This window comes from Xenopus tropicalis, chromosome 7 (assembly GCF_000004195.4).
Source record: "Xenopus tropicalis strain Nigerian chromosome 7, UCB_Xtro_10.0, whole genome shotgun sequence".
NCBI classification, from domain to species: Eukaryota; Metazoa; Chordata; class Amphibia; order Anura; family Pipidae; genus Xenopus; species Xenopus tropicalis.
The window spans coordinates 16379297-16449316 of NC_030683.2; the positions used below are offsets into that span (position 1 = coordinate 16379297).

Below are 70020 nucleotides of genomic sequence, written 5' to 3' on the forward strand. Positions count from 1 at the left end.
AGCGCTGTGTATGGGGGGGGGCTGTCTCTATTGGGGGCACTGTGTATGGGGGGGGCTGTCTCTATTGGGGGCACTGTGTATGGGGGGGGCTGTCTCTATTGGGGGCGCTGTGTATGGGGGGGGCTGTCTCTATTGGGGGCACTGTGTATGGGGTGGGACTGTCTCAATTGGGGGCACTATGTATGGGGGCACTGTCTCAATTGGGGGCACTGTGTATGGGGGGCACTTTCTATGGGGGGCATTGTGTATGGGGGCACTGTGTATGGGTAGTACTGTCTTTTAGGCTATTGGGGGCACTGTGTATGGGGGGGCAAACTGGTTATAACTCACTAATAACTCACTGCCTTCTCTCTATATTTGTATTTTATATGTAGGAGTTGCTATATTGTTTCCCTTAGGTAGTACAGTATGAGGGTATAGCACATTTGCGTCTGATACTGCCATTTCTACTATATAAAAGGAGAATTTTTTGAAAAAAAAATGGATGGGGTGTGGTAATTGGGGCGTGGCCACAAAAGTGGGCGTGGTCAAAAATTGCCACGCTGCGCGCACCGAATCTTTTTGTCCCTCTTTTCATTTTTCAAATGTTGGGAGGTATGTTAGAGCTGCATCACTTCCTGTCAGCTGATCTCTGAGGGAGCACACAGCCCATCACTAAATGGCGGCTCAAGGGAAAGGATGTAAAAGGGCAATATTTACTGATATATATATTCTAGTTTAGCAAGATTCTTTTGCAAGATTCCAAAGTCAGCACCTCTCGAACAGGCTCAGACTGGCGTGTGCGAGGCCTACTGGGACTGCTACCCTAGAGGCCCCCTCTGGGGCCCCCACTGCCCGCCCAATCACCCACCACAAGCCCCTTCCCCCCATCCGCACACCTTATACTTACTTTTGCTGCAGTTGGAGGAGTGAGGGCTGCAGGGGATACAGACAAGGCAGGTGGGGACCGGCTCTGGGTTGGCGAGTGGTTTTTCCAGTTGTCTTGCTGGCCCAGTCCAACCCTGCTCTCAAGTTTGCAATTACAGTAAAACCTCTGTTTAAGTTTTTTCTCATTTTTACACAGATTTTTGTGGCCTCACCAATATGTAATGCATTTCCCTGATTTTATATTTTCCTGGATTTTACACCATTTTTTAGAAAAACACAAAATAGGGGTTCTACCGTATGCATCTGGTTGCTAGGGTCCAATGAAGCCTAGCAGCCAAGCAGTGGTTTGAATGACAAACCGAAAGATAACTAAGACAGAGCCTAAATAGAGACATAAGTAATACAAAGTAACAATCCTAATGAGATTATAGTTTCACAAAGCAACTGATTTTTGGCTGAAACCTGGAAGAGGCAGAAGAAAAAGAAAATGAAGGCCAACTGAAAATTTAACAAAATGTTTATATTCTGTAACATTCTAAAAGTTGACTTCCCCTTTAAGATGGGAACCACATTTAGACATGAGTATTATTACACAGATTTAAAAAAAAAAATCAATTTTGTCTTTCTGCAGCCATCTTGATCTTGTCTATTGTGCCATGGTTTGGAATGCAACATGTCACCCATTTTATCAACAAAGCAAAGCCTGGAACCCCCCTTTCTAACAAAGAATATGAAGCATTCTTCAAGCCCCAAAAACCCAAGTTGAGGGCAATAGCTGTGTGCAAAAAGCGCATGGCTTATGGGTGTGATGAGCCCAGGATCCATCGTATTGATCTATGGGAAAATCATGGGGCTGAGCCTTAACCTTGATTTTTCTTAAAGGGGAACTATCACAAAAATAAAAATATTATTAAAACTTTATCTTACTGAAATAAGAAACATTCTAAATATCAAAAATTCTGTACAGGTATGGGACCCCTTATCCGGAAACCCATTATCCAGAAAGCTCAGAATTATGGAAAGGTCATCTCCCATAGACTCCATTTTAATCAAATAATTCACATTTTTAAAAATGATTTCCTTTTTCTCTGTAATAATAAAACAGTAACTTGTACTTGATCCCAACTAAGATATAATTACCCCTTATTGGGGGCAGAACAGCCCTATTGGGTTTATTTCATGGTTAAATGGTTCCCTTTACTCTGTAATAATAAAACAGTACCTGTACTTGATCCCAACTAAGATATAATTACCCCTTATTGGGGGCAGAACAGCCCTATTGGGTTTATTTCATGGTTAAATGATTCCCTTTTCTCTGTAATAATAAAACAGTACCTGTACTTGATCCCAACTAAGATATAATTACCCCTTATTGGGGGCAGAACAGCCCTATTGGGTTTATTTAATGGTTAAATGATTCCCTTTTCTCTGTAATAATAAAACAGTAACTTGTACTTGATCCCAACTAAGATATAATTACCCCTTATTGGGGGCAGAACAGCCCTATTGGGTTTATTTAATGGTAAAATGATTCCCTTTTCTCTGTAATAATAAAACAGTACCTGTACTTGATCCCAACTAAGATATAATTACCCCTTATTGGGGGCAGAACAGCCCTATTGGGTTTATTTCATGGTTAAATGATTCCCTTTTCTCTGTAATAATAAAACAGTACCTGTACTTGATCCCAACTAAGATATAATTAATTATTATTGGGGGCAAAACAATCCTATTGGGTTTAATTACTGTTTAAATATTTTTTTTTAGCAGACTTAAGGTAAGAGATCCGGATTACGGAAAGACCCCTTATCTGGAAAACCCCAGGTCCCGAGCATTCTGGATAATGGGTCCCATATCTGTACTGTTTTTGATATATCAATCAGAGATTGCTGAGAGGGGGGATAGTCCCTTAAACCGTGAAGTTAGAGTTAAACATGTGGGGAAGGGGAGATGTGGTTAGAAGTCCAGTGCCAGAAAGGTAGACATAATGGGGTATAATAGTATAAACTACCTACTGCATATATACTGTGTAATATATTTATATATTGAACAAATTAATAAATGCCATGTATAATCTTGGTATTTCCCAGGAACTGTGTGTACAGAGCTAATATATTACAGCCATTTTGATTCCTTCTGTGAGTTTGCCAAGTTTCGCTGTTTGAACAAACTGTATTATGTGAAGGTAAGAACATGGGCCTCATGTGATTGAGAATGTAGGGGCAATTTCTACCTTTATTTCCCACTCCACTTTATTTTTAAGCATAAAGGCATCTATATACAGGCTCAAAACGCATAAGGCTTTGGTTTCTATGGAAATTGGGTAATAAACGTTTCCAACATTCTACATTATGCTGCTTTTGTCTGTTTTTCCAGTTTAAGTGTCAACTTGACTATTTTAAGAGTTGCTATAGACATCAGTGAGAGGTGTGTTTTCAACATTTAAGCTATTTTGAAATTCAAGTTTTGTTTCGTTTTTGTTTTTTTTTTTTTTAAATGACTGAAATAATGTGATTTTCGAGAAGGCCAAGTTTTTGAGATTTTATTTTTTTTAACTATACAGAGTTCTAACTTAAAGGAGAAGAAAAGTAATTTTAGATTCGCCACCTAGAATGCTATATTTATTCTGCAGAAAGCTTTACCATACCTGAGTAAACAGCCCTAGAAACTCCCTCCCTTTGTTTAAGATAGCAGCTGCCATTTTAGCTTGGTCTCAGTAGCTTCCTGCTGCAGTTCTAGAGGCTGGTAGCATTGATCACACATTCTGATGGGAGGGAGAGTGAATTCTTATGGGAGGGGGGAGCAGGAGAAGGGAGAGAGGAGACTCAGGCCCCTGGAATGAAGTCAAAAAAAGTCAAGACAGTCTATGTCTCTTTTGATAGCTTTTCTGTAAGTGCTTATGGCTGTATTTACATAGACCTTTCTGATAAAGCTTGTTTAGTTTTTACCTTTCCTTCTTCTTTAGGGCTCTGGCACACAAGGAGATTTGTCGCCAGCGATTTTTAAAAGAGCGATTTGGCGAAAAGACGAACGACAAGACGCCAATGCTAAACCAATGGAAATCGCCAGCGTCAAAACATACGAGGCTACTTCAAATCGTCTGCTGTTTCAAATCGCACACAGACCCTTTTCTGAGCGACTTGAGTAAACATGTGGGGGGGGGTAACTGATGAGTGTACCATGGGTAGCAGATCGCCTGGAGCTCAACTCGCATGAAATCTCTTCGTGTGTATTGTCGTGGCGACTTGTCACCAAAGCGCCTGGGGGAAAAAACGCAGGCGACAAATTTCCTCGTGTGCCACAGCCCTTAAGTATTGAGTATCACCAACGGATAGAGGAACCCTATACAAATGGCAGAAGGAAGAGTGCTTGCAATGCTCTTTACATTGCATCAGATACAATTTGCAATTGCTGCCCTGTGTGTTTATGAAATGATATTATGCCCTTCCATGCAGCTCAACAGTCTGTCAACAGATCGCCACATTCAGGAGACCATATTTCATTTGGTCCATCCAAGTCAGATGAGAGCCCAACAACAATTAGTCAACCAACAACTTCTTTCCCTGAACATTCCACCATGGAGCTGGGATTTAAGAGTCTGGTGTCTGAAGACCCAAGGAGAAAAATGGAAACACCCAACCACCATGACTATGAAACAAATCAGATTGTTCAGGCTTCTACAGTAAAACCCAGACCAGCAGACACCAAAGTAGCAGAGGTATCAGAGACAACAGAAGCACAGAAGATAAAAGAAGCTGATATCATGGCAGTTCATGAACATGTTACTAGATCGCCTTCAGCACAGTCATCCCTCCCATCAGAATCCAAGCCAGATGGAACCTCCACAGTGATCAGTGAACTCATAACTCCATCTGAACCCGAGCGCAAACTATCACAGGATCTTGATTTTAAGACTGAAAAGCTGATCAAAGCTTTCTTCAACTTTAGTGGTAAGAAACCGGTTCTCAGAAATGATGAAAGCCCAAGTCACTATCCTACAGTAAATACTACAGAGAGTACTCAAGCCTCTATCATACCTACCAAAGCACCAAAAACCACAGCAGCAGGAACACCAGGGGCAATAGCGCTGAACGATCCTGAGGTTTTTAAATCATTATGTAAAATCCTTCTCTCTTTTTCCTGCATGGAACCTCCTCCAATCATTCAGCAGTGGAAAGAATTAGAGGAGAAATCACTCGGAGTCGGAAATATGGTAATGTTTGGAGCAGTCAATTCAATTCTGACATTTACAAATGCAAATAAATGAAAACGCTTTCCTGTCAGTTTGAATACATGTGATAAAATTTGGACTCTTCCATTTTAATTTCCATATAGCTGTCCCTAGGTTTTCATGAAAAAGTATTGATTGTGACTAATAACAGCCACAATGTTCTATGAGAATTACCTTAGAAATATTGTTTCAAAAGTATTATGTATAGTGTTTTCCAGAGCTCTTACTGGCATTTACTAGCCTAACTGGGAAGCATATTTATATATAAGTTCTCAAATGGAAGCAAAAAATCCATTGGAAATCCATTGGAAAGCTGAGAAATAAAAGGTTACATTTATTTAGAGATGCTTAGCACTACTCCAGTGGTTTGTTTCCATAGTACTTTACACTGGAAGTGGCAACTCCAAAGCTGCTACCCATGAAGCCCCCACACCCCCTTATGGGGCCCCCGCAGAAGATGGGGATCGGATCTGGGTTGGTGGGGTCAATGAGGAACAGGGCCTATCAGGATTTTTCCTGGTGCCCTGCTGGCCCAGTCTGACCCTGTGAGCACTGGAACGTTTTAACTGCAGTCTCTAAGGCAGTGATCTCCAACAAGTGGTTCGTGAGTAACATATTGCTCTCCAACCCCTCGGATGTTGCTTCCAGTGGCCTCAAAGTAGCTGCTTATTTTTCAATTTCTGGTTAGGAGGCAAGCTTTGGTTGCATAAAACCCAGTCTAAAGCTAAACAGAGCCTTCTGTAGGCTGCCAGTCCACATAGGGGCTACCAAATAGCCATTATAGCTCTTATTTGCACCCCCAGGAACTTTTTCATGCTGGTGTGGCTCACCAACACTTTTTCTATTTGAATGCGGCTCACAGGTATAAAAGGTTGGGCATCCCTGCTCTAAGGACATACTCCTGCTCCTGTTTGATTTTATTTGCACCTGATAAAGACCCTATAAGGGTCAAAACACATTGGGCTTATGCAATATTTGTTATATGATTTTTTGTGGAAAGCCATCTATTAGTAGCCTCCCCATACAAAAATGTCACCCTCCTCCCCCTCAGGGAAGGCTTTTAAAGGACATGGAAAGGCAAAGTCACTTGGGGGTGCCAAAATGTTGACAAGTGACTTTTCCTTGTCCTTTAATAGTGGCACAAATTATTCCTGTTTTAAGTTGGCATCATTGTTTCACAAAGAGCTGCGGTTGAGTGAAAATCGAGATTTTACTAATTTATAGGCCAGTTTTTGCCAAATGTATTTGTTTGAATATCACTTCTAGATTGAAATTTCAGTTGATTAGACACAATACTACAGGAATTTAATTTCTACTTCTACTAAGCCTATACTAGCATTAATGCTTTGATTTATTTTAAAGGTGTGTGACAGTTGGGGCCGCCAGCACATGGATATGTTTCCATTCTCTGCATTTTGTTCTCTGAAGGTGGAACAGTGTAAAGGATCTAAAGATTTGCTCAGGGTGCCCTGCACTAACCGAAACTACAAAACCTACTTGTCTCCTTCCATACCCCTGGACTCATGGACTCCAGGATATGAGGTACTGAATATAAGGAAGGTACAGATTATTGCATAGGGGGAGAGTGAGTTCTACAACATTTTTTTATGGACATGGAATTATGTTGGAGATAACAGATAAAAAAAACTGGGGACAGTGACACAAAGCTTCACTATAGGTGAAAGCAGTGTCAGAGGTGTCCAGGGCCCACTGGGGCTGCCATTTGGGGGCTGTCTACTCCCTACCCCAGTCTGGAGTTGCTACAGCCCCCTACCCTACCCTACATGTAACACATGTAGGGACCCATAGGGTTAAATGGCCCCTATGGTTTTAAATCCCTACACATTCAGAAGGGAATGTATCTAAGTGAGTTCATTAACATGTTTGCTATTGGCTAGCAGGTATGGTGACCACTTCCTGCCTCACTTTGGTATAGTGCTGGGAAAGGAGTGGCACTTCCTATTTGCTTCCACCTGACAGTGGGGATGGCTGCTGTGAGCCAAAGGCCCAGGCCTAGTTACAGTCTGGGAACAGGGCCCCGTGAATGAGGCATTAGATAGAGGCAGGTTTAGCTCCCTTTATAGTACCACTCTAGGGGTGTAAGGCAGTTAGGGCTGAGCTAGAAAGAGCAGGTCTGAGCATTGGACTGGCAGTTTTGGAGGTATCTCTCCCAGGCCATATTGCCTGTAGTGTAGGGATCCCAGTGGATAGGGAATCAGGATAGAGAATTCCCTGAGGGGATCCACTACAGGGTGTGTCACAGAGGTGAAGTACGATTCCTGCCAAGTCTGTACTCAGGGGAGTGTCAGTCTGTATCACACTCACATTTGCAAGAACCTCTGGCGCCCTCTGTTTTCAGTTTTCTGCTTAGCAGCAAGAGAGGTGTCGTTGCACAACACCCTCACCTTCCTCTTCCACTTAGCGAAGGCCCATTCTGGGTGAGAGAGTACAGTGTAACCCATGTTCTACTGGTACTACTCTGGGAAAGCAGCTATTGAGCTGAAATAGAGGTTACACACACTTACTCTTTGCGGCAAAATGTTATTGTGAGGGGGAGAAGGCCCCTCCAGGTTTTTTCCAGTGCCCCGCTGGGCCAGTCTGACCCTGGGTAAAAGTAACACTGCACCCTTAGTGAAATCATATCCACCAGGTGCAGCTATTTGTTAGGCTGCCATCTTGACACTAATTGCCAAATAATATTGTAGTGCATAGGGGTGTGGGCCTATGGCAAGGATTCACTGGAAAAACTGAGTATAATGAGCCCCAGTGGCAGTGTATTTTTTACAAAAGAGCAGATCAGCCCTGGGGTAAAAAATCTAAACATTTTATTTAATGAGGTGTCTAACAAATTGTCATCACCCAGTGAACATGATTTATTTTTGTCCATTCAGCCACCACTAGACTGACAGGTCTGCTCACAGAAATTGTCATAGGTGACAATGAGGCAGAAAAATTAAAAAAAGGGTATCAGTGCACAGGGTACTGCGGTTAAAGGCAGTAAGGGGATTAGGCCACTCCTTAGGGTGTCAGCCTGGTGGTAGTGCCACTAAATTGCAAGTGACAGTAAGATACATGCCGATGGTATGTCCATTTTGTGGCCGACACACTTTAACTTTTCTTCCTGTACAGATTACAACGACGGACACAGAATTTTTTGCTGGGCTCCCAGAGTATTCAGGTCACAGTTCTGTATTTTGGTGCGCTCGCCTAGCTCTCTCTGGCTGCCAGGATCTGGCCGTGTCCCGATGGCTTAGTGCCGAGTATGCTGCCTATCAGATGGGAGACTTCCCAGACCAGGTAAGACGAGATCAAGCTGGACACAGATTAATATGTAATAAAAGACAGGATTTTAGATTTCTTTCTTTCTTTTTTCCAAACTGTTCCGACCAGATTTATCATGTGGATCAGAGTACAAATCTAAATGCAGTAAAAAAAATCTCAAATGTTATGTACTGATACTGATTTTCCTCTTTTTCTGGGTTAATTCACAGATCTGTGACAGTGAAGATTCCATGTATCCCACATACTGCGCATTCAAGAGCAGACAGTGCCTAATGAAAAAGTATAACCAAAAAGTAAGTGATCTGTTCCCAGCAGTGGCGTAATTATAAAGGGAGCAGACCCCATGGTCGTAGTGGGGCCTAGGGTGGCCCACCGTGGGGCCTGCTCCCTATATAGTTAAGAAATTAAAGAAAATAGTTTAAAACATCCTCCCTCCCCAGCCGCACTCTTACCCGAGGGCAGGGAGTGGGGGACACTGACGGGCTGGGACACAGGCAGGCAGTGGGCAGGTTGGGGTGCCTAGTAAGAGTTCTGGGCCCCTCTAAAGATTTTTTTGTGGGGGGCCCAGGGCAGACTTGTTTTGCTACTGGTTCCCAGAACTGTTAATAATGCATAGACTCTATAAAGCATTTGTCAGTTCTATATAAATAAAGAGTAATAATTATAGTGTACAATAAATTGCACTATGGAGTATTTGTATAGACACTGCCTAGCCATAGGCCATTGAGCCCACTGATTTGTATCTCACTGACCAACCAGCCCCTGAACGTCACATGCAGACACAGACATTCATTTTCACAGAATATGAAACCAACAACATGCCTGTAAATCTGTACCCGTTCCCCTTTCTGTTGCAGCTGTACAGAACCGGTTGTTTCCAGGAACAAAAATACACCAAGTTCAGTGAGGAAGAGGCAGAGGAATTAGTCCAGAGTTGGATAAACAAATATGATTTTTCTTAAAGATACAAACTCCGTCTGTATACCCCTACCAGGGCAAGCATCAGTGTGGGCAGCAATGCTGTCATGGGTCCTGTTGATAAATGGCGTCCAGACTACCACTAAAGGGCAAGGGTTACCCACAAAAGGGGTAGCATTCAGACATGAACAGTCAGAACATCAGTGTGTCCCCCCCAAAAAGCAACAGACATAAGAAATAATTATTCAATAACAGACTTAAACAAGTGGACCACTGAAAGCCTTACAAATATGGGCCTTGCCCAGAGGTGCATCTATTGCTGCTGTCTGCCTCAAAAATGTACTTTTGACACTGAAACAGACTAATAAACACCTATTAAACCATAAATATTGTGTTATATTTAAAATGTTTTCTTTTTTTAAGGATTATGGAATATTAAAGTGGTGGTTCACCTTCGTATTAACAGTCAGTGATAGACAGTGATATTCTGAGACAATTTGCAACTGGTCTAACTTTTTTATTTTTTTGTTGGTTTTTTTGGCAGCTCTCCAGTTTGGTATTTCAGCAGCTATCTGGTTGCCAAGGTCTTATTAACCCTAGCAACCAGGCAGTGATTTGAATGAGAAACTGGAATATGAAAAGGTGAAGGACTGAATAGAAAAATAAGTAGTAAAAAGTAACAATAGCAATAAAATTGCTGCTTCGGAGAACAATAGATTTTTGTGTGCCAGGGTCAGTGACCCCCACCTGAAAGCTAGAAAGAGGTAGAAAAAAGAGGCAAATAATAAAAAAAAACTATAATAATGAAGACCAATAGCAAAGTTGTTACTGAACTTACTGTAGGTTTGGTGTTACAGTTGTACTTTCAATGCTACATCATTGTTTATTTTCTATTTGGAAATTGCCATTTTTACATCTTATATCGGTTATAGGTTGTTTCGTATGTAAATCTGCATATTCATTGTATGCATCCATTTATTGTACAGCGCTATGGGATATGTTGGCGCTTTATAAATGTTTGCAACGCAAAGAACATGGAGCAGCAGCTGGATCTGGAGAGTTGGGAACATTTTTATTGAGCAAAATTGGTTTAAAAATACAACCTAGATGTGGTTGGACTACAGCTCCCAGCTCCTAGCATGCCTTTATAATACACTGGGATTTGTAGTCCAGCAACAACTGTGTAAAGTGCAGTGCAGCAGTGTTTGGGTCCCTTGTACTGACTAAACTTAAGGTGGCCATACACGCACCGATATTATCGTACGAAACCTCGTTTCGTACGATAATCGGTGCGTGTATGGCATGTCAGCGAGCCGACCGATATCGCAGGAAGCTGCTGAAATCGGTCGGCTCGCCGATCGGCCAAGTTAGAAAATTTTGATCGGGCGCCATAGAAGGCGCCTGACCAAAATTCTCCCTTCAGAGCTGAATCGGCAGAAGGAGGTAGAAATCCTATTGTTTCTACCTCCTTACCTGCCGATTCAGCCCTGAATGGTGTGTGGCGGATCTGACGATGTTTCGTGCGACCGACGGTCGTACGAAACATCGTGAGATCGCCACGTGTATGGCCAGCTATAGATTTGTAATTGCAATGCCACCAAAAAAAGAGCCGTAATATTTTCTGATTTTACCAGAGATATTTTCTGACCAAGGGGCCCCTCAGAGGCTGGGGGCTCAACTCAGCCTTTGGAAAGTACATCTAAAATAAACAAAATAACCATGCAAATACCAATAGCAACGCACACATGGGGCAGATCTCCACAATGAGGCCAATTTAATACCTATCACTGCACACATAATCAGGGCAGTAGGGAGTCCAAATTAGTGGTTTCCCTGTGGCCCCTCCCTTTAGGTCTGGACTGGATTTTAAAATAGGACCTGGCATTTCAAGAATAGTGTATCTATGGCTTCTTCCCCCAGGATCCCTTGCCTGCCTCCCCTAAGCACCCACTGTAAATAACGTGCACTCGGATTGAATCACAACCCACCCCTGCCATTAAAATGCATAGACGTGTCACTGGAATCCTCAGAAGCTGCTGTATTTGTAGATTGTAAGCTCTTTTGGGCAGGGCCCTATTCACCTCTTGTATCGGTTATTGATTGCTTTATATGTTACTCTGTATGTCCAATGTATGGAACCCACTTATTGTACAGCGCTGCGGGATATGTTGGTGCTTTATAAATAAATGTTAATAATAATAGCATAGATTTCATTATTATTTGCAATTGCAACTGTTAACTCTACATTATATTGCTAATGATTGCTGCTAATTGCCAATTAACAGGCCTGTTCTATATTCTGGTCAACCTGCCAGATCTGTATAACTGTATTGTTATATCGCCATTATTGACCTATTGAATGCCTGTCATGACTAATATGCATAAAATACCAATAAAAATCTAAGTTACAAAAAAATAATAATAGCATAGAGCGCTGTCAGGAGGTGTGGCCAATACAGAACTGGCATGTGACTGGGACGGAACAATGTATGACCAAGACACGCCTGTTTTGTAACAGGTATCCATGGTGGCATCTCTTACTCTGCTGTGGAGAAAAAGCTGTATGGCATAGTATTATGTAGGGAGGCTGGGGATACCTATCCCATTCTCTGCATTAAGCCGCCCATATATAAGGTGCTTACTTGGTTCCTTTGGGCACATATATGGGGCCTAACAACAGGCGTGCCCAATAATAATTGGCCAAATATTAGCCAACTCACTCTGTGAGGAGCACCATGTATCTGCTCTGTGCTGTTTCTGTGTAGGGAGTGGGAGCCGCCCATACATAAGGTGCTTACTTGGTTCCTTTGGGCACATATATGGGGCCTTACAACAGGCGTGCCCTATAATAATTGGCCAAATATTGGCCAACTTACTCTGTGAGGAGCACCATGTATCTGCTCTGTGCTGTTTCTGTGTAGGGAGTGGGAGCCGCCCATACATAAGGTGCTTACTTGGTTCCTTTGGGCACATATATGGGGCCTAACAACAGGCGTGCCCTATAATAATTGGCCAAATATTAGCCAACTCACTCTGTGAGGAGCACCATGTATCTGCTCTGTGCTGTTTCTGTGTAGGGAGTGGGAGCCGCCCATACATGAGGTGCTTACTTGTTCCTTTGGGCACATATATGGGGCCTAACAACAGGCGTGCCCAATAATAATTGGCCAAATATTGGCCAGCTCACTCTGTGAGGAGCACCATGTATCTGCTCTGTGCTGTTTCTGTGTAGGGAGTGGGAGCCGCCCATACATAAGGTGCTTACTTGTTCCTTTGGGCACATATATGGGGCCTAACAACAGGCGTGCCCTATAATAATTGGCCAAATATTAGCCAACTCACTCTGTGAGGAGCACCATGTATCTGCTCTGTGCTGTTTCTGTGTAGGGAGTGGGAGCCGCCCATACATGAGGTGCTTACTTGTTCCTTTGGGCACATATATGGGGCCTAACAACAGGCGTGCCCAATAATAATTGGCCAAATATTGGCCAGCTCACTCTGTGAGGAGCACCATGTATCTGCTCTGTGCTGTTTCTGTGTAGGGAGTGGGAGCCGCCCATACATAAGGTGCTTACTTGGTTCCTTTGGGCACATATATGGGGCCTAACAACAGGCGTGCCCTTTAATAATTGGCCAAATATTGGCCAGCTCACTCTGTGAGGAGCACCATGTATCTGCTCTGTACTGTTTCTGTGTAGGGAGTGGGAGGAGCTTCCACCTCTGAGATCTGACAGGAAGGCAGAAAGGCCTGAGGGAAAGGGGAAGGGCAGGCAGAGAGGAGTGATTCTAATACCTGAGGGGATGTGTGAAGTAACTAAGAAACCCTTGGGGCAGCAAAGTGCGTTCTTATCAGAGTAAGGAAGGGAAAGCAGCCTATGAAAGGGCTCTGGAAACCCAAAGGGAGTTCTTTTCAGGACTGAAGGATGTTGCACTTTAGTGAGGGCCGGCAGACTGTAGGGCACATTCACTTACCTACACACAGAGTGCAAAGTGGCATTTTAAGCATGGCTTGTATATTCTTTTTCAGAATTCAAACATCATTGCAGAAATATACGGGCAATTCCCGACAGCACTGCACTGCGCCTACCTCTATTGTATGTGATTCACCTAAATGTATGCAACTGTGTCTGTGCAAGCCCCATTACCCACAAAAAGTCTGTCTTTGCTAATTATTCAAACTAATATGCTTTTAAAACAATACCCATATACTCTGTGCAATAAAAAAAAACTTTAATTTGGTGGTGCAATGAAAAATACATAAGTATGTATACTCCCATTAATATCCATATAATAAATAGAGCCGTGTTCACCAGTCTGTAAAACTTGGTGCAACATAAGGAGGTTCAGCATTTGCCAAACCAATATGGCGCCTGAACCGGTAGCTATGGAAACCCTCTTCTCTTGTACATTACCTTTAATCCTAAACATACTGGCAATTATATTAATATCAGGGTCTTTGACTGAATCTATATAGTAAAATGTCCCCTTTTGCGCAACTACTGTGCAACTATTATACCTCCAGTTTGATGTGCCCATTGTGGTCCCTATCATGTATACTGGAGGTTCTATTTAAAAAGGTTGTTTATGTTTTATGTTTATTGTTAACCCCTCAGCTTAGTGGGAGTTTGAGATTGAATAAGATTGAAGGGTGATTCCTCTTTTTAAAGGACATAGGCGTGTGTCAGTATAAAGGCAAATGTGCAGACTTTACTGTGTTTTCTGCTAGATAAGGCAAGGTTTTCTGATTATTTTCATTGAACTAAGCCCCTGTCAGTTTTATTTACAGTGTAATGGTATGTAATTTATAGTTCTAAGCACCAATGCCTTTAGTGTGACAGTAGGAATTCCATTTCATATCAAAACAGGCACTCCGGGGCACATTTATAATAAGGCACCTGTGGGCCTCTGCCTAGGCTGTCCCGCCTACTTTTATTATTTAAAAAAATGCCCCCCCCAGCCTCCGTGATTGAGCTATGGGGTTGCGGGCTCTGCAGAAGTGTGTACGATGCATGTGACGTCATAGGCACAACCTATGGGCATGTAACCCCTATTTGTTCATGGAGGAGCCAAATAAGGGCTGTGATTGGCTATTAGGGGCCTCTATGCACCCTATCAGGCTTACAGGAGGCTTTATTTGGTAGTAACTCTTGTTTTTATTCAACCAAAACTTGCCCCCAAGTCAGGAATTAAAAAATAACTCCCTGGTTTGGGGGCACTGAGAGCAACATCCATGGGGTTGGGGAGCAGCATGTTGCCCCTGAGCCACTGGTTGGGGATCACTACTATATACCAATAAGGCACAGAATGCTAATATCAGACTAGGTCCATGGGTCCTTGCCCAATAACAAGAAGATATAGGAAATGGTAGGGTTTATAGCCACAAGGGCATATTAACCCTATGAGTCCCTACAGGCATATTTAGAACTGTTGCCTATGGCCGCACCGGACCTAAATAAACCGTTGCAGACATTACTATGTTCTATTGAGTTGATCAGATTGAAAACCTCTGTAGTATTCAGGGACAGTTATTTCCAAACAATGACAATCTTTAGACATGGTTGCTAGGTGACAGTCAATGTGATGTCATCATGCTGGCTAAGTGCTTAGTGAGATCACAGATTCAGTTCAGTTGAACATCAACATGGCAAGACTGCAGACCTTACTGGGTCTACTGCTAGGTATGGTGGGATTATTTTATTTATTCCTATTAATATTTAACTGGTCAAATTTAATTTTCTAGAGAAAATGCAACATTTAGCAAGTTCAGCCTATGACCAGTCAATCAAATCAGTAGCAGTTGGAAAGTCAGAGTTTTGGCTTCTCAGACTTTTTATAATGAATGCTCGCCTTTATGATTTAACCCCCTACTGACAACACTGTAACGGAAAGATATTTTCAACATGGATAAATAAGGCCCGTCAGTTATTACCCTTGTGCCACCATTTAGTTTATAGTGCCAATACTCATAGCATCAGTAGGAATTCCATTTCAAATAAACACAGATATTATTATATTCTACTGAGTTGGTGATGTTGTAAACCTATGCAGTTTTCAGGGATAGCTTTTATAAAGACAATAGGGGAATTCACAGAAGTGCAGATAGCTGTTTTTTTTTTTTAGTAAAAGTGGTGGTAAAACTGGTATAAAACACTTTCTCCATATTTACAAGCAAATCTGCCTGAATTCTGACTCAATCACCAATTTTCAAACAATGACAATCCTTAGACACAGTTGCTAGGAGACAGCCATTGTGATGTCATCATGCTGGCTAAGTGCTTAGGGAGATCACAAATTCAGTTCAGTTGAATATCAACATGGCAAGACTGCAGACCTTACTGGGTCTACTGCTAGGTATGGTGGGATTGTTTTATTTATTCCTATTAATATTTTACTGGTCAAATTTAATTTTCTAGAGAAAATGCAACATTTAGCAAGTTCAGCCTATGACCAGTCAATCAAATCAGTAGCAGTTGGAAAGTCACAGTTTTGGCATCTCAGACTTTTTATAATGAATGCTTGCCTTTATGATTTAACCCCCTACTGACAACACTGTAACGGAAAGATATTTTCAACACGGATAAATAAGGCCCCGTCAGTTATTATACTTGTGCCACCATTTAGTTTATAGTGCCAACACTTATAGCATCAGTAGGAATTCCATTTCAAATAAACACAGATATTATTATATTCTACTGAGTTGGTCATATTGGAAACCTATGCAGTTTTCAGGGATAGCTTTTTTAAAGACAATGGGGGAATTCACAAAAATGCAGATAGCAGCAGCACAGAAGTGGTGGTAAAACTGGTGTAAAACAGTTTCTCCATAATCACAAACAGAATCTGCCTAAATTCTGACTCAATCGCTACTTTTCATTTTTTCGTGAAATAAATTTACCCCTTATTGGGGGCAGAACAGCCCTATTGGGTTTATTTAATGGTTAAATGATTCCCTTTTCTCTGTAAAAATAAAACAGTACGTGTACTTGATCCCAACTAAGATATAATTACCCCTTATTGGGGGCAGAACAGCCCTATTGGGTTTATTTCATGGTTAAATGATTCCCTTTTCTCTGTAATAATAAAACAGTACAGTACAGTACAGTATATCTCAGTTGATCCCAACTGAGATATAATTAATCCTTATTTAATGGTTAAATGATTCCCTTTTCTCTGTAATAATAAAACAGTACCTGTACTTGATCCCAACTAAGATATAATTACCCCTTATTGGGGGTAGAACAGCCCTATTGGGTTTATTTAATGGTTAAATGATTCCCTTTTCTCTGTAATAATAAAACAGTACCTGTACTTGATCCCAACTAAGATATAATTACCCCTTATTGGGGGCAGAACAGCCCTATTGGGTTTATTTCATGATTAAATGATTCCCTTTTCTCTGTAATAATAAAACAGTACCTGTACTTGATCCCAACTAAGATATAATTACCCCTTATTGGGGGCAGAACAGCCCTATTGTGTTTATTTAATGGTTAAATGATTCCCTTTTCTCTGTAATAATAAAACAGTACAGTACAGTATATCTCAGTTGATCCCAACTGAGATATAATTAATCCTTATTTAATGGTTAAATGATTCCCTTTTCTCTGTAATAATAAAACAGTACCTGTACTTGATCCCAACTAAGATATAATTACCCCTTATTGGGGGCAGAACAGCCCTATTGTGTTTATTTAATGGTTAAATGATTCCCTTTTCTCTGTAATAATAAAACAGTACCTGTACTTGATCCCAACTGAGATATAATTAATCCTTATAGGTAAAACAATCCTATTGGGTTTAATTACTGTTTAAATAATGTTTTTAGTAGATTTAAGGTAGGAGATCTGAATTACAGAAAGACACCTTATCCAGAAAACCCCAGGTCCTGAGCATTCTGGATAATGGGTCCCATACCTGTATATCGTTAAAACGACATAAAAATGACACAAAAACAACATTTTAAACAACATTTTTTCCCAGTATCCATAAAAATGGATTAAACCTCAGTGAAACTTTTTCCCCTGAGTCAGATCAAGTCTCAGCTTATCTGCTCTGTTTTGTTTTCCCAAATCAGCCTATTGTCAGGGGACAAGTTTCCATCTAACCCTAGAACAATAGGTGCAAAATTAAACAGTTCAGAAGTAAAAGAGACCATCAATAATTATCAAAGTACGATAATGAGTAAGTGCCCTACAAGGCACGAAACGCATTTGGCTGCTCTCTTCTTTTTGTCCTAAGAAATGATTAATTAAATTTTACTTAACACTACTTTGATAATTATTGATGGTCTCGTTTGCTTCTGAACTGTTTAATTGGCTCTTCCTGCCCTTGACTGAGGGCTTACGCAAATTGTACCATGTTCTACTCCATCACACTATATTTTCTCATTTTTGTTTTTGAGCAGTATATATATACCATCTAACAATTTAGTAATAGGTGCAAAATGCACAATTTTAGAAATGAAAAAATTTAACTCACATTTGCATTATTCTGCTAGTTTTAGCATAATGAATGAGGCATTAATAGAATTTTGAGTGAATATATTGTAAAAAAAAAAATATTTAAAGGGGAAGTAAAACCTCCCTGGCAAATTTTTAGTTTTAGTACTAATACACAGCCCCTCCCCAACATGTCACTGACACAGTCTGTGCCCCCATATCATACCCAGAAATACAGAGCTGCTCAGCAGTGTTGCCCACCACCTTTAGCCACTGTGTCACTTCTGGGGCCCCTGCGCCCCCCAATAGGCCCCAGCTGCAGCCTCCATACCCCCCTGCAGGGGCCCCCACCACCAGTCTGACCCCTCTTTCCCCTAGGGAAAGGGAGACCAGGGGCGAGGATTGGGTCTGGGCTGCCGGGGCCCACCGGGTTTTTTCTGGGTGCTCTGGCGTCCCAGTCCGACCCTGCTGATGGTACTAAAACTTGAAAAATTCCAGGAGGTCTTACTTCCCCTTTAACAGAAGACAACGCCTACTGGATATAACTCATGTGCTGCTGCATTCATTAACTGAGAGATGAGAAATTAACTGAAATTTTAGTTTATGAAGTTTATGATATGTTCTCACATATCGGCCTTTAAAAGAGGCAGGGTCTCTCTTATGTAAAGGGCACAATCATAAGTACAAGGCACAAAAGTAAAAGTGTCCATTTAAAAGACAGATTCACAGAAGCGGAGATTGAGTTTGTGAATAAGGTGATAAATACCGACAAATCTATCTCCGCTTTTATTTTGCCACCACTTTTGTGAATTCCCCCCAGTGGCTATCCTGGGAGACGGTTGCTAGGGACAGTCGTTGTGACTGGGTTGTAATTATTACTAATTATTATTTACTTAGTAAAAGGGAAAATAATTTTTTTATGTGAGACCTATGACCAGTTAACAAGTTGAAGACCAATAGCAGCTGGAAAGCCACAGATTTGGTATCTCTGACTTTTATAACAATGCTGTGGGGCCTATTGATCAAAATCATTAATATCTCTTTGTTTCTTCTTGTTTTCCTGCAGCCGTTTTTATTTTATTTTCAACTATTCCATCAGTTAGGGTGCGGCACATTGCCCACTCTACATTTTCCAACCCAAAGCCTGGATCCCCTCTTTCTGATCAAGAATACGAGCAATTCTTTGAGCACCTGACGCCAAAACTAAGGGCAAAAGCTTTATGTAAGAAGCGTATGGCTTATGGGTGCGATCACCCAAAAATCCAGGATTTTGATTTGAAAGAAAACCACGGAATTATCCCTAAAGGTAAGTGTAATGTGAATAGTAGCATTTTAAGCTATTGTGTGTTTATTGCATTTTTATGGCTCAGATGAGAGCAATTCCCAACAAATACACCTCCCTTTTACAATTAGAAGTCACAGCACAGATCAATGGCAATAAATATATATATATAATAACTGAAGTTCAGGAATCGCTCACACAGGACTTAAGATATATTATACCAAATTATTTAAGGTAAACAGACAAGTTGTATGTTCACCTTAAATAAATTGATATAATATATCTTAAGTCCTGTGTGAGCAGTTCCTGAACTTCGGTTATTATTCATTTTTGAATCCTTGTGGCAACTGCACCCAGGCAAAGTATCCCACTTTAAACGTGAGTGCTGGCTTCCCATGATCGATATATATACAGGTCATGGGATTGCAACGTAACTAAATATTTTATTTTTTAACTACATTAGATTTTATAATGCACAAGTGACAAAAGTGATATTATTAAGCCCTGATATGAATTGATACCACCACTTTGTATAACCATTGATAAGGTTATTTTTCATAGATTATATTTGCATGTATTTTTTGGGACATATAAAGACACAAATTTGCAAGAGGAGATAAACAGCTCAAAGATTTCCAAAATGAATGAGTTATAATTGGGGTACATTATCAATGTGGCTACAGAAATGGGAAAAGAGAAAATAGAGAGTACTGATCAAGGGACCGCAGTCTTAGGAACATCGTAGGTCATTATTAAGTAACTAATCCAGCGTTTTTCAACCGTGTGCCGCGAGATGTTGCCTGGTGTGCCGTAGGCAGGGCCGCAATTTTTACTTTAAAAAAAAAATCCGGGCCCTGTCATTGGTTGCGCCCCGTGTGTACGGGTGACGTCAGTACGCACGGGGCGCAACTTTATAAAAGGGCCTGTGTGCGGTCGCGTGTAGGCAGAAGTGCAGAGGCGGCGCGCGTGAGGGGAAGATGCTGCTGAAGCCGCCGAAGAGTAAAATGCTGCTGGGCACCAATGTATTAGGGGGGGCCACGGGGCACACTGACTTATGGGGGCACTGCTGCTGGGCACCAATGTACTAGGGGGGCTGGCTCTTGGCACCAATGTACTGGGGGGCACTGCTGCTGGGCACCAATGTACTAGGGGGGCACTGCTCTTGGCACCAATGTACTAGGGGGGCACTGCTGCTGGGCACCAATGTACTAGGGGGGCACTGCTCTTGGCACCAATGTACTAGGGGGGCACTGCTGCTGGGCACCAGTGTACTAGGGGGGCTGGCTCTTGGCACCAATGTACTGGGGGGCACTGCTGCTGGGCACCAATGTACTAGGGGGGCACTGCTCTTGGCACCAATGTACTAGGGGGGCACTGCTGCTGGGCACCAATGTACTAGGGGGGCACTGCTCTTGGCACCAATGTACTAGGGGGGCACTGCTCTTGGCACCAATGTACTAGGGGGGCACTGCTGCTGGGCACCAATGTACTAGGGGGGCACTGCTCTTGGCACCAATGTACTAGGGGGGCACTGCTGCTGGGCACCAGTGTACTAGGGGGGCACTGCTGCTGGGCACAGAGTTAAATTTTTTAACATTTTCTAATGGTGGTGTGCCTCGTGATTTTTTTCATGAAACAAGTGTGCCTTTGCCCAAAAAAGGTTGAAAAACACTGAACTAATCTATATTTGTATTCCCCAGGAACCGTGTGTACAGATTTCATATTCTTTCATCATTTCAAATCCTTCTGCCAATTTGCCAAGTTTCGATGCTCGAATAAACTTTACTATGCAAAGGTAAGAAAAGCGGGTGTTGGGGCAAACAGAGATGTCACGTAACCCCATGCCATTAGGATGATAATGATCCTGTCCCGTAGGCTCTAAACAAGTCAGACTCTGTCCTTTTTTTTGACTCATGTAAAGAAAGTTTTGCACTTATTTCAATACAGTGCGCCCATTTTCTTCAGTGTTCTGTTCTGACACGTTTCTTTCTATATAACTGATACCTGGAATTTTTTCAACCTAATGACTATTCACACTAAATTGTGAAATTAAATAGGGTCTCAAAATGCCTGGATTGGACCATTATCACACTAATGACATGGTTTAGTTGACGTCTATGGGAAAATGTTTTGATCATAGGGCGGTGGGGCTTATTGTGACGGCAATGAGTCAACTTCTACCTTCTTCGATCTTTTACCTTGTGTAATTAGCCCCCCTATTGTTTTGTTTTGTAGTGTCTCTTTCCTTTTACTTTCCTTAACTTCTCTATACCCGTATAGCATATATTTTGTCTTCTTTCTCACTATATTCCTTTCTCCTCATGTTTTATCCCCTCCACTTTGCTTACACCATCTCTTTCTTTTTCAGAGGATGCCATGCAAGCATCCCATGGGGAATAATCACCAGGTAACACAAGCTGTTTCAACAACAGGTAAGTACTTGGCAAATAGGTCAAATAGTGTTAGTGTTAGAATACCAAGGGCCTTATTGTGTGACCAGCATGTTGGTTAATAGACTTTCTGCTGAAATATAATGAAGCCTTATTTTGGTTTTAACATTACGTTTGAAATTGTAAAATAAAAGGCAGATTTTGGAATAAATAAATGTTACTCTGTGACCTCCCACTTGTAAGTTATCACCACAGTATCACAGTCAATGGCACGCATTACTATAGCATTAATTTAATAGTGTGAAAAGCCGCTTTACGTTGGTATTTGTTAAGCACATTCCCCAGGGCCAAAATACTGAGCATATTTCAAATATTGACAAAACTCAATTTTTTTCCAGAAAAATTACACATTTAAAAACAGTTTAAATGTAAATCTGGGACAATGTTTTACAAATGCTTGGCGGAGTAGCCTCAACTTAAACCATGACTTCTCTGAATTTAGAAGTTGTTCACTAAACCCACACAATGAAATAACTGAATCTTGATGTCTCAGACTAAAGGTCCCCATACACGGGCCGATTCTAGCTGCCGATATTGGTCCCTTAGACTGATTCGGCAGCTAATCAGCCCGTGTATGGGCATTACCGACGGGCCTGCCCAACCGATATCTGGCCTGAAATTGGCCAGCTATTGATCGGGCAGGTTAAAAAATCGGATCGGGGACCACATCGGCTCGTTGCGTGGGTCGTAGCCTGGATTCAACCTTTTTTCGCACACCCTCAGCTCTCCAAAAAACTTCACCGCTCGGTGCACACTGCTGGAGGGATCGGCACCCTCCCAAATATTCCAAATAGAAACAACAGCACTGGCACTCAGGAGCTGCATACGGGACTAGCCCTTTAGGTATCTTTATTACAGAAATGCATTTCCGTAATAAAGATACCTAAAGGGCTAGTCCCGTATGCAGCTCCTGAGTGCCAGTGCTGTTGTTTCTCCCGATATCGCCCACCCGTAGGTGGAGGATATCGGGAGAAGATCCGCTCGCTTAGTGACATCGCCAAGCGAGCGGATCTGAAGGTGTATGGCCACCTTTAGGCTGTACGCAAATAAGGAATTATGTCTAAACCATTTGCATCTGTTTTTCAGTCTGGTAATTAAATTATATAATTTCTCTATGTGCAGCTCGTGAATTTGTTACCAGTTCCTTTACTTCTGGTGACCAAATAACATTTACTGGTCCATTCGAATCCAGTAAGACCTTAGAAGTGGTCAGTCAACCTACGGATTCTTCTTTTGGCAATTCCAAGATGGAGCAAGAATTTAAGAGCCAAGTTACTGAAGCGCCAATTAGCAAAATGGCAACACTGAACTACCAAGATTCTAAAGCAGATCAGGTGGTTCAGGTTTCTGAGATGAATGTAGATGTGCACAAGGCAAAAGAAGCCGATGTCTCAGTAGCTTATAGGACTTCATCAGAATCCAAACCTGATGAGACCTCTACAGCACTCAGTACAGTCACAGCTCCACCCTATGCAGATAGCACACAAGGGACCAGTTCGGACCAGGAATCTGAGTACAAATTGTTACCAGATCTCAAGAACAAAATTAAAATGCTGGTTAAGAGTATTTTTAATATGACTGGCGTGAGTCCAGGTCTAAGAAATCCTGTGAACCTAAAATCCTATCCAATGGCAAATGAGGATATTCAGGAAACTACAGAAGATATATCAACAACGACAGTCACAACAGAAATACCAAAGACTGAAGGATCTCCAAAAACAATTGAATTGAATTTAAGGTAAGAAACTGGTTCTGTTCTGAAGTGTAGCATAGAGCACAGGCGGGTGTATGGAGAAGCACCTTCCACACCCACTTAATGTCAAAGAACATGTATTGGTTAAGTCGATTTTAACTCTCGTTAAAGTCTAATATAATGAAATCTTATTTATCATTTAGCACAGGGGTGGCCAATACGTCGATCGCAGTACACTAGTTGATCCCCTGTGGATTTCTGGTGGACCGCGATCAAGCCAGGGATGTGGAAGTGCTCCGTGAATGCGTACATATGCTGCGTCACGTATGTATGCATTCACGCCGCACTTCCGGTCAAAAGTCTGGCCACCCCTGATTTAGCAAATACAGATTGCTTTATTATTTATATTATATAGGCATAGCCAGTTGTGCCAGGATAGCTGCCAACATCAGTAATATTCTCCCTCTTTCTCGTAGCCTGAATTCACTGAATGATCCTGAAGTCAATAAATCGTTATGTGAAGCACTTTTCTCCGGAGCTTGTATTCCACCTGCTCCACTTATTCAACAGTGGAAAAAGTTGGATGACGAAGCTCACGGATTCAGAGATGATGATATGGTAATGATCTTACAATATTAATTGAACAAACTTATTATAAATACATGACTGATTCTTTTGGCTTTATTGTCTTTCCACTTGTGGTGGCGCTTACTAACCTTATTATTGCAAATGGCTTCTAGGTATGCGACAGCTTAGGCCGCTGTCATGTGAAGATATTCCCACTCTCTGATTTCTGTTCTTTGAAGATCGATCAATGTAATGGGCACAAAGATTTACAGAGGGTGCCCTGCGGGAACCCGAACTTTGAACTTTACATCTCTCCAGATCTACCTCTGAGAAGAGAGCAAACAAATGAGGTGATTATAAAAAATAAAAGGGGATGGTGAGACATAGGTGACTGCTGGGGGGGGGGGGGGGGGGGTGATAGGGATTATTAAGGTGGTGTGGAAATAACAAGGGCACTGCCTGGCATGGAAGTGTGGCACAGGAGGGGGCACAGTATACTGCCATCATTTACATTAATGAACAGATTGTTGTTTGGGGGGTGGCAGTGAGCCAAGGCACACTGCTCGGGCTCACACAGCTCACTACTGTGGGTGCCAATAAATCACAGGGCAATAAAAAGTAAAACAAACACATCCATTGTATAGTTGACTCACTTTCTATATTCTTCCTGCATAGATTCCAGTTGTGAAGACTAGAAGGTTCCCTGGATTTTCTGAATTCCGGGGCCGTCATTCTAGCTTCTGGTGCAGTCGTCTGGCTATGCACGGCTGTCAAGATTTTAGAGTGGCCAAATGGCTTGGTGCAGAATATGCTGCATATCACAGAGGAGACTTACCACAGCAGGTAAGGAGAGATTAAGCTGGAAATATATTCATAGATAACACGAGATAGGTTTATTCCCTACATTCTCCCTACGTGTGGATTCCTTATCTTAAATTTCCCTCTTCCCATTACTCACTGAGTTAAGGTCCCCATACACGGGCCAATTATAGCTGCCGATATGGGTCCCTTGGACCGATTCAGCAGCTTATTGGCTCGTGTAGGGGCAGAACCGAGAGGCCTGGCTGACCGATATCTGGCCTGAAATTGGCCAGATATCGATCAGCCAGGTTAGAAAATCCAGTCGGATCGGGGGCCGCACCAGCTCGTTGATGCGGTCCCCGAACCGAATGCCCCATTGCCGCATGTAGAATTCGATCGTTTGGCCCCAGGGCCAAACAATCGAATTCGCCTACATGCCTCCCCAATATCGCCCACCCGTAGGTGGGGATATCAGGTGAAGATCCGCTCGCTTGGCGACATCGCCAAGTGAGCGGATCTGCCCGTGTATGGCCAGCTTTACTTACCCCTTATCCGTGGTCTGTTTTATAGATCTGTGACAGTGAAGGATACAAGTTTCCCAATTACTGTGCATTTAAGAGCAAACAGTGTCTGATGAAGAAAGACTATCACGAAACGGTAAGCGATTTGTACCTGCTTCTTGTCCCAGTAGTATAGTACAGATATTTATATAGAGTGCAGAGCAGCAGAGACAAAGATATTACATGATGTATGTTTTATCAACAGCGAGTTAGTAAATATAGGTCTGTTCCCATTTCTATTGCAGCTGTATAGGACAGAATGCTATCAGACAAAACGATACAATGAGCTCAGCCCAGAAGAGGCAGAGGAAGAAGTCCAAAGGTGGATTGACGAAAGTGATTTGTCTTAAGGTTCATCATGGCATACCGTACAGTAGCCAAGATCTGAACCAGAGAAACCAAATCAATGAGCTCAGCCCAGAACAGGCAAAAGAAGTACAATGTTACAAACCTACCTTTGTAACCCCTTGCTCTGAAGAAAAAAAATCTACTTTCTATATTATATTTTTATATGAAATGTACTTTTTATATTATATTTTTATATGAAATGTACTTTTTATATTATATTTTTATAGAAAATCTACCTTTTTATATTATATTATATTTTTTTAAGAAAATCTACCTTTTTATATTTTATTTTTATATTATATTTTTTTAGAAAATCTACCTTTTTATATTTTATTTTTATATTATATTTTTTTAATAAAATCTACCTTTTGATATATTTTTATATTAAATCTACTTTTTATATTATATTTTTTTTAAGAAAATCTACCTTTTTATATTATATTATATTTTTTTAAGAAAATCTACCTTTTTATATTTTATTTTTATATTATATTTTTTTAGAAAATCTACCTTTTTATATTTTATTTTTATATTATATTTTTTTAGAAAATCTACCTTTTTATATTAAATCTACTTTTGATATTATATTTTTTTAATAAAATCTACGTTTTGATATATTTTTATATTAAAACCACTTTTTATATTATATTTTTTTTAGAAAATCTAACTTTTTATATTATTTTTATAATAAATCTACTTTTTATATTATATTTTTTTAATAAAATCTAACTTTTGATATATTTTTTATATTAAAACCACTTTTTATATTATATTTTTTTAATAAAATCTACGTTTTGATATATTTTTTATATTAAAACCACTTTTTATATTATATTTTTTTAATAAAATCTACCTTTTGATATATTTTTATATTAAATCTACTTTTTATATTATATTTTTTTAATAAAATCTACCTTTTGATAGATTTTTATATTAAAACCACTTTTTATATTATATTTTTTAGAAAATCTACCTTTTTATATTATATTTTTTTAATAAAATCTACGTTTTGATATATTTTTATATTAAAACCACTTTTATATTATATTTTTTTAATAAAATCTACGTTTTGATATATTTTTATATTAAAACCACTTTTTATATTATATTTTTTAATAAAATCTACGTTTTGATATATTTTTATATTAAAACCACTTTTTATATTATATTTTTTTAGAAAATCTACCTTTTTATATTATATTTTTTTAATAAAATCTACCTTTTGATAGATTTTTATATTAAAACCACTTTTTATATTATATTTTTTTTTAGAAAATCTACCTTTTTATATTATATTTTTATATTAAATCTTTTTATATTATATTTTTTTAATAAAATCTACCTTTTGATAGATTTTTATATTAAAACCACTTTTTATATTATTATATTTTTTAGAAAATCTACCTTTTTATATTATATTTTTATATTAAATCTTCTTTTTATATTATATTTTTATAATAAAATCTACCTTTTTATATTTTATATTATATTTTTATATTATTTATATAGAGTTCTATAAAATCTTTTTTACTATATATAATATATATTTTTGTACAAAATGTAATTGTCAATAAAACCAATATAATTTTTAATTAAAAAACACTGAGCTACAACTGTGTCATTTATGTAGGGTCAAAGGACAAACATAATGTGTTTACCCCATAACTGCTGGGTTAGGCTGATGAGTGGAATAAAAAAGCCAAAGTATGTACCAAGTCTAGTAACCTCTAGCAACCAATCAGCTGGTAGTATATACTTGTCACCTGATCGCCAAGGCTTTCTTGTAGTAAAGTGAAAAAAGTGTAAAGCAGTGATCCCCAACCAGTGGCTTGTGAGCAACATGTTGCTCTCCAACCCCTTGGACGTTGCTCCCAGTGGCTTCAAAGCAGGTGCTTGTTTTTGAATTCCTGGATTGGGGGCAAGTTTTGGTTCCATAAAAACCAGTTGTACTGCCAAACAGAGCCTCCTATAGGCGGCCAGTCCATATAGGGGCTATTAAATAGCCAATCACAGCCCTTATTTGGCAACCCAGGTACATTTTATAGGCTTGTGTTGCTCCCCAACTCTTTTTACATTTGAGTGTGGCTCACAGGTAAAAAAAGGTTGGGGATCCCTGGTGTAAAGTGAAGTTCAGACCAAATATCTTTCAATGCCTCCCAGTGTCTCTTAGCAGTGACTGGAAAGTTATCCACCAATCACTTTGTAGACTGGAAGGATTTCAGCCGAACTGCTCGTCCTGTCATTACGTTTTGGGGGTGTACCCCAATTATCAGGTATAGATACCTTGTGACAGGGTAGTTTAAATAACTTATTGCTTTACAAAATGCTCAAAAGACCACAGTTACACCTGGTTTTGTAGAAAGGCAGATAGAAGCGGCTCCGCAGGTTAGGGCTGAAATGTATGCGACCATGGAGGGTTTGGGTTGGGCCCTGGTCAAACTGAGGAAGTTCACCCCTTCCTCTGCTCAATAAATTCCCTGTCTTGGAACCTAAAGCACACAATGAAGTAGCAAAGAGAGCAGAATGATATGGGTGTGGGTCCTGCAATGGCAACATTTTGTGGGTTATTGTTGGGTGCGGATTAAGTTTTTGCGGGTTGAGTTTTTCCTAAACCCACAAATCCCTATTACACAGAGCTGAGGATAGGGACAGGTTTGCTTCTCTCCGCCTGCCTACAAACCACAGACAGACACAGTTCCTCACATGTGACTTAAACAGCAGGATTATATAAGCATGACTATGTAATCTTAAAACACACAAAATAATCACAAAGTAAGGCAAAAGAAACGACCAGTGCAAAAAAAGTAAAGCAAAGAAATCTCTCAGGATGTTTACATGGATTGCCCATAATGCCTTACTTTGCTTATTTTGTGTGCAATAGGATTACATAGTAATGCTGCCATAATCCTGCTATTTCAGCGGGAGGGGGGTCACGATGGGTGCAGTTTGCCCAAGGGAGAAACCACTGTAGACTGGGAGGGTTCCAGCCTGAGATGCCATTCCTACATTGCCTGGCTGGTATTTTGTCTTCCCCTCCAGTAAAGAAAATACTTGGGTTACAAAAGAAATTTGGATAAAACAGGAAAACATCTCAAGTGATTGTTAAGGTCCCCGTACATGGGCTAATTCTAGCTGCCGATAATGGTCCCTTAGACTGATTCGGTAGCTAATCGGCCTGTGTGTAGGGACTACCGCCGGGCCTGCCTGAAATCGGCCAGATCTCGATCAGGCAGATCAGGGACCGCCTTTGCCCGTCATTATAATTTGATTGTTTGGCCCCAGGGCCAAATGATCGAATTAGCCTGTATTCTCCCGATATTGCCCACCCGTAGATGGGGATATCGGAAGAAGATCCGCTCGCCTGGCGACATGGCCAAGCGAGCGGATCTTAAGGTGTATGGCCACCTTTTCAAATATCATTTTTTTATCATGAACATCCCTTATAGAAACTATAGGTTGGTATAATAACCCAATACCGAGCCGGTTGCTGGTCTATTAGTGTTGCCCAGCTCACAATATTTAGGCTTCTTATGTAAGCTGGATCCCAATATCATTGTAACATATTGGGAATATCTTTCCAACTAATGGTGACATACAGCCATTAACAACCTGCATCTATCTTAGAAATATAACCCTACTCTATTGGCTGATCCTATTATGCTGCTTAAAAGGATCAACCAGTGAAGTAACATAGTTCCCAATAAGTTAGAATGATTGGGGACCAAGGTTAGTCATGTTGCTAAGTAGATGTGAAATGTTTTGGCTATATAAAACCAATTAAGATGGATGGATGGATGGATGGACCTATCTATCTGATCTATCTCGAAGGTGTGTCTGTGTCAATAGATATAAACCTCAAAAAAAAAAAACCCCAAAACTACTGAAATGCACGTGGATGTCCAGTATAGAATACAGCAATGTAAATGCCGGGGTTATTTCCTTGGGGGGATTGGGCTCAGCACAAAGGGACTTTGTTTACACAGAACTGAATACTCACTTTTTGGTAATTCCACTGCTGCCCCCTGAGGTGCTGGTTTTCCAGCTTTCAGGGGTACAATAAGATAGAAGGCACTTGATATTAAGTGTTGCTCAGACGGCTAGCCCTGTAGTTTATCATCTATATTATGATGCCCATACACGAGCACATTTAGACTGTCCATTCAGGCTCTTCAGCCTGATCTGGCCAAAAATCAGCCAGGTGGATTGGGCAGGGTTGATTTTCCCATCAGTTTGTTAATGCAGTCTCCCCCCCCCCCCTTACAGTTTCCCCATCAATGTGATCCAATCACTTTCCCCTGATATGCCCACCGATATGAGGACTAGATTCGCTCGTCCGGCTCTTATAGTGTAAGGCCCAGTTAAGATAAGCATAAGTAGAGCATTACAATGTGCAGTCTTTTGTACCATGGCCTAGGAGTCCACTTTCTATTTATCTGTAAGTCAGTTTGTGTTCTTATTATTAACCTTTATTAATTTCCAATGAAATGTATAGGTTCATTTTGATTATCAGAAACAAGGTGATGCTTTTTCCCATACATACTGCTTGAGGGTATCCCCAGTATAATTAGGGGAGACACCGAGACATGCCTACTTTATTCTGTTTGTTTTTTTCTTTTTTAAGTTTATTATTAATATTCAACTAGTTTGATTTTCCCTTATTAAATCTTATACCAACTCAATGTTCCCCAAACTCCCTCTGGGCACTGCCATGTACAAGGCTTGATGGGGGATATAGCCTGATTTGCCCCCCTGGGATCAATCTCTAGCAATGTAGAGAAACCGAGACACCACCACTGGGATTCGGAACCAGATTTAGTTGATAAACATTCACTCTTCTTTGTGTATAGAACCCAGACATGAGCAGAACACGTACACTGAACACACACCAAATAAAACACACCTCATGTTCCACTGCAAAGTGAACCCAAACAATTTATTTGTGCTAAATGAATGGAAAAAAAAAAAAGTTCTCTGAAAATAATTCCTTTATACATAGTACCGGCTTTCAGTATTCTGCTAAATAAGCATTCATTAGTGCCAAGCTGCGCTCTCTGTAACCTGATTTGCTGAGCAGCCAATGCTAAAACTTCCATTTCCAATGGCATTAAGCTTTCTGCCCATGGGTGCCCAGGAACAATCTAACTAAAAACCAAAGAGCCTCTATAAAAGCCAGGCGTCCGGCCTTACACTCTCTCTGCTCCACCTACAGGGGTTACGTACGTAGCTTAAAAGGCAATTTTCACTGGGGAAAACTCCAGGGAAGGAATGCAAAATCCACCTTCGCACAGACCTCCTATTACAACTGGATTTGCCTGTTAAAATGCTTTCCAAAAAAAAAAAATAATATTAAGAAGGCAATGTGTTTCTAAAAGGAAATCTAAAAAAATCCAAGTTTCCCCTTTCTAAAAGAATTTTCTAATATTCCCAAACATGAGTAGCTCGCCAGAAGGAAGGGAGGAGTTGCCCTTTGCCCCCGTCCCTGAGCACTTCCTGAGCAAAGCAGAAGCTGCTGTAGGGAGAGTGTTCATTTTTGCAGGAAATCGGCCAAAACCTATGTTTAGTTGAGCCAGACTTTCAAATCATGTGACTTTAAAGCTACGGCAAACAGAATGAGACAAATTTCTCTGTGCCAATTACAGTTGAGAGGTTGGATATTGGGCCATACAAAAGCGTGAGGGTTTGGGCGCATCTCTAGTTCTATTACACGGGAGCAGCTTGTATTTTAGCTTCCATTCTCCTTTAGCCAAATTTACACACCCCAAAGCCTTTGAAACTGGACATAAAAAAAAAGAAATCAAAAACCGGTGGCGTTATCGGAAATGGATGGGCGGACAGCTTACGGGATACAATTATCTAAAACTGATACGATTAGGTTTTAAAGATCCATTTACAATACATTCCACATATTGAAACAAATGTTTTCCCACGTTTCACGACCATGTCACCCACGAATAAGTTCTCTGCGAGTCGGCGCGGCGTTGTGTGTCACGCGCGAGACCCTCGGTTGTATGTATAGTAAAATATAAAATGTTTTGCAAATCACAGGCACTGAATGACCCCCCTCCCCCCAAGTCTAGAACATGATTTCTCTATAGAACCCCTATGCGTACCGGCAGCCTATAGCATTGCTCTGCGCGCTGCGTCAGCATCTTCTAGCTCAACGCTGTGCTTTATTTCTAAGCTCTGCAATAAAACATGCTGCTATATTCCAACAGGTGGCCTACCGTTATTAAGCAGAAATGCTGGTTTACTGATTCCGACATTATTCCCCTCAATGCAGATGGGCCCAGTAACTGCAGTGGTTTCACATGCCCCTGTAAGTTCATTAATATTGATCATATGTAGTGATTAATTACTGTAAGCTTGGGATACCCCATTAAAATACAAAAAAAAAACAGTCCAGACCATCATGCGTTTTCATTTGTACGCAGACCAACGAAGGGGAACTTAAAAAATTAAAAAGAAAACCCCAAGGTATCCCTTTGATTACACAAACCTAAAAGCGTCGGAGCAGCGCGACTTAACATGGTTTGTTCTACTCAATACCAAGTAGCGAGTGTTCCAGCCGAGGATGAGCGCACATGTAGTTTTCTCCTTAAACATGGACGGTGGGGGATACGTGTTGGGAAGGTAACGCTGTAGACCCACAACACTGGCTGCGTTTCGCAGACAAACATTTACAACACGATTAAACAGTGAAGCCTATGGAACCTCAGTGCAAATAGTCAAAATCGAAATATGACAGGGAAGCCTTTGGCTTTCGGTAAACTGTCCCACGTTATGAGTCCAACTCAAAAGGCAGAGACTGCAAAGGTCATGCACTAGGGCTGAGAGGAGGGGTGCACTGAATTGTGGGAGGCTGAGGACTGAGACGCTGCAGGCTGCGCTGGAGGAGGCGGTGGCGGCGGAGGTTGAACTGGAGTCTGGGTGTTGGGAGATGGAGGTGGCGTAGGGCGCTTGAACTTGTCTGGGCTGTTGCTTCTTCGAGGAGAAGGTCTCTGGAAAACACAAGCAAGGGAGTGTCTTTAAGAGAAGGGAAATGTGAGAAGACAGATGCAGGGATCATAAAGAGCCCAGTGCAGCTGTGAGGCTGAGACCTTTGTCTCTAGGTCTGTTCATGGGGTTCTGATTACCTGAAAGGATTAGAAGTCATTTGGATGACTGCACAATAAGTGGCATTTTGAATTAAAAAAAAAAAGTTTATTGGCATCCTACACCATTACTGACCATACAGCATGGCCCTGAGCTAATGTCCCCTCACTCCTGGGGTAACTTGTGGGAAACAGCTAGGCTGTCTGTTCGTACTGCGTCATCTCCAGTCAGTGGAGAGACAGAACCGAGGATAATTGTAATGACCAGCAGGGGGCGCCACTGTTTTAATAAGCAGTGCAACAATGGCTAATTGGGTAAAATAATGTGCAGTGGAGAAATTCATTTGTTTTGGGGTGTTTGGGCCACTGAGTGCACCACAGGGGTTGCAGAATAACAGGCCGGTAATGTCTGAGCCTCTAAACTAATCTTTCTAACCTTTATTGCACACTTTTATTATATTTAATATTTGTATTTATTTTTTTTTTGTCTACGTAAAGTAGACAAAAAAAAATTTAATTACAGTAATGATGCTTCATTGTTTGTATATGACAATAAACTTGAAACTTTTCCCACTAACCAACCAAAATACTGTTCAAAGGTGCTGCAAGGAGATCCAGGGCTTATTTCAGTTCAGGCAATTCCATTAAAGCCCCACACCAAAGGCCAGTTCCACCCAGGCCCACACACTCACAGGCCAGTCCCACCCAGGCCCACACACTCACAGGCCAGTTCCACCCAGGCCCACACACTCACAGGCCAGTCCCACCCAGGCCCACACACTCACAGGCCAGTTCCACCCAGGCCCACACACTCACAGGCCAGTCCCACCCAGGCCCACACACTCACAGGCCAGTTCCACCCAGGCCCACACACTCACAGGCCAGTCCCACCCAGGCCCACACACTCACAGGCCAGTCCCACCCAGGCCCACACACTCACAGGCCAGTTCCACCCAGGCCCACACACTCACAGGCCAGTTCCACCCAGGCCCACACACTCACAGGCCAGTTCCACCCAGGCCCACACACTCACAGGCCAGTTCCACCCAGGCCCACACACTCACAGGCCAGTCCCACCCAGGCCCACACACTCACAGGCCAGTTCCACCCAGGCCCACACACTCACAGGCCAGTTCCACCCAGGCCCACACACTCACAGGCCAGTTCCACCCAGGCCCACACACTCACAGGCCAGTTCCACCCAGGCCCACACACCAAAGGCCAGTTCCATTCAAGGCACACACCAAAGGCCAGTTCCACCCAGGCCCACACACTCACAGGCCAGTTCCACCCAGGCCCACACACTCACAGGCCAGTTCCACCCAGGCCCACACACTCACAGGCCAGTTCCATCCAGGCCCACACACCAAAGGCCAGTTCCATTCAACCATTCAAGGCACACACACTCACAGGCCAGTTCCACCCAGGCCCACACACTCACAGGCCAGTTCCACCCAGGCCCACACACCAAAGGCCAGTTCCATTCAAGGCACACACCAAAGGCCAGTTCCACCCAGGCCCACACACTCACAGGCCAGTTCCACCCAGGCCCACACACTCACAGGCCAGTTCCACCCAGGCCCACACACTCACAGGCCAGTTCCATCCAGGCCCACACACCAAAGGCCAGTTCCATTCAACCATTCAAGGCACACACACTCACAGGCCAGTTCCACCCAGGCCCACACACTCACAGGCCAGTTCCACCCAGGCCTACACACTCACAGGCCAGTTCCACCCAGGCCCACACACTCACAGGCCAGTTCCACCCAGGCCCACACACTCACAGGCCAGTTCCACCCAGGCCCACACACTCACAGGCCAGTTCCACCCAGGCCCACACACTCACAGGCCAGTTCCACCCAGGCCCACACACTCACAGGCCAGTTCCACCCAGGCCCACACACCAAAGGCCAGTTCCACCCAGGCCCACACACTCACAGGCCAGTTCCATCCAGGCCCACACACCAAAGGCCAGTTCCATTCAAGGCACACACCAAAGGCCAGTTCCATTCAAGGCACACACCAAAGGCCAGTTCCATTCAAGGCACACACCAAATGCCAGTTCTATCCAGGCCCATACAGCAAGAGGCAGCTACACACCAAAAGGGGTACTGAATTAAATAAGTGATTAAGCAGAAGAAAAAAAAAACAATGATTAGATGATTTGCTTGGCGTCTGCAGACCTGAAGCTCCCCCTTGTGGCTGTTTATAATACAGCGAGGGCACACAATGCAGCCAAGGGTTTTGTTGTGCTTCTGTTCAAATTTGACCAACCGTTCATTATTATATATGTACACACACAATTTTTCATACACACCCACACAATACAATAATCTTTCATCCTGGAAGTTTCTCTTGCACATGGAAATCTCTGCAGTTAAGTATAAAATATACAGCGACGTGCGAGTCCATTCCTGCAGTGGAACCCGCGTGCACTTACCGTGATACCGTGAGATGATCCCATATGTTGCACGTGTAAACCTGGCGAGTTAAAGTACGACATTCCGGCTCTGGTCAGAGAGGTTGGGGGCGTGAAGCCCACGTTGTGACTTGCGTACGACAGGCCTGGGATGCAAGAGAGAAAAATGACATGATTTTTCATATGAAACTATACAGGTTGACAGAGAGAAAATACACTTTACCAGCAATACTTCTGCTAGAATTGCCTTCTAGCAACATTGTTTTGTATGATTATATTGGTCCGTGTATGGTCAGCTTAAAGGGGTTGTTCTCCTTTGAGTTAACGTTTATTGCCATGTAGATGGTAATATTCTGAGACATGTTGCAACTGATCTTCATTTTTTTTTATTTGTAGTTTAATTATTTACATTTTTGTTCAGCAGCTCTCCAGTTTGGAGTTTCAGCAGCTCTCTGGTTGCTAGGGTCCCTATTACCTTAGCAACCAGGGAGTGGTTTGAAAGAGAGACAGAAATATTAATAGGAGAGGGCCTAAATAGAAAGATAAGTTATGAAAAGTAACAATAAAACTGTAGCTTCACTGAGTAATAGTTTCTTGGCAGCCAGGGTCAGTGACCCCCATTTGAAAGTTGAAGCGAGTTAGAAGAAGGCGGTAAATAGTTAAACTATAAAAAAACGAATGCACAGAATTGGCCATTCTATAACATACAAAAAAGTTAACGTAAAGGTGACCCACCCCTTTAAGAAGACTCAGCAAGGCAGAGGCCACTGCTCTGGTATGTGTAAATGTTTGGAGAGCTAAAGGGCAAACACTCACCGGGTGATATCGGCCTGCTGGAACTTGGCGATGGCGTATACGGTATTGGGCTGGACACAGTGCGAGGCCTCAGGCCTTGTGCCGACATCTCATTAAAATACCTACAATTGAATAAAACCAATGAATCGGACTTCAATGTGTGCTTCTCTCACAACAAGCAACGGGACAGAAACGCACCAATCAGATGGCCGCTTTCATTACATGACCAGGGAAAGCTAACTGCCCGCTACTGATCAGCGCTTCGGGGGAAACTCTGCCTGTGTTACTATGTAATGCCGAGTCTCAGTCAAGTAAAGGCAAAAAACTAAACATAAAACTCACCTTTCATCATCCATTTCTAAGCTGGACTCGCTTTCTGATAACTGTCGGCAAAGAGCTTCCCGCCGCTCCATCTCCCGCTGCAACTTCCTCTGAAGCCTTAAATTCTCCTCCCTCATGTGGCGCTCCTCCTCCAAATACTGCGCCATCTTCTCAGTGTCTACAACGGAAAACAAGAGGCTAAGCTGAGATAGCAATATACATACTTTTATATTTGTACCGTTATGGGAATTATTTCATTCCTGAAACTGATGATAGGAAACAACAAGGCAGCAGCAGAGCAGTGATTGGAGAGCTGAAGGCAGCAGACAACAGTACAACAGAATACACTTAATCATCTCCATAGCCAAGTCACCTACATACCTGTGTCAGCAATAACTGCAGTCTCGGAGGTCACCCATTTTTATTGCCAGGGCTGTTCCAGTATGTGAAGTGTGGCTTTTACAGAGGAGAAAGCAAAGTGCTGCTCTACCAAGATGACAGCTGGGCTCCAAAAATGATTGGTAAATCACTTCTTGTGAGAGAGGTGCACAAAGTCTTTATTGGGGGTTTTCCTTGTACAATAAGGCAGCCCTATGGCCATAACTTTAGCCAAAGTGACACATTTTAAAATTCCCTAATATTTATTGGCACAGAATCTACACGAGAAACCCCATTAAACAATACTTCTCACCTAAATGCATAGTTAATTTCTCTCCTGCACTAATGAATTTGTAGAGTGCATCTTATGACACACGTCACAGTGTCTCAACAAACTAATATTTTTGGCACAGGAAAACACAAATATGCTGTATAGGTAAAATATTCAAACTAATACTCTGTAGCACTAACAGCTTTAGCTCTTATGGGGTAAGTAGCTTTGCACGTGCTACAGGGGCGCTTCTGGCCTATATTGTAAGCGTGTTGCACAAGTGTTTGCTGCAAGGGGACAACAAATGTAGAAAATACCCTGTCCTCCCTCTCTAGCTGTCATAGTTTTCCCAGAAACAGTGTTCTGTTTGTCTTTCTGGTAGTAAGAAACATGTGGCCCAAGTGGCATTCCCCCAGCGCTGTTCTGCAGGCACCGACTGGCAGTAGCTACAATTGTGCCCAACTCAACCCTTGGGTTGCCAATAAGGCTTTTTTACTTACGCTGCAGTTGCGCGGCCCTCAGCTGTTTCTTCAGCCTCTCTACTTCATTTTTCAGAAATCGAATGTGTCTCATCATGTTTTCCGGGGAGTCGATTTCCATTGAGATGTCTCGTGGCGACGGTGGAGCAGAAACAGGTTGGTCTAATTTCTCCTGTAATATCCTAGAACAAACATGATGATGATGATGATGATGATGATGAACAAAGAGCACTAAGCAGGCAGCAAATCCAAGACTAAAATGCCTTTGTGTCCATTCTTTGGCGAACTGAAAGCCACTCAAAGGATCCCACCCAGGATCCATGCCCAACAGAACTCAGCGCTTACTATTCTATTTTCATATTCATTTATACTGAATGAGCTTTCGGTTTAGGAATATTTTCCCTTGCCCTTCATGGACCAATATTCTTCACCCCCCATGTATTGGCTGCTGTCTGGATATTTAAATAGGGATGCACCGAACCCGCTATTTTAGTATTTGGTCAAACCCCGAATCCTTTGTGAAAGTTTTGTCCAAGTACCGAACTGAATCCAAATCCTAATTTGCATTTGCAAATAAGGCCATGGAAGGGTTAAAGACAACCACATGGTGAAACGATTTCCAACTACTGTGTTTATGTGACAAAAAAAAGCAAATGATATAAAGGATTCTGTTTGGCCAGGTACATGGATTTGGCCAAATGCTGCTGAAAAAGGCAGAATCTTGGCCGAATCCCAAACTGAATACTGGATTCGGTTCATCCCTATGGATAAAAAGAAACCCAAGGAAACAGGGAATGGCAGTTATAGACAGCAGGAGCACTGACCCAAGTGTTGGAAGTGGGTTCATAGGCTTCAATATCCGCTCATTTGGCGAGCTCACCAAACAAGCTGATCTTTGCCAAATTTGCCCAATCACATAGTGGGCCAAATCAGGCTGACTATCATTTGGCCCCTTTGCCAATGATAGGATAATAATGTGGGGACCTAGGGAGAACCAGTGGGAGAAGCGGGGGACTGCATCAATGCACTTTGGCCGATGTTGGTCAGATATTGGCCTGCCAGGCACCACACACACAGGGCACAACAAGCCGCTGACTATGTCCGGAGAGGCCAAGTGGCCAGTTTGTATCTGTCTGTGTTTGCCCACCTTCTGAATATAAACTCTAATGACAGAACCCACACAGTGAGCAGCGCCACAGTCACCAACCTTTTCTCAGCCTCCAGCTTGTCCATTCGCTTCCAGAGACGGTTCACCAGGGCCTCTTGCTCCTGTTCTAGTGTGTTCTCCAGGTCAATCTTCTCCCGCCTCAGCTATGGGAATTACAAGCAACCAACTTACTAACTTCACACTTATTTACAATCAGAGTTTGAATTTTTAAAACCATAAGATGAATGAATTTGGGCTTTCCCCACATCTTTTGATGTTTTTTTACAGCATTTTTGCCTCATACTCTTTCTCCTACTCTCCTGGTAAGAAAGTGGAACCATTTCTATCAACAAGAGAGTCAGGTGTATTAAAGGAAAACTGTACCCAGAGAATGAATACTTCACCAACAGACAGTTTATATTATGTTAAGTGACCTATTAAAGAATCTCACCAAACTGGAATATATAAATGAGTAAATATTGCCCTTTTATATCATTTCCCTTGAGCCGCCATTTAGTGATGGGCTGTGTGCTCCCTCAGAGATCAGCTGACAGAAAGCGATGCAGCTCTAACTGTAACAGGAAGTAGTGTGGGAGTAAAAGGCAGAATTCTGTCCATTCATTGGCTAATGGGGCCTAGCATGTATGTGTGCCTTGGCTTGTTTGTGTGCCCTGTGAATCATATGATCCCAGGGGGCGGCCCTTAGTACTTGCAATGGCAATTTTCTATTTAGGATTACCCAATGGCACATACTAATAAAAAAAAAAAAAAAGGATATTTTTAGGAAAATGGTTTATTTAGATGAAGCAGGGTTTTACATATGAGCTGTTTATGCAATATATTCTTATAGAGACCTACATTGTTTGGGGGTATAGTTTCCCTTTAGATCCACTCTGTCAACATAGAGCCCCCTCCCATACATATGCCCCTGAACATATGCAAAACCACTGCTAATTGCAGTAAAATGACATTAGCTTTACAAATGTCTAACAAACAGTAGTAACCCCCTTCCTTGCCCCCCAGGACCCCCAAGAGACAAGCTCCTGTACCTGCTCCAGGGTGAGCTGCTTGGAGATGGTATCATTCTCTAATTTCTTAATCTTCTTCATAAGCTTGTTGACTTGGAACTCCTGCTCCTGCTCCAGGTGCTGCTCCAGCTCAGCCTTTTCGTGCTGCAACTAAACAGACACACAAAGAATGTTTATGGCATCAAGAACAAACAAACTCTGGCTTCGTTATTTAATATTTATTAGATAATATTTACAAGAATGAAAGCTGGATCATGCCAAAAAGGAAAGCATGTTCTTAAAGGGATGCACAGACTGCAGAAACACTGATACATACCATATGTTGCACATACTTGGAATAAACCAATTTGTTATTATACCTGTGGGCTAAACCAATAGGGGTTATTTAAGAACACATGCATGAAAAGTGTTCCTGGGGGAGCCAAATAAGGGCTGTGATTGGCTATTTGGTACCCTCTATGTGGACTGACAGCCTATAGAAGGCTCTGTTTGTCAGTACACATGGTTTTTATGCAACCAAAACTTGCCCCCAAGTCAGGAATTCAAAAATAACTCCCTGGTTTGGGGGCACTGAGAGCAACACCCAAGGGGTTGGGGAGCAACATGTTACCCCCGATCACTGATGTAGAGAGTGATATTCTGAGACAATTTGCAACCAGGTCTTCAATATTTATTATTTGCGGTCTTTCAGTTATTTAGCAGCTCTGCAGTTATCTAGTTGCTAGGGTCCAAATTACCTTGGAAACCACAGAGCAGTTTGAATGAGAGACTGGAATATGAACAGGAGAGGGGCTGAATAGAAAGATAAGTAATTAAAAGTAACATTAACAATAAATGTGTAGCCCCCATTTGAAAGCTGGAAAGAGTCAGAAGGCAAATAATCCAAAAACTATAAAAAAAAAAAAAAAAAAAAAAATGAAGACCAATTGAAAAGTTGCTTAGAATAGAGTATTCTATAACATACTGCAAGTTAACCACCCCTTTAAAAAAATGCTGCTCAGCTTTAAAGCAAAGCATACTGAGTGGGTTGATGTGGCCCTGTCCTGCTGGGCTCTGTAGGCCTACAGTATGGCCTGATCCTTACGCTTGTTACCACATGATCGGATCAGCCTAAATGTGGCCTGGTGTGTTAGGTAAAAACTTTAGGTATATGTCCAGCTTTAGATAAACAGCCCTGCTTATTACAACTACACAGTTCAGGCCATACATGCAGGGACTTGCTCTTCAGCAAATGTGCTGTGAGAAGCATGTAAGGGCTCTGGTACACGGGGAGATTAGTCGCCCGCGGCAAAACTCCCTGCTCGCGGGCGACTAATCTCCCCGAGTTGCCTTCCCCCTGCCATCCCACCGGCGAACATGTAAGTCGCCGGTGGGATGGCAGACGCGTCGGCACGATTTCGCACAAATCGCCGAAAAAGACTCGCGAGGCTTTTTCGCCGATTTGCACGAAATTGCGCCGCCGCGTCTGCCATCCCACCGGCGACTTACATGTTCGCCGGTGGGATGGCAGGGGGAAGGCAACTCGGGGAGATTAGTCGCCCGCGAGCAGGGAGTATTGCCGCGGGCGACTAATCTCCCCGTGTACCAGAGCCCTAAGAGACACCCTTAGGGTGAAGACACACTGGGCTACTAGTAGCAGCTACTTGTCAAGGCTACTAAACTCCAGAAAATACCCTGCCATAGACAATACTGAGAATTGCTTCTGCTAAAACACACACACACACACAGTTATCAGTAAATAATCAGCATTGGTTATTTTAGTAGCCACAACAAATACCTGCTACTAGTAGCTCCATGTGTCTTTACCCTAAGGACTGTGACAGACAGGGAGATTATTCGCCAAGCGACAAATCTCCCTTGTCACGGGCGATTTATCTCCCCAAAATGCCATCCCACCAGCGAGAATGTAAATCGCCGGTGGGATGGCATACGTGTCGCCGAAATAGCCGAAGTTTCCTTTCAAGGCAACTTCGGCAAATCGATGTGCTGCGTATGTGATTTACATTCTCGCTGGTGGGATGGCATTTTGGGAAGATTAGTCGCCCGCGACAAGGGAGATTTGTTGCACGGCGACTAATCTCCCCGTCTATCACGGCCCTAATTGGGACTGGGAGACCTCATAACTGGTGCCACACAGGGCTGCAAGTCACACAAAATGACACAGATTAGCCGCTGTACAGTAGGTTACACAACCATAAAAGTGGAACACTGACTATGGATTGGACCCAGGAATGCTGCTTTGGTCACACTCACATTAATGGGCTGGGAAGATAATATCAGGGATTTATTTCTATGAGAGAGTATGTTGCTCTTGCATGTCTCGTAACCTATACCGGTATTACTTTCCCATACAGGCCTGATTATACCTGTAAGGAGATGTTTGGGAAGCTGTACGGTCAGTAACACAAACACAGCAATTCAGTTACATTATACCCAATTCTGCCAACAGATCTGAGAGAAGGTTTCTTACTCCTCTGTAAATCCAAGCACATATCCTACCACTCCAGCTATAAACTCCTTTATACAAAGGTAGGTCTGGGAGGTACCATCAATGTCAGTTTGTATATGAATAGGCTCACTATATAACTGGATGAAGTAGAACCGGCCATCCTTGGCCAATCAGGTACAGTATCAGAGTGACTGGACCATGGGTCAAATGAGCAGTTACATTACAAAGGGCTAAACACTGAATTTACAGAGTTATTTAGCTTGTTGTCTAGCAGCTAATCAGTTTTCAAAATTCAGCAGCTATCTGGTTGCTATGGACCTGTTTACTTTAGCAACGAGAGAGTGGTTTGATTGAGTGACTGGAATATGAATAGGAGAATGACTGAAAAGAAAGCTAAGGAATAAAAAGTAATAATAACATTGCAAACACACAAAGCAATAGTTTTATCACTGCTGTGGAAAGATGTAAAAGAGAAGGCAAATAATTAAACTACATAAAAAAAAATAATGAAGACCAACTGCAAAGTTTCTTAGAATAGTCAAAGGTGAACTGCCCCTTGAAGAAATATCAAGGCAAAAGCAAGAGAGAATGACACTGTGTATGAAATGATAAAGGGAGGTGAGCTGTGCGGGGAGGCTATGGATTTCCTGTGCAGCTCATAGGGGATAAAGGGAATTACAGAGCAGTTGGTGAATGAGCGGCGAGGGCTGACAGCACAAATCAGCACTGGGGAACAGATCTATATCTCAGAGACAAAAGGATATTGAATGGAAAATAGAATTCTGAGAAGTCTTACCAATGAGGAAGCAAGCAGAGTGCCCAGGGCTCCCCTGATATCCCATTGTGTGGGAATGAATACACTTCACTGGGAGTTACAGTTCAACACAGCTCAGCTAATGACTTCCTACAATCTTTACTAAGCTGTTAACCTGCCATTATGAACAAGTTATATAAAATAAAGGATGACTGTACTTTCTACTCACACAGCCACTCACAGGGGATGGAGGAAGCATGGCGGCTCTTGCCTCACATCCCACACACAGGCTGCTCTAATGTATACATCATAGGGCCCCCAATTTCCCATACCCCCATACCTTACTGGGGTTCTGCCAACACTTATTAATCAGGGGCACGTGAAGTTAAATCGGGTTCTGACTAACTGTGTGCTATTGGTAGGGTAAATAAGACCCTAGCAACCAGATATCTGCTGAAATACCAAACTAAAGAGCTTCTGAAAAAAAGCTGAATAACTGAACCATAAAAAATGAAGACCAAATGCAAATGCCTCAGAATAGCAATGTCTACATTATGTATGTATGTATATCTTTATTTATTAAGTGCTACGTAAACTAAAGGTTAATTTAAAGGTGAACTACCCCTTTAAAATGTTACTGTTTTGTTCTTGTACCAAGTACAATGAACAGTTGGAGATTTGACATGGTGTTTAGGTACCGGTAGTCCAACCACATAGAAGGGACAAATGCTGGGCCGTTAGGGTAACAATAAGGAGTCACATAGGGAAACATAACACAGGAAGGTGTGTGAGTGTGCAGATAGTTTTATGGCAGGTTCTGCTTAAAGGAACAGTAACACCAAAAAAATGAAAGTGTGTTAATGTAATTAAAATACTGTTGCACTGGTAAAACTCATGTGTTTGGTTCAGAAACTCTACTATTGTTTATATAGATTAGCTGCTGAGTAGCCAGGGGGCAGCCATTCAAACTAGAAAAAAAGGAGAAAAGGCCCAGGTTACATAGCAGATAACAGAAGTTCTGTAGAATACAATGGGATTTTATCAATCTGCTATAAAACCTGTGCCGTTTCTCCCTTTTTCCAGCTTGAATGCCCCCATGGTACACAGCAGCTTTGTTTATATAAACTATAGTAGCGTGTCTGGAGCAAACACCCCAGTTGTACCAGTGCAGGAACGGCTGCCCCCGGGGCTACACAGCGGGGTATTTATATAAACTATAGTAGGGTTTCTGTAGCAAACACCCCAGTTGTACCAGTGCAGGAATGGCTGCCCCCGGGGCTACACAGCGGGGTATTTATATAAACTATAGTAGGGTTTCTGTAGCAAACACCCCAGCTGTACCAGTGCAGGAATGGCTGCCCCCGGGGCTACACAGCGGGGTATTTATATAAACTATAGTAGGGTTTCTGTAGCAAACACCCCAGTTGTACCAGTGCAGGAATGGCTGCCCCCGGGGCTACACAGCGGGGTATTTATATAAACTATAGTAGGGCTTCTGTAGCAAACACCCCAGTTGTACCAGTGCAGGAATGGCTGCCCCCGGGGCTACACAGCGGGGTATTTATATAAACTATAGTAGGGTTTCTGTAGCAAACACCCCAGTTGTACCAGTTCTGGGCAACAGTACATTATATTCTAACTACTTTGATACATTTTCATTTTTTGGTGTTACTATTCCTTTAAGTCCCGGCCATCTTTAACAAATCCTCAATGTCTGTGCCAGCCACGAAAGTTAAATGTTTACTCTAGGTAGTGCTTACAATTTAGCGGGCCCTGCTAAATGGCTCTAAAAAGAGGATATTCCTTAGGATATTTGGCAGTAAAGGGTAAAATATTCCAGAATCAGTCCAAGCACCATAAGGAAAGAAAGCAGAGCCTGGAGACGCCAGTTTAGCCGCAGCTCCAGAAATCACTAATGAGGGAAAGCACCAATCACCTGCATGAGTTTGCGGGACAGTTCGTTAGTGAGGAACTCCTCTTCTTTCTCATAGTTGACGGCGAGGGTTTCCTTCTCTTTCTGCAAAGCTTGGATCTTTTTAAACAGCGTATTGCTGATGAACTCCTCTTCCTGCTCTGCCCGCGCTTGCTGGGGAAAAAAAATAATAATACAAAAAATTAGTATAATGCCAGATAATCTATCTGAAAGTAACCTGTAGCTTTTTTCATAGGGCAGTTTTTGAATTCATGTTAACAGATAAAAGATGGGTGAACACAGCAGAGCCAATAGCAACCAAACAGCAATATAAACCCGGCAATTATTTTTACATGTTCAGGATTGGAATATATAGTCATGTCAACTTCATTTTGCTTTTTCTGGTCCTTTAAAATGCAAAGATACTTCAAGTCACATGGGGTTCCCTGGCCTGCAGCCTTGTGCCTTTATATGGGCACAGAACCCCTCAGTGACTGCTAATATCCTTATCATTTACAGTAGGGGGTACATTATCCCTTATAATACATGAGTGATACTCAGAGTTCCCTGTATAACTCAGCCTGCAGCCTTGTGCCTTTATATGGTCACAGAACCTCTCAGTGACTGCTAATATCCTTATCATTTACAGTAGGGGGTACATTATCCCTTATAATACATGAGTGATACTCAGAGTTCCCTGTATAACTCAGCCTGCAGCCTTGTGCCTTTATATGGGCACAGAACCCCTCAGTGACTGCTAATATCCTTATCATTTACAGTAGGGGGTACATTATCCCTTATAATACATGAGTGATACTCAGAGTTCCCTGTATAACTCAGCCTGCAGCCTTGTGCCTTTATATGGGCACAGAAAGCCTCACAACCTAATTTCCACCCCTAACAAACCTGTTTAACTTTAGGGATATCACCTAAGAGCCAATGCTTACAGCGGAAGTGCTGTAAGTGCTATAACTGAATACACAGACAAATCACACCTAGGAATGAGAACACCTCGTATAAACTAGTTTTGTTCAGTTTGTTAGAAGATATGGCCAGTCACAGCCCGCGCACAGAGTATAAAGTCTTTTCATGCTGAGCCAAAAAAGCCTGAACCTGAAGAAGTGCCTTAAGGAGAGGAGGGCCCGGCGTGATGCTCGTATGAGTGAGTGCAGGTATGAAAGTCAGACATTTCCAATCTCCATACCTTATGGCCACAGACACCACCACCATTAAAACATGTGACGCTGGGAGAGCGGGGACTTGCAGCTGCCCAAGCAGCAAACACAATGAGTGGAAGGAGAAGAATCCAGGGCCAAAAGACCGATTACAGGAAAATTAGTCACTGAAAACATTTATTCCTTTAGCGGAAACTAATGTCCCATTATTTTCAATTTCCAGAAATCCATATTATCTGTATCCCACCAAACCAGGTGACTCAAATGTTTGGCCTTGTGCCCATTCAGTGGACACTATTGTGCGGATAAGCCTTAAAGGAACACTGTCATGGGAAAATGTGTTTTTTGGGGATTTTTTTTCCCCAAAACCCATAAGTTAATAGAGCTTCTCCAGCAGAATCCTGCATTGTAATCTGTTTTTCAAAAACACAGATTTTTTTTTATATTTAATTTTGAAAATTCACATGGGTCTAGCCATATTCTTCATTTCCCAGGGTGCCACAGCCATGTGACCTGTGCTCTGATAAACTTCAGGCTCACTTTACTGCTGGGAGAAAGATAGCAGCTCCCAGTAGGTATCTGAATAGCACTCAATAGTAAGAAATCCAAGTCCGGCTTGGGACTCCTCCAGTTGCATGGGAGTAGGAGAAACAATAGGTTAGCTGAAAGCAGTTCTAATGTGTAGCGCTGGCTGAAAGCTCAGACTCAGGCACAATGCACTGAGATGGCGCCTACACACCAATATTACAGCTACAAATACATTTGTTGGTTCAAGAATAAAAGTTTAAATGGCAGAGGGAATTATTTGCTATGTAAACAGTGTCATTTAGAAATAAAAGGTACCCCATAAAAATCATGACAGCAAATGAAGCGGTAGGACTCCAGGCAAGCAGTTCTGTTAGCAGCGATATTACCTGTAGTACTGCTGCATGGCACTGACAAAAGCCTATAAAAGCTCCAGCTGCAGCGACAGAGTCCCATCCCGGTGCACCAATGGGGTTCTGGGCAGGCAGCTGTGCCTGACTCCCCTGCTGCGCCACTCATACAAGATCCCCATAGCAACTGATCACTGCAGGCTCTAATCACTACAGTTTCATTAACTACACAAACATCTGCCTTTGGCACCACCATCACCCTGGAGGATAGAAATTCTGTGCCAATAGAGACACGGCATGCAAAGGTGCCTCCCCTACATAAACAGCTCCATTACAGACTTCTGCCACAGTCATAAGCCGCCGCTCCAACGTTGTTTCTATTTATATACAAAGGTCTAGGAAGATATAATACTATTCTTATATAGGTATGTAATCTGTTATCCAGAAACCCATTATATATAAGAACAACATTTTCTATAGACTCCATTATAATAAAAAAAATAAAATATTTTAAAATGGTTTCCTTTTTCTCTGTAATAATAAAACAGTACCTGTACTTGATCCCAACTAATATTTAATTACCCCTTATTGGGGGCAGAACCATCCTTTTGGGTTTATTTCATGTTTAAATGAATTCCTTTTCTCTGTAATAATAAAACAGTACCTGTACTTGATCCCAACTAAGATATAATTACCCCTTATTGGGGCAGAACAGCCCTATTGGGTTTATTTCATGGTTAAATGATTCCCTTTTCTCTGTAATAATAAAACAGTACCTGTAATTGATCCCAACTAAGATATAATTACCCCTTATTGGGGGCAGAACCATCCTTTTGGGTTTATTTCATGTTTAAATGAATTCCTTTTCTCTGTAATAATAAAACAGTACCTGTACTTGATCCCAACTAAGATATAATTACCCCTTATTGGGGCAGAACAGCCCTATTGGGTTTATTTCATGGTTAAATGATTCCCTTTTCTCTGTAATAATAAAACAGTACCTGTAATTGATCCCAACTAAGATATAATTACCCCTTATTGGGGCAGAACAGCCCTATTGGGTTTATTTAATGGTTAAATGATTCCCTTTTCTCTGTAATAATAAAACAGTACCTGTAATTGATCCCAACTAAGATAGAATCAATGCTTATTGGAGGCAAAACAATCCTATTGGGTTTATTAGTTATTTAAATGATTTTTAGCAGACTTAAGGTATGGAGATCAAAATTATGGAAAGATCCCTTATCTGAAAAACCCCAGGTCCCGAGCATTCTGGATAACAGGTCCCATACCTGTACTGCTAAAAAAAAAAAAGCTCTAATAACAAACAGAACCCTGGATTGGGCGAATTCCTACTGAATACAGTGCCAACAAGCAGCACCAATTCCTGTGCCCAGTTTTTATATGAGGGTATAAGGCAGAGCCATTGGCAGAGCTGCTATTATAGGACAAAGGACAAAATATAGACTTATTATCCCAGAGCTATGTTAAGCTGGACATTTCAGTAACGTTTACCATTCACATCAGTCCCTGTCCCACTGGAGCTTATGATATTCACACAGAGGCACATGGTTTGGTATATATAATGTACAGAGTCTGAACCCACTGTGTAAGCATTCCAGGCTTATAGATATAAATACAATGAAAAAAACCTCTTTCTATGTGCCACGCTACAGAAAGAACACTCGACTCCCTTTGGCAGCAACCTGCACATGTAATGGAAGAAAAACTATAAACACCTCCAAAACTGGCAGCCAGGCCGCCCCAACGAGCCCCGGTGCAAGGCAAAAGGAGCGGAACGCTGCTCATTTATTCATGATAAAAGCAAATGGACAAATTGTTTGGTTTCAGACTCTCCATTTGCTTTTGTCATTAATAAATAAGAGCCACGTCTAATTTTACATTGGCAAAGAGCACTCTGCGGATAGCGAAGTCCTTGCCAGGCTGACTTACTAGGAAGCCATTGATGTGGCGGCCCTGCTTGTTCCTGAAGGCCGATGTGAGTCTGTAACAGATACGATTACAGTTACGACTACTGAATGCAGTCACAAAGGTTTACAATGCAGATTTACAGCATAATATACATTAAAAAAAGAACACTGCAGATTCAAGAGCTCCTTGAGGTGATGGCAGATTCATATTCTGGACAGAACAAAACAGGTAAATGCAGTATACCATGGATACATGGAGTATGCTTCCCCTTTAAAAGTGTGCATGTAACTTTAATAGGTCATCTATCAGAGACACACTTGTACAAAGTGACTGTCTGAAAGAAACAGAATGAGCCTCTTGTGTGTGTGGAGTGGGGGACAAAGAACTGAAAACACACGATAAACACTCATGGGACAGGATGGCAAGCACTTGATAGAATGATTACAAGGACTGGAACAAAATGGCAAAAACATGTGACAGATCAATCAGAAGGAGAGGGAAACAAGAGGGAACGTGCTGCACACAACGCCAATAGTAGTAAAGCACAACAGTATGGCAGAATGGGACAGGACGATAAGAACCTGTGGGATAGAATGATTACTGCTGAGGCAGCCATACACGGGCCCACTATGTTTCCTCTCCACCCTATTTGCCCAAGCCCTGAATGGGCAGATAGTGTACGAAAAGCCACATGCACAGTATAGCCGTCCTCTTATTTTTTCAGACTCCAGTATTTCAGTTCAGCTAACTCCTTTTCCTAAAGGGGTGGTTTAGTATGTTATAGAAAGAACAATTCTATCTTTATTATTTATGTCTTACAGTTTATGAATTATTTGCCTTCTTCTTCAAACTCTTTGTAGCTTTCAAATAGGGGTCACTGACCCCGGCAGCCAAAAACTATTGCTCTGTGAGGCTACAGCTTTATTGTTATTACTTTTTTTTTTCAGTCTCTCATTCAAACCACCCCCTGGTTGCTAAGGTAATTTGGCCCCTAGCAACCAGATAGCTGTTAAAACTCCAAACTGGAGAGTTGCTGAACAATTATTGAACTAATTAAAAAGCTACAAAGAAAAAAGGAAGACCAACTGCAATTTGTCTCAGAATATTACTCTCTACATCACACTAAAAGTTAACTCAAAGGTGAACAACCCCTTTAACCAGACTGCCGCTCCTGTTGCAGAACTATATAGCATGGGCGTTATATTAGAGATTGTAGGATACCTGACACCGCAGAACTTTGCTGCAATTCGTATTTATTTGTTTGTTACACCAGGACTTTGTTCTGCAGTGTAAGGTGCCCTACATTCTCTAATGTTGTTGCTCTGATTATTTCTGCAAAACGCACAAATGAATGAAACAATAAGGTCATTGGCTAATTACATTTTCCAACCTGCCCCATACCAGGACATGGGATACTGGTCAGCTTGAGAGGGGGCAACATATCCATAACAATAATTGTATTAAACTTAGTTTCTCTATATTACTGGTACAGGTATGGGATCTATTATCCAGAATGCTCTGGGGTTTTCCAGATAAGGGATCTTTCCATAATTTGGATCTCCATAACTTAAGTCTGCTAAAAATCATTTAAATATTGAACAAAACCGAATAGGCTTGTTTGCCTTCAATAAGGGGTAATTATATCTTAGTTGGGATCAAGTACAGGTACTGTTTTATTATTACAGAGAAAAGGGAATCATTTAACCATTAAATAAACCCAATAGGGCTGTTCTGTCCCCAATAAGGGGTAATTATATCTTAGTTGGGATCAAGTACAGGTACTGTTTTATTATTACAGAGAAAAGGGAATCATTTAACCATTAAATAAACCCAATAGGGCTGTTCTGCCCCCATTAAGGGGTAGTTATATCTTAGTTGGGATCAAGTACAGGTACTGTTTTATTATAACAGAGAAAAGGGAATCATTTAACCATGAAATAAACCCAATAGGGCTGTTCTGCCCCCAATAAGGGGTAATTATATCTTAGTTGGGATCAAGTACAGGTACTGTTTTATTATTACAGAGGAAAGGGAATCATTTAACCATTAAATAAACCCAATAGGGCTGTTCTGCCCCCATTAAGGGGTAGTTATATCTTAGTTGGGATCAAGTACAGGTACTGTTTTATTATAACAGAGAAAAGGGAATCATTTAACCATGAAATAAACCCAATAGGGCTGTTCTGCCCCCAATAAGGGGTAATTATATCTTAGTTGGGATCAAGTACAGGTACTGTTTTATTATTACAGAGAAAAAAGAAATCATTTTTAAAATTTAGAATTATTTGCTTATAATGGAGTCTATGGGAGATGGCCTTTCCGTAATTTGGAACTTTCTGGATAACAGGTTTCCGGATAAGGGATCCCATACCTGTACATGTATGGCCAGGTTTAGTAGGATAAAATATGCAGAATGTGGAAAAGAATAATTAGTATAAGAGGGAAACAACACGGAGAAGATGCACGGCAGAAGAATGATTAGAATTAATGAGGAAACTGAGGGACCAATGGGGTCTGATCAGCGACTGCAGCGTATGTTTAACTGCATCTTCCTGCAGACAAATGTATATTAATGTGAGAGAACAGTGAGGAGGAACAGATATAATTAACTGAATGGTAAGAATCGGTGGGAAAGAATTAGCTATTGAGTTAGAGAAATAGAAAGGTAAGCACAGAATGATTACAGGGATCAGAAGCCAAAGGCAGAATGCTAGTACATGCAATTCAATGGCCTGTCTCCTCTCACTCTCTGTAAGGGCAGCCAAGGGCGGCAGCGGAACCTTCTTACTGCAGGGAAGCAGCTGAGTGGCCACAATATGTTCTGATACGGAGGGTAAATAATACAGAGCATTTACAGCCATAAAATATTAAAAAGAACATGTAAAGATATATAGAGTGGAGCGGCACGGTGTTACTCCTGCCAAGCCCAAGCCTGGATTTCAACTTGAGCCTTTCAATAACACTAAATGCTATCCCTTCTGCACTAGCCCTAGCAGTCTGGATACTGTGCCATTGAGCGAGCCACTGATGGGCATAATGAATCAAATAAAAACATAAAAATAAAGGAAATAAAGTGGCCTTTTAAAAGAAAACAATACCTTCAGAATGAATACTTAGCAAACAGATCATTTATATCAATTTAAGTGACCTATTAAAGAATCTCACCAAACTGGAATCTATATCAGTATATATTGCCCTTTTACATCCTTTCCCTTTAGCTGCCATTTTGCTCCCTCAGATCACCTGACAGGAAATGATGCAGCTTTAACTGTAACAGGAAGAAGTGTGGGAGTAACAGACACAGCTCTGTCCATTCATTGGCTGATATGACCTAATGTGTATTGTGTGCCCTTGGTTTGATTGTGAGCACCATGAATTATATGATCCCAGGGGGCGGCCCTTAGTACTTAAAATGGAAGTATACTTTTTTTTTTTTTTTTTTAGATGAAGCAGGGTTTTACATATGAGCTGATTCATGTGATATTTTTTTTTATAGAGACCTACATTGTTCAAAAAGCTTAGACACACCTATTACTCACACAAATACATCAAGCCTTTAAAAATTCCTGCTGTGACTACGCCCAGAGAATAAAATGATGCTGAGAAACATGCATTTTATCAGTGCGAGATACTTTCCACTGGAGGATAATTTCCCTAGTTAATATAGGGGCATATTTGGGGTAAAAACCACAATTATTTAGCTTTTTGCTCAGCAGCTCTCCAGTATGGAAATTCAGCAACTATCTGGTAGCTAGGGTCCAATTTTTACCTAGTGACCAGGCAGTCGAATGAGAGGCAGCTATATGAATACAGGAGGGCCTAAATAGAAAGAAATTGAATAGAAAGTGAAATGTAGCTTCACTGAGCAATAGTTTTTTGGCTCTTGGGGTCAGTAACAGCTATCTAAAAGCTGGAATGAGTCAGAAGAAGAAGGAAATAGTTAAAAAACTATAACAAAAAAGTTGCTAAGAATAGGCCATTCTATAATATACTAAAAGTTAACCTGAAGGTGATTCAGCCTTTAAGCATCCACTAACAACCAATCAGAAGCTGAGAATATGAGGTGGGGGCTGATGCCATAAAGCAAGAGAGACCTGCTGCTTTGTGAATAAAATCAGGGCGCTAACCTTTTGGCTACTTTTCCCTATGGTAACACCAAAGTGCCTCTTCCAGACTGGGTGCACTGGGTGGGGCAGAAGTTGATGTAGGGGGTTTAAGGCATGAAGGTTAACTCTATCCTGCCCTACTCATTCAGCTTTACTTCCCTACATTATTAAGTCTCACGGATAGGTGCTCTGTGCCAAACTAAAAACAGTGGAATTGTTAGAAGATCTGAAAGGTTCCCCTTTCTCTTGATGGGCAAAGCTTGCCACTTGGCATGAACACAGAGCCAACAATACCCACAAGGCACAGAGCTCCTCTCAGATAACATCCAGATACCAGAACAGGGATAGAATTAGCTCTGAAGATGTTGCAGCACTTGTTCCAATGTAAGAAACAGATAAGTATAACAAGGCGCAATGGAGGTGCACAAAACACTAAAACCAGGAGGGTCACCTTAAAATCCGCTCTACTGACGGAGACTCACCGGAACATCTACCTTTGCATTGGTTTTATCACCCATTTTCAAATCAATCTCAAATGGCTGTGCACTTGGTACGTTGCCAACAAGGGGGACCCATAGGGATGTACCTAAAGGACAGTGTTTAACTCCATGAAGATTACATGTCCACGTATAAAACAGCTTAGGCAAAAGCGTCACGGTGCCATTACTTATCTGCCCAGCAACCCACTGTTCTAGACCCTGCCTTGGGCACCCACTCGAGCAGTCAAGCCGACAGATATAATGAGCAGGCCTTACATGATTCCTGCTATACAGTGTCACCATGGTGGGAGCAATGAAGAATCATGTATCACTAAGGGACATCTGACATGCCGGAACGGATTAGATGGCCAGGTTCCGTTTCTGTGCTGCAACTCAGCTTCTTTAGGGCTATTTCTCACATGGTGCCAGTGTGCCCTGAAGCAAAGCCCTCAATCAGCAACCCTGCCAAGTGTATGAATCTCCCTGTGTATTCCTAGCTTCACTGTCACAAACAGCCAATCAAATCAGTGCAAGCCAAGTGGCCAGGAGGGTGCCTGGCTCATAGTCATGCCACCTGCTTTTTTAGACACAAAGCAAACAGTTAAAAAAAAATAAAAGTAAAATGTACCATCCCTAAATGAAAAAGCAGCAGCAATTAAATGACATGGAGCTGCAGCAATAACATGGAGTCATGCAGTGGCCTGTAAGGCAAGATAATATGCCAGATAGGCTTATTTCACAGAGAAATAGTTTTTTGGCTGCCGGGGTAGTGACAGCCATTTAAAAACTGCAGATCTGGAATAAGAAGGCAAATATTCAAAAAACTAACAAATAAATAATAAAGACCAATTGAAAAGTTGCTTAGAATTGATTTTTTTTTTATAAAATTAAAAGTTAATTTAAAAGTGATGACAGTGATATTCTGACACCATTTACAATTGGTTTTCATGTTATATTGTGTTTTTTCAGTTTTTTAGCTTTTTGTTCAGCAGTCCTCCAGTGTGGACTTCAGCAGCTATCTGGTTGCTAGGGTCTTATTTACCCTAGCAACCTGTGGTTTGAATGAGAGCCTGGGAGATGAATAGGGCCTAAAAAAAAACATATGGGATAGAAAGCAACAATAATAAAATTGTAAGCTCCCACAGCCAGTTTTTTTCTTAGCTGCCAGGGTCACTGACCCCCATTTGAAAGCTTAATAAATATAGAAGAGGAAGGCAAATAATTCAAAAACTATTAAAAAAAAATGAAGACCAACTGCAAAGTTGCTAGGGATACAACATTCGATAACATATTAAAAGTTAACTTAATGGTGAACAGGTGAACCACCCCTTTATGACTCCATTAACTAATGCTGATTAGTATACAAAACTGTTCTGGAGATCTCGCTCTGTACAAAATTCAGCTCGGCACAGACTGGCTTGTTTGCTTACCTTGCTGAAGAACCTCATACAGGTATTGATCCGTTATCCAGAAAGTTCCGAATTACAGGAAGGCCATCTCCCATAGAATCCGTTATAAACAATACAGGAGCTTGTACTTGATCCCAACTAAGGTAAAACTAATCCTTACTGAAGGCAAAACCATCCTACTGGGTTTATTTAGGCACACAGATTGCAGGCTCTGCAGACAAGTCATGCTACCACACAACTATTTACACAGTCACTAGGAATATAGGGCATTAGTGTTTGACTCGTTTCCAAGACAATCACATAAGCGGCTGTGTTTGCTTTTAGGTTTTATCACACACAAGACTAAAGCAGTGGCAATCTTTTTCCTCAGGGCAGTTTATCAGGCTTCAAACCCCTTCCTGGGCACACAAGGACACAAAACACCAGCACTAGCGCGGCTAAGGACCCACAAAGCAAGTTAGTCACCTGGGATAGATCGCTGCTAGCCTGGGCAACTAACAACTCCAAAATGCCTTTCCAGGAGTTGTTGCCGGTGGAAAGGCCGACTAATTGCTTCAGCTCTGCAAAGTCGCGCGGAGTTGCCCAAAGGAGGAAACTTTGTGCGACTTTGTAAAGCCAAAGTGATGCATCGCCTTTCCACCGCCAACTTCTATTGTTGCCAGTGGAAGGGCATTTCAGAGCAGTTAGTCGCCTGTTCAAGTCACTCTGTGGGGTCCTTAGCCTTATGGACCTGTTTGTCTGATTTTGAGCAGCTTTAACAAGCATATTAAAGAGATTATTTAGATATACAGGTATGGGATCCCTTATCCGGAAACCAGTTATCCAGAAAGTTTAGAATTAAGAAAAGGCCATCTCCCATAGACTCCATTGTAAGCAAATAATTCTATTTTTTAAAAATGATTTCCTTTTTTTCTGTAATAATAAAACAGTACTTGTACTTGATCCCAACTAAGATATAATTACCCCTTATTGGGGGCAGAACAGCCCTATTGGGTTTATTTAATGGTTAAATGATTCCCTTTTCTCTGTAATAATAAAACAGTACCTGTACTTGATCCCAACTAAGATATAATTACCCCTTATTGGGGCAGAACAGCCCTATTGGGTTTATTTAATGGTTAAATGATTCCCTTTTCTCTGTAATAATAAAACAGTACCTGTACTTGATCCCAACTAAGATATAATTACCCCTTATTGGGGGCAGAACAGCCCTATTGGGTTTATTTCATGGTTAAATGATTCCCTTTTCTCTGTAATAATAAAACAGTACCTGTACTTGATCCCAACTTAAAATGAATCCTTATTGGGGGCAGAACAATACAATTGGGTTTATGTTTAAATTATTTTAATTAGACAATGTATAGATAATGTGCCCTATACCTGTAGTGCCCTGGTCATTTATAGCAAGAGGGGGAGACAACCTATTCCTTCCTGCAGGTCCCCCCACTCCCCAGAAGTATTTCTCCCATCTGCCGCTTGCAATTATTATGGATGAGCTGGGAACTGCAGTTCAGCTAAAACTGAAGGACACTGAAGGCTAGGGAAGGTACATAAAGCATTGTGGGAATATTCCTGCACTGCTGGCATACAAGCTGCACACCGACACAGATACAATGCCAAGGGAAGACTTGCTTAATTACATTAGGCTTCAGGCAAAGACATATTGTGGCATTTAAATGAGCAACAGCCAATATATTCCTTCCAAACCTAAATAAAGTAATGCACCCAGTAGGGAGCCAATAGAGGCGCCCCGGTCAACAATCTACTGAGCTACAGAAAAAGACCTAAATGAGTAAACAATCAGAAACCCACCCAATCTCCTCATGGCACTGAAGGTCACTGGGCAATACCAACCCACCCAATCTCCTTATGGCACAGAAGGCCACTGGGCAATACCAACCCACCCAATCTCCTCATGGCACAGAAGGCCACTGGGCAATACCAACCCACCCAATCTCCTCATGGCACAGAAGGCCACTGGGCAATACCAACCCACCCAATCTCCTCATGGCACAGAAGGCCACTGGGCAATACCAACCCACCCAATCTCCTCATGGCACAGAAGGCCACTGGGCAATACCAACCCACCCAATCTCCTCATGGCACAGAAGGCCACTGGGCAATACCAGCCCACCCAATCTCCTTATGGCACAGAAGGCCACTGGGCAATACCAACCCACCCAATCTCCTCATGGCACAGAAGGCCACTGGGCAATACCAACCCACCCAATCTCCTTATGGCACAGAAGGCCACTGGGCAATACCAACCCACCCAATCTCCTCATGGCACAGAAGGCCACTGGGCAATACCAACCCACCCAATCTCCTCATGGCACTGAAGGCCACTGGGCAATACCAACCCACCCAATCTCTTCATGGCACAGAAGGCCACTGGGCAATACCAACCCACCCAATCTCCTCATGGCACAGAAGGCCACTGGGCAATACCAACCCACCCAATCTCCTTATGGCACAGAAGGCCACTGGGCAATACCAACCCACCCAATCTCTTCATGGCACAGAAGGCCACTGGGCAATACCAACCCACCCAATCTCCTCATGGCACAGAAGGCCACTGGGCAATACCAACCCACCCAATCTCCTTATGGCACAGAAGGCCACTGGGCAATACCAACCCACCCAATCTCCTCATGGCACAGAAGGCCACTGGGCAATACCAACCCACCCAATCTCCTCATGGCACTGAAGGCCACTGGGCAATACCAACCCACCCAATCTCCTCATGGCACAGAAGGCCACTGGGCAATACCAACCCACCCAATCTCCTCATGGCACAGAAGGCCACTGGGCAATACCAACCCACCCAATCTCCTCATGGCACAGAAGGCCACTGGGCAATACCAGCCCACCCAATCTCCTTATGGCACAGAAGGCCACTGGGCAATACCAACCCACCCAATCTCCTCATGGTACAGAAGGCCACTGGGCAATACCAACCCACCCAATCTCCTCATGGCACAGAAGGCCACTGGGCAATACCAACCCACCCAATCTCCTCATGGCACTGAAGGCCACTGGGCAATACCAACCCACCCAATCTCCTCATGGCACTGAAGGCCACTGGGCAATACCAACCCACCCAATCTCCTTATGGCACAGAAGGCCACTGGGCAACACCAACCCACCCAATCTCTTCATGGCACTGTAGGCCACTGGGAACAAAGAACATGCATTGTGGCACTGCCAGGCATAAAAAGCAGAGCTTGTATGATGGGCATGAAGCCATTAGCAGGGTGCCCCAGTCTGGAGAAGGTATATATGGTCCAAACTGGCAAAAATTACTCTTTACTTTGCAAATGTACAGCCCTGAAGTCAGTTCAGAGCCCACTTTTACCTGCTAAGAACCGCTGGCTACACACAGACTAGCAAATCATAAAAATCTACATTTGCTTTACCCTTAAAGCCATACCTATGCCACGAAACCCTGATCCCATGACCAGCGACGCATGTCAGTTCCATCTCTACATGCCCACTGTATGCCCCCCCCCCCACACTGAGCCATAACCATGTCTGTGTATATCAGCTCAGCTCCTGACAACCCATTTACGCCGACCACCCGTATTCCACATGTATGTCTTACCACTCCCATGCCGACCTTATATCTGCTTATAACAAACCCTATCCTATATCTGTATCTGCTCCCATCACCCCCATGTCACTCCTATAGCCAACTGTATGTCTTCTCAATCTACCCATCCCCACTTCCATTCTGCTCCCATTTATCCCATTCTTATGTTTGTTTTAATAAATCCAACTCTATATGTTCTCCCACCTACTCACCCCAACTTTATATCTGTATCTCTAACACCAATTACAGCCCTGTTAGTGATATATCCAGGCTTGACTATATATCTCCCACCTACCCCTTCCCAGCTGCAAGTGGGCTCCAACTACCCCCAAATGTCACACTCAATACCATCTCTAGATGAACTACCATAACACCCAGCTCTTATCAACCATACCCAGCACTGACTCCTCCAACATGTAATCCTGTGTCCCCACCCTTCTCTGCCAATTCAACTAATCACTTGAGCCCAACTCTTGCCTGTTTTGCCCCCACCTTTTCTCTAGAGCCACCCTCCATGCTGGGCCTTTTCAGACAGGAATTCCGAAAAATGACTTCTTACTTGAACTAAAAGCTGTAGTTTAAGGGTGAAGACACACGGAGCTACTAGTAGCAGCTACTTGTCACGGCTACTAAATAGACAATGCTGATCATTTACTGATAACTGTATCTATGTGTGTTTTAGCAGAGGCAATTCTCAGTATTGTCTATGGCACATTATTTTCTGGAGTTTTGTAGCCATGAAAAAGTAGCTGCTACTAGTAGCTCTGTGTGTCTTCCCCCTAACTGTAACTCACAGTTCATGTGGGAATTGGGTGGGTTTCATTTCAATCACAAAATAAGACATTCCATTTAGAAATACTACAAATATGCAAGCCCTGTTACACAATGGAATAAGTAGGTCTACATGTGACATTTTCTGTGGATGCTGGGGCCAATGGCAAATTTCCTCTCTGACCTCCAATATAAATCAGCCTTTCCCCAATTGACAATATGCGAAAGTGAAGGCGTGGGAAGGGTGCTGTGGGAGCGGGGAGGGTGCTGTGGGAGCGGGGAGGGTGCTGTGGGAGCGGGGAGGGTGCTGTGGGAGCGGGGAGGGTGCTGTGGGAGCGGGGAGGGTGCTGAAGGTGCGGGAAGGGTGCTGAAGGTGCGGGAAGGGTGCTGTGGGAGCGGGAAGGGTGCTGTGGGAGCGGGAAGGGTGTTGAAGGTGCGGAAGGGTGCTGTGGGAGCGTGATGGGTGTTGAAGGTGCGGAAGGGTGCTGTGGGAAGGGTGCTGTGGGAGCGGGAAGGGTGCTGTGGGAGCGGGAAGGGTGCTGTGGGAGTGTGATGGGTGCTGAAGGTGCGGAAGGGTGCTGTGGGAGTGGGAAGGGTGCTGCCAATTGTATCCCAGTAAGATCTGGCAGGCCCACAGGTTGCCCCCCTGCCCCCCCCCTCAGCCCCCCATCAACCCCCCCCCCCAGGCCCCCCATCACCCCCCCCCCAGGCCCCCCATCACCCCCCCCCCCAGGCCCCCCATCACCCCCCCCCCCAGGCCCCCCATCAGCCCCTCTCCAGGCCCCCCATCAGCCCCTTACAATTGTGACGCTGGCTTTGCGCAGGTCGCGGTTCTCCTCCTGCAGGGCTTTGCACTTCAGCTTGTACGTCTCCAGCTCGATCTTCAGCACCTTGTTCTCCTGCTGCAGGGAGGCCAGCCGGTTAGTGAGCTCCTCCAGGCGGAAGGGCGAGATGACGATGCCGGACTTGCCCGAAGATGAAGAAGCCGGGGAACAGGTCTGCATGGCTGTCGTGCTATTGCCGGCCCCGTCGGTGTCGCTCTCGCTGGCGCTGTCCGCCATTGCCGAGGTGGGAGGGGCAGGCGGGGAAAGGGATGACACAGGGCAGGAGGCAGCAGCGGCGAGACACTCACTCGCACTCCTCTGCGCATGTGCGCCAACAGCGAGCGTCAGGCAGGCCGAGAGGGAGCCGCGCCTAATGCGCCAGCAGAGCTGCCTGCTCACAGCGACACCTGCAGGGGGGCGGAGAAACTGCGCTGATATTCTGGAGGGATTGCTCCTTTCTCTGATAGTGAATAACGGAGGCCTCTGTTATAAGATTTATTAGAGAATTCCCATGGGGCTCATTTTTTTACCATGGGCAAGGGCTACAAAAGGTTATACATTGTATTCTAATGGTAATGTTGTTACGCTCATCTTCAGGGTTAGTTGAAGGGAATGTAAACCTAAAGATCCCATTGGCATATTGAATGAAAATGTCATTCTAAACTACTTTTCAGGACACATTTTCAGTGGTTTTAAGGGTATTTGTAGATGTAATTGTCACAGAAAGTAGCATCTGTCTTTCACATGCAATGCTCTGCGCTGCTGGTTCTGACTCCTGAAACAATGTAGCAGAAGCCAGTTGATTTGTAGATGTAATTGTCACAGAAAGTAGCATCTGTCTTTCGCATGCAATGCTCTGCGCTGCTGGTTCTGACTCCTGAAACAATGTAGCAGAAGCCAGTTGATTACCAGACCTTGTGAAGAAACATGCAAGGCATTGCGGCAAATGGAGTCTTGGCTTTAAAAGAGCTTGCTTCTGCTACATTGTTTCAAAAGTCTGATTGTGCAGTGCAGGAATAGTAGTAAGCAGCAGCAGCAATCAAACCAAAGGAGCAGGTTGGACTCCTGCCTCTTTTTTTTTTTTCTCAATGCGTTGTCTTTTATTAAGCAGTTTAGCAAGGTACATACATTCATACAGTGAAAATTGTACAATGGTATAAATAAGCTTATAGTGGTACAGATTGCATACATTTGCGTTATTTCCAGGGGGGTTTTGCACTTTGGGAGGTCTCCCCTTTTGGGGTCAGAGTTAGCCTGCTTTAGGTTAGGGTGTAAGGGTAAAGATACGTGGGGGGCTAGATATTGTTAGGTACCATCTGCCCAGTGACGCCAGATTTGTAGGAACTTTAGCATCTGACCTTTTTTGTCCAGTATAGTTCTTTCAAGCGATGCCAAGTCCTCCATTGCTTTTCTCCATTCTTGAGTAGAGGGAGGTTCAGTGTCTTTCCTGTGTAGGGTTAATATCCTTTTGGCCTGGAACAGTGCCTTTGTAATAAATATTTTTGTATGTAGGTCCAGGGAGGCATTAAGGTCGAGTGCAAGTAGACATTTTCTGGCGTCACCGGGGCCCCATTCTGGAATTTTATCCATTAACCAGTCACATACCCCGTCCCAGTAGGTTTTGAGGTGTGTGCATCCCCATAATGTGTGCACCAGTGTGGCTATTTCGGTTTTGCATCTAGGGCAGAAGGGAGAGCTTAGTACCTTCATTACATGCAATCTTTGAACTGTGTAGTAGGCCCTATGTATTGTATAGAGTTGTAGTAGCATGTGCCTTTGGGAGAATGATACTATCTTTGGGGTATCAAGTACCCAGTCCCATTGGTCATCCGAGATTGTCCCTAGCTCCTCTTCCCAACGGGCTCTGGAGCCTAGTTTGGTGTCGCTATATACTGGTTTGCTAAGCAATTTGTACAGGGCAGACATCTTGCCTTTTTGCATAGGACTTAGTAAACTATCTATTACCTGGGAGTTGTTTACCTCAAGACCTGTACCAGACCAGCTTGTTGTTAGGGCTGTCTTGAGCTTATGATATGTTAGCCATTGGTTAGTTGGCAAATGCCTGACATTGTGCAGAGTCGAGAATGGTATGGTTTGGCCGTTCTCCCATACATCTCCCAAGGTAATTATTCCAAGAGATCGCCATACTTTAGAGGGATTGCATTGTGCCAACTTGGGGAAGATAGCATTTTGCCATATTGGCGTTTGTGGCGGATGGCCTGTATATTTTATCAGTTTATGTGCAGTGGACAGCACCGAGCATTGTAGTGCCATGATTGGGAGATGCACATTGTTTTTTGCTTATTTAGCAGGGCATGCCAAGGTGTTTCCATGCAGTTGGTTGCTTGTGACCACAGCTGGAAGAGTGGGGGGGAGAGCTCTTGGTGAATCATAGGAGAGATGTGAGTTAGCTGCGCTGCTAGGTAGTAAGGCTCCTGCCTCTTTAGTATAAATATAAACCAGGGGCCATATACTGTATTACAATTGCCAGAATGATAGCCCTTCATGTTATGCCTCTGTATCTGAGGTAGATCCTTGGAGTCGCTGAGTGCAGTAATGTGTAGTATATACCAGCACGAACCAGAAAGCAGTTGCTCCAAAGTGTTCATTAGATTTTTTCACATTTTTTCTTTGTGGCCCCACTATATTTAGGCCCCGGGGCATTAGGTTACCTTTAGCTCATAACAAGCCTGATTATACTTGTAACTTTGCTATAGTTCCAGCTATATCAATGTAAGGAAGATTGGCATATAGTTGACATATAGGCCTCCCTGACTTACCTTTAGGCTGGGTTCTCAGTTCCCTTCTTTGGGTCCCCCCAGAGGGGACCAGCCCACAGTTACATAAGATATATGTGGGGTGTTCCGCCAGTTCCAAATAGATCTTTACCTAACATAGCTTCCGATGTGTTCAGATCAGGTTGATCAGGGTGTTTAGCCTCCAACACAATGTTTAGATGCCATAGGATCGTATCCATGAGCCATTGAGGTCCTCACCTAACTGCACCCTGATTAATATTTGACTGATCCATGACCAGATATCAGTCAAGGAAGTTGTAGCTTTGGCCCCCATGCAAAGGACAAATAAACTGCCAAAATAGTCAGGAGTGGCTGGGATGGCAGTCAGTGCAGTCACATGTATTGCCAGCATTAGATATGTAACTGTGTAAGAATGGGTCCAACTTGTGGGAACGTTATAGGGGGGATCCGACAGGCAGTGGCATGGCATACTGCCCTCCTTCATAAATCATTGCTATGATTAATTTATTCAGCCTTTAATGGTCAGTAAGTGTTGACAGTTGAATGGCTACAGGCTGGGCACCACCGAATGGCCAAGGTTAGCCCCCATTTGCTCTGTACCTGTAACTTTTCCAAGCAGCCATTCCTCAGCCAAAAACAATTAGTGGTCATAGACTCATACTTGACCTGAGCCCCAGAAGTTCTCAGGGATTGTTTGGCTAGATAGGAGAAATGATCCATTCCACAACATGCTGCTGAGCTGGGCGCCATACAGAAACACTGCTCTAACTAGCATTTTGCATTTGGGAGAAAAATAAATTGCCTAGACTGCCTTTTTAACTTACCGGAAAAGTTCCTAGATATTTCCATGGCAACAGAGACTTTAAAGAAAAATCACCATTGCAGTAGTTTATATTATTCTATACGTTCCCAACTTGGCATCTCACATTTACTTGCTGTGGAAACTGACCCTTTCCCTGTGTTTTATCTGCTGCAATTCTGATCCCCCCGCTGCCCCTTCATAAAATTGTCTCCCTACCCTTCCACTTGTTATCCCAACTGTATTGTGCTCATGTATGTGGTTCAAGTCTAAGCAGTGCCACCCCTTGAATAGGACCCTCTACTGGGAGCTCCTGATGAATAGTAAATCTCAACAAATTAATGTGTCCTTTGAAATAAGGTGCATAACTTCCCTCAAACGAATTTGTGGGTCACAAAGCTAATTATTCAAATGGGGTTCTGCTGATGTCCCACGGAGTGTGTTAGTTGCCCACGATAGATCTGTGCTACTGTTCTGAAATGCCCACCGGCAACAATAAGGGGCTGATTTACTAATCCACGAATTCGAATCCGAATGGGAAAAATTCGGATTGGAAACAAACATTTTGCGACTTTTTTGTATTTTTTGCGATTTTTTCGTCGCCATTACGACTTTATCGTAAATTGTCGCGACTTTTTCGTAGCTGTTACGACTTGCTCGTACATTGTCGCAACTTTTTCGTATTGAGCGCTCGTAAACGGCGGGCAAAACTTTCAGACTTTGCATGATTTTGGAAGCCTCCCATAGGACTCAATGGCACTCTGCAGCTCCAACCTGGCCCAAGGAAAGTCTCCCATAGGGCTCAATGGCACTCTGCAGCTCCAACCCGGCCCAAGGAAAGTCTCCCATAGGGCTCAATGGCACTCTGCAGCTCCAACCCGGCCCAAGGAAAGTCTCCCATAGGGCTCAATGGCACTCTGCAGCTCCAACCTGGCCCAAGGAAAGTCTCCCATAGGGCTCAATGGCACTCTGCAGCTCCAACCCGGCCCAAGGAAAGTCTCCCATAGGGCTCAATGGCACTCTGCAGCTCCAACCCGGCCCAAGGAAAGCCTCCCATAGGGCTCAATGGCACTCTGCAGCTCCAACCTGGCCCAAGGAAAGTCTCCCATAGGGCTCAATGGCACTCTGCAGCTCCAACCCGGCCCAAGGAAAGTCTCCCATAGGGCTCAATGGCACTCTGCAGCTCCAACCTGGCCCAAGGAAAGCCTCCCATAGGGCTCAATGGCACTCTGCAGCTCCAACCTGGCCCAAGGAAAGTCTCCCATAGGGCTCAATGGCACTCTGCAGCTCCAACCCGGCCCAAGGAAAGTCTCCCATAGGGCTCAATGGCACTCTGCAGCTCCAACCCGGCCCAAGGAAAGTCTCCCATAGGGCTCAATGGCACTCTGCAGCTCCAACCCGGCCCAAGGAAAGTCTCCCATAGGGCTCAATGGCACTCTGCAGCTCCAACCCGGCCCATGGAAAGTCTCCCATAGGGCTCAATGGCACTCTGCAGCTCCAACCCGGCCCAAGGAAAGTCTCCCATAGGACTCAATGGCACTCTGCAGCTCCAACCCGGCCCAAGGAAAGTCTCCCATAGGACTCAATGGCACTCTGCAGCTCCAACCTGGCCCAAGAAAAGTCACGATACTGAAGCTTGAATGAATCCGAAACTTTCGTATTCGGTGCGAAGGCTACGAAAAAGTCAATTCGCGCAAGTCGTAACGCTATGAAAAAGTCATAACGGCTACGAAAAAGTCGCGACAATTTACGAAAAAATCGCAAAATACCGATCATTATGAAAAAAACGCATTCGGACGCCTTCGTTCCGTTCGTGGATTAGTAAATCAGCCCCTAAGAGTTGTTGATGGAAAGGCCTTTGCATCGCTTCGGCTTTCCAAAGTCTTACAATGTTTCCTCCTGCAGGCAACATCAGAAGACCGAAGCAATACGAAGGCCTTTCCATCTGAAACTGTTGCTGGTGAAAAGGCATTTCCAGAGCGGTTAGTCGTCCACGATAGCAGAAATCTACCGCGGGCGACTAACATGCTCCGTGGGGCATCAGCCTAAAACAGAAATCCCCAGCCTTTTATACCTGTAAGCCACATTTTAATGGAAAAAGTGTTTGGGGAGCAACACAAGCATGAAAATGGTTCCTGATGGTGCCAATAAGAGCTATAATTGGCTACTTAATAGCCCCTATGTGGACTGGCAGCCTACAGAAGGCTCTGTTTGGCATTATACTTGGTTTTTATACAACCAAAACTTGGTTTGGGGCCACGGGGAGCAACATGTTGCTCACGAGCCACTGGTTGGGGAACGTTGGCCTAAGAAACCCAGCCCAAATCTGCCCATAAATGGCCTGCTTTACTGATATCTATCTAAGTGCTAAAATTATTTGTGCTAAGCCTCCACCAGTTTTAGGGAGTCCTTTAGTTCTCTTAGCCTTGTGGAGTAGCAGCGGCAAATAGAGAATGCCAGTGCCTATGTTTTCTTGCACCTAGCATGACTAGTTTTACTCCAACCAAGGGGCAGCATGCTAAGTTGTTAGGTACCCCTGTATTTTACACCTGCCATTAACCAAGGTGCTGTTGGGGATTTGGGGGGTTGTAGTTCAAGAGCTTAGAAGTCAGGTTGTACACAAGTTATTATCACACATTAAATCCCCCCCGTGTGTGTGTCAACAAATTCTTAGAAATCAAAGAGCCGGAGAGGAACATGCTAGTGCAGGGGGTTTATTAGCCTTACTTTACTGTCATTTTTGATGGACAATGGATGGACCAAATTCATCATATTCTGATTTCCTGATCCAATTCTCCTTGAATGAATCCATGCTGCTTAGAACAGAGGCACCGATCCAAACAGAGTACTTCCTGTCTGTGGCTGCTAAGACCTTAATTTGAACTCCGTCCGGTGCTTTCTTCTCCAGTTCTCTTAAAACCCTTTCATCAAATCCAGGGAATAGAGTTGACCCTCCGGACAAAACAACGTTGCTTAAAAGAGCCCGACGTATATCTATAGGGCACTTCTGGATTATATTATTTATCAGGCCCTGTACCCCGGGGGCCTCCAGCCCAATGTTACTGGGTGAGAATAGCGCCTCTGGAGCACGGAAGAGTTGGCTGTCAATCTTAATGACATTTCCGTCTGGGAGAGTATATTCTTTAGTGATATCTTTTGGATTCCTTTCATATTCGGCGCTGGGATCTAATGCAATGTAGCAAAGTTTCTCCTTGATGTCCCGGACAATCTCCCTCTCCGCCGCGGTGATGAAGTTGTAACCATTTTCTGTGAGCAACTTCATCAAATATTGAGTGATGGTTCGACCTGCCACAGGCAGCTTGGACACCGCATGTGGTAAAGCAACGCCGTCATAAATAGCAACAGTGTGGGTGATACCTGCTCCAACATCTAATACAATGCCTGTAGTAAGGCCAGAAGCGTAAAGTGCCAGGTTGGCTTGATGCGACACATACATTGCAGGCACGTTGAAATTTTCAAAGAAGATTTCCGCCATCTTGTGCCGGTTTCTAAGAGGGTTTAAAGGTGCCTCTGTCAGAAAGACGGGGTGTTCACTGGATGGTTTTTTAAGCTCATATTTGTATAAATATTTCCAGATTTTTATCATGTTGTCCCAAGATTTAACAATGCCCTCTTTGATTGGAAAAACCAGATCTAAGATTGCTCTTTTGCTCATGGCCATTTCTCCGACATAGTACGGCTGCTGACCTGCTCCTAGCATTGCTGACCGATCTGATAAGTGTCCAACTACGGAAGGAACTACTGCTGTTGGTAAGTCTTCACCTGACATTCCAGCCTTGCAGTTGCCCGAACCAATATCAAAAATGACAGCGGGCTTATGTACAAGTTGGAGGTCAGTCATGGTTGAGACTGCAGGCTTCTGCTGTAAGATGTTACCCGGGGTGGCAGCAGCTGGGAAGATATGAAGAGATTTAGTGCCAAAGGCCATGGTGTGCAGTAACCAATAGAGAAAAAGAGCTAATGGGAGACATATGATGCCACATGTATCTACACTATACAACACCACAGTGGGTACAAATTTTATATTATTTATTGCTTTTTTGTGGCTTTTAAATTAGTCTACCAAAGGGCATTCCAACCATGAGGTGAGATGAAAACCTTAGGCACTAAGGCAGGGCTGACTCCACACTTGGATGGTTCTCAGCCTGTGGAAAAGTGAAGGCTGACAATCAGCCCCTACACTGGCACCAGAAACATTGTGTTGGCCCTAGTGCAGGCAAAGAAGTAGGCTGATGCCAGCTATTCTTGGCCTGCACTTTTCTGTAGGCCGCAAATCAGCCCATGTGGCATCAGCCTAAGGCTAGAGCCACATGGGGCTGATTCTCAGCCTCTGGAAGAACCCAGGCTGAGAATCAGCCCCTACGCTGGCACCAGACTGCTATCTTGCCTGCACCCGGACGTAGGCAGATATCTGCAAAAAAACCACAAGAGTTTGCATTTAACAGTTGATATCTGTTGGGTCTGCCTGCACCTGTGCAGAGACATTGCTTCTGGGTACAGGCAAGGTAGCAGGCTGGTGCCAGCGTAGGGGTTAATTCAGGAAAAGCACAGGCCGAGAATTAGCCCTCGTGGTACCTACAGGCAATACTACAGCAGCCCGGAAAATGTGGTGCCAAAATATCCAAATTATCCCCCATAGCTTTGCAAGTAAATCAGCCGCCGAGCTGTTTTCTTGCTTAAAGGAAATCTATACCCCCAAACAATGTAGGTCTCTATAAAAATAAATTGAATAAACAAGCTCATGTGTAAAAGCCTGCCTTATCTAAATAAACCATTTTCATTAAAATATATATTTTTTTAAGTACAGGTATAGGACCCATTATCCAGAATGCTTGGGACCAAGGGTGTTCTGGAAAAGGGGTCTTTCCGTAATTTGGATCTTCATACTTTAAGTCTACTAAAAAATCAATAAAATGTTAATTAAACCCAATAGGACTGTTCTGCCCCCAATAAGGATCAATTATATCTTAGTTGGGATCAAGTACAGGTACTGTTTTATTATTACAGAGAAAAGGGAATCATTTAACCATTAAATAAACCCAATAGGGCTGTTCTGCCCCCAATAAGGGGTAATTATATCTTAGTTGGGATCAAGTACAGGTACTGTTTTATTATTACAGAGAAAAGGGAATCATTTAACCATGAAATAAACCCAATAGGGCTGTTCTGCCCCAATAAGGGGTAATTATATCTTAGTTGGGATCAAGTACAGGTACTGTTTTATTATTACAGAGAAAAGGGAATCATTTAACCATTAAATAAACCCAATAGGGCTGTTCTGCCCCCAATAAGGGGTAATTATATCTTAGTTGGGATCAAGTACAGGTACTGTTTTATTATTACAGAGAAAAGGGAATCATTTAACCATTAAATAAACCCAATAGGGCTGTTCTGCCCCCAATAAGGGGTAATTATATCTTAGTTGGGATCAAGTACAGGTACTGTTTTATTATTACAGAGAAAAGGGAATCATTTAACCATTAAATAAACCCAATAGGACTGTTCTGCCCCAATAAGGGGTAATTATATCTTAGTTGGGATCAAGTACAGGTACTGTTTTATTATTACAGAGAAAAGGGAATCATTTAACCATTAAATAAACCCAATAGGGCTGTTCTGCCCCCAATAAGGGGTAATTATATCTTCATGAAAAAAGGAAATTGTTTTTTAAAATTCTGAATCATTTGATTAAAATGGAGACTATGGGAGATGGGCTTTCCGTAATTCGGAGCTTTCTGGATAATGGGTTTCCGGATAACGGATCCCATACCCGTAGTATGTGCTATTGGGTGCTCCTAAATAGAAAATTGCCATTTTAAGTACTAAGAGCCGCCCCCTGGGATCATAGGATTCACGGTGCACACAGCAAGCCAAGGCACACAAACATGCTAGCCAATGAATGGACAGAGTTCTGTCTTTTGCTTCTAGACTACTTCCTGTTACAGTTAGAGCTGCATTATATCGGTTATTGGTTGCTTTATATGTTACTCTGTATGTCCAATGTATGTAACCCACTTATTGTACAGCGCTGCGGGATATGTTGGCGCTTTATAAATAAATGTTAATAATAATAGGTCACTTAACATAATATAAACTATCTGTTGGTTAAGTATTCATTCTGGGGGTATAGTTTTCCTTTAATGCTGATCTAAAACACAAACATGAATTGATGTAAATTTACTTCCTTGATCTTTTTTTGCAGTTTACATTCATTTTCTGCATTTTTAGACTGCTTATATCAGGCTGCTGGCTAAACTGAACTCAGAAACCTAAAATAGAAAATTTGAAGCATTTGATGAAAGTTGCAATACCTGGCAACTGAAGAGTCAATGCATTTTAGTTGGTGTCTGCCAGATGAGATTGGCTATTAGGCAGCCTCTATGCACCCTATCAGCTTACAGGGGGCTTTATTTGGTAGGAAATCTCGTTTTTATTCAACCAAAACTTGCCCCCAAGTCAGGAATTCAAATATAACTCCCTGGTTTGGGGGCACTGAGAGCAACATCCAAGGGATCACTGGTGTAACTAAATGAGAGAGGCCAAAGCACTTACCACATTAGCCACTTGTCACAGGCCCAACCCACTTATTAGGTGGCTTGCAACATGGCTGGCATTTTACCAGTCTGCCTGCTAAAGCCAATGTTATTAATAGGGAAAATAAAAACAAATAGAGGAAGACCAGTTATTTTTTCCTGCTTACCAGTAATTCTGCTCAAAGAGGTCACATGATACAGTAAGTCACATGGTATTACTGAAAGCAGAACATACTAAGATTTTGTTGAACTGGGGGGCTCCTG

General features: G+C 42.8%; 5 protein-coding genes across 5 annotated transcripts; 3 read left to right on the forward strand and 2 right to left on the reverse strand.

Annotated features, from left to right (window-relative positions):
* The first annotated feature begins 4115 nt into the window (after positions 1-4115).
* LOC101735301 (acrosin-binding protein-like) lies at positions 4116-9685 on the forward strand. Its single transcript, XM_031906785.1, has 5 exons — positions 4116-5080; positions 6461-6640; positions 8228-8395; positions 8590-8673; positions 9238-9685. The coding sequence occupies exons 1-5, from the start codon at positions 4307-4309 to the stop codon at positions 9340-9342; spliced, it is 1311 nt and encodes a 436-aa protein (XP_031762645.1). The 5' UTR covers positions 4116-4306; the 3' UTR covers positions 9343-9685.
* An 8724-nt stretch (positions 9686-18409) lies between these two features.
* On the forward strand, positions 18410-23887 carry acrbpl (acrosin binding protein-like). Its single transcript, XM_031906689.1, has 6 exons — positions 18410-18491; positions 18803-19042; positions 20719-20813; positions 21387-21450; positions 22591-23206; positions 23638-23887. Exons 2-6 carry the CDS (start codon positions 18970-18972, stop codon positions 23798-23800), a joined length of 1011 nt encoding a protein of 336 aa, XP_031762549.1. The 5' UTR covers positions 18410-18491; positions 18803-18969; the 3' UTR covers positions 23801-23887.
* Positions 23888-24131: 244 nt separating this feature from the next.
* Positions 24132-25579, forward strand: LOC116412453 (acrosin-binding protein-like). Its single transcript, XM_031906690.1, has 3 exons — positions 24132-24571; positions 25100-25186; positions 25335-25579. The coding sequence occupies exons 1-3, from the start codon at positions 24488-24490 to the stop codon at positions 25437-25439; spliced, it is 276 nt and encodes a 91-aa protein (XP_031762550.1). The 5' UTR covers positions 24132-24487; the 3' UTR covers positions 25440-25579.
* Positions 25580-30343: 4764 nt separating this feature from the next.
* ccdc6 (coiled-coil domain containing 6) lies at positions 30344-60034 on the reverse strand. The gene is given in 9 exon segments (NM_001247986.2): positions 30344-32435; positions 34972-35096; positions 35767-35867; positions 36088-36244; positions 37216-37376; positions 38402-38505; positions 39391-39519; positions 44509-44658; positions 59621-60034. Coding segments are annotated over 9 exon segments (1365 nt in total). The 5' UTR covers positions 59882-60034; the 3' UTR covers positions 30344-32258.
* Positions 60035-65900: 5866 nt separating this feature from the next.
* On the reverse strand, positions 65901-69877 carry actrt2 (actin related protein T2). Its single transcript, NM_001006111.1, is given in 2 exon segments — positions 65901-67114; positions 69776-69877. A coding segment is annotated over 1 exon segment (1128 nt). The 5' UTR covers positions 67065-67114; positions 69776-69877; the 3' UTR covers positions 65901-65936.
* Between the last annotated feature and the right edge of the window lie 143 nt (positions 69878-70020).

What these genes read in the sequence shown, in the direction of transcription:
- LOC101735301 (XM_031906785.1), top strand. Translation starts at nt 4,307, where the DNA reads ATGCCCTTCCATGCAGCTCAACAGTCTGTCAACAGATCGCCACATTCA. An exon ending in CACTCGGAGTCGGAAATATG is followed by an intron (nt 5,081 to 6,460) that starts GTAATGTTTGGA and finishes TTTATTTTAAAG; the next exon opens with GTGTGTGACAGTTGGGGCCG. An exon ending in CATGGACTCCAGGATATGAG is followed by an intron (nt 6,641 to 8,227) that starts GTACTGAATATA and finishes CTTCCTGTACAG; the next exon opens with ATTACAACGACGGACACAGA.
- acrbpl (XM_031906689.1), top strand. Translation starts at nt 18,970, where the DNA reads ATGGCTTATGGGTGCGATCACCCAAAAATCCAGGATTTTGATTTGAAA. An exon ending in CCACGGAATTATCCCTAAAG is followed by an intron (nt 19,043 to 20,718) that starts GTAAGTGTAATG and finishes TGTATTCCCCAG; the next exon opens with GAACCGTGTGTACAGATTTC. An exon ending in ACAAGCTGTTTCAACAACAG is followed by an intron (nt 21,451 to 22,590) that starts GTAAGTACTTGG and finishes CTCTATGTGCAG; the next exon opens with CTCGTGAATTTGTTACCAGT.
- LOC116412453 (XM_031906690.1), top strand. Translation starts at nt 24,488, where the DNA reads ATGCACGGCTGTCAAGATTTTAGAGTGGCCAAATGGCTTGGTGCAGAA. An exon ending in GAGGAGACTTACCACAGCAG is followed by an intron (nt 24,572 to 25,099) that starts GTAAGGAGAGAT and finishes TCTGTTTTATAG; the next exon opens with ATCTGTGACAGTGAAGGATA. An exon ending in AGAAAGACTATCACGAAACG is followed by an intron (nt 25,187 to 25,334) that starts GTAAGCGATTTG and finishes TTTCTATTGCAG; the next exon opens with CTGTATAGGACAGAATGCTA.